The 72,089-nt window shown below is 37.4% G+C and overlaps 2 protein-coding genes and 1 pseudogene across 2 annotated transcripts in view; 2 read left to right on the top strand and 1 right to left on the bottom strand.

Annotated features, from left to right (window-relative positions):
* Positions 1-12,475: 12,475 nt before the first annotated feature.
* Positions 12,476-13,232, bottom strand: LOC127092199 (CST complex subunit STN1). The gene has a single exon (XM_051031032.1). The coding sequence runs from the start codon at positions 13,230-13,232 to the stop codon at positions 12,711-12,713; it is 522 nt and encodes a 173-aa protein (XP_050886989.1). The 3' UTR covers positions 12,476-12,710.
* LOC127092198 (uncharacterized) lies at positions 13,190-64,272 on the top strand (annotated as a pseudogene).
* Positions 64,273-71,369: 7,097 nt separating this feature from the next.
* The window catches only part of LOC127093778 (F-box/FBD/LRR-repeat protein At1g13570), a gene marked incomplete at its 5' end in the record, with an annotated part of 1,815 nt that continues 1,095 nt past the window's right edge, over positions 71,370-72,089 (top strand). The window contains one exon of the mRNA XM_051032681.1: positions 71,370-72,089. This exon is cut by the window's right edge and continues 126 nt beyond it. Within this exon, the coding sequence (XP_050888638.1) occupies positions 71,370-72,089 (720 nt within the window).

Below are 72,089 nucleotides of genomic sequence, written 5' to 3'. Positions count from 1 at the left end.
ACCTATTATGAGAAGGATTATAGAGAGATGTGCAAGGGAAACAATTTGAAGTAAAAAAAACTGCACTGAATTAAGTTTATATATATATATATATATATATATATATATATATATATATATATATATATATATATATATATATATATATATCATCTCAACATGTCTATTAGAAACTCTCACTACAAAAGAAAACGTAAATTTACTGGGTGTTAATCAGTTCACAAATGTAAAAAACACCTCGCAACGTTGATTTTCAACGAGTTTCAATCACTTTGTTAAAACGTTAGTAACAACTTTTTTACTGAGTCTGCAACTCATGCACTTTGTTGAATGTATTTCACTTGATAACTTTGTCAAATGTTGTTCACAATTTACTGAGTGTAATGCAATTTTTTGTTTGCATGATTTAGCAAGGTTGAAATTACATCAGAATTCATGTATTTGTCGAATATAAATCACCTAGCAACAATTTATATTCTTAATTATAAATTAAAAAATGAAAAATTTATATATTTTATTTTACTATAAAAAATTAATTAAAAAACTGAAAAACATATATACTAATTTTTATTTTGCTTTAAATATAACTTTTTTACTTTGTTTTATTAAAAAAAATGAAAAAAATATTAATACTATTTTAACATATATACATAATTAATATAAACTTAAACCCTAATATAGATACTATTTTAATATATACTCTTAAAGATATATATATATATATATATATATATATATATATATATATATATATATATATATATTATATATATATATATATATAATAAAACAAAATAAAAAATTATAACATTATAAAAAAATAAAACAAAATTATTATCCTATTATACTAACTAAAAATTAGAAATAATAAATCATAATAACAAATTATAATATCAAAACAAAATTTATATACACATAAATAATATCTACAACAATAAAATTTCAAACAACATAAACAATAATACAAACAAAAACAAAAATATTTAAACCAGAATAATCCAATATTAATAAGAAAAAGTTGGAAATGAAGTGTGTACGTTAAATTTGTGAGCTTCTGTAAAAATGTGATGAAAAATATTATGAGCTTCTGTAAATATTGTTGAAGAAGAAGAAGGATGAAAGAAAAAATATTATGTACTGTGGGAGGATGCTGAAGTGTTTGGTGAGAGAAAACGTGATGTTTGTTTGAGAGTAAGTTGAGAAATGAAAGCATAATAAATAAGATGTCTCCTTTATGACTGTTGTGTGCGCTTTGACATTTGTGCATGTTGTAACACCCCGATGAAATAAAGATAATTAATTAATTTAAATTAATATAATATTTATTAATTTAATTGATTAATTGGATTTTATTATTGGAATTATTATTATTGGGTTATTATTTTATTTTATTGGAATAAAAGTTGGAAGTTAGAAAAGGTCCCATTTAGTAAAAAGGTTTATTTCACGTGAAAAGGAAAAAGAGACAGAAAGTGGAAAAAAGGGCAAAAAGAGCAAGAGAACAAGGGTTGAAGAGAGGAAGAGCTTGAGCTGAAGGATTGCCGGATTAACTCAGGTAAAGGGGGTTTATCGTCGATTAATGGGTATTATGGGATAACATGTCATGGGTAGTGATAGACTATTGATTTATCCCTGATTTGAATGATGCATGATGAAAATTGTGAAATATTGGATGAATGAAAATTGGATTATGATTGAAAGGAATTCGTAGAAATTAGATGTAAAAGTGTTAGAATTGGTGAAATTGAATAGGGTATGATTCGTGTTAGATGATATGAACGATTATTGTGTAAAATTGGACTGTGGAAGGTTGAATTGGATAGACCTCGTAGCAGAGAAAGCCATTGCAGATTTGGAAATTCTGGTTTCTGGTCATACGCGTATGGCACTAGGCAATACGCGTATGAGATGGCATGGTACGCGTATGGCACTAGGCAATACGCGTATGGATGAGGAAGATGATGTTTTGAACGTGTTTTGGTCTCTGTTGGTACGCGTATGGGGAAGTGATACGCGTAGCATACGCGTATGGGATGGTGATACGCGTATGGGTTTTGGCTGAGAAATGGGCCATACGCGTATGGGGTTAGGCAATACGCGTATGGGCAGGATTGTGATTTTCCTGAGCTGTTGTTGTGCAGTTTTTAACTGTTCAGCTGAGTAACGTAATTCAGATGATGTATGATATATTAGGGATCATTTCCCGTTATTTTGAGTAGTATAGGTATTAGTAGAGTGTGCTAATACTGTGGTTGTTATTTGGCATGATATGATATGCTTATGTGATAAAATACTGATGATGTGTGATGGTATGCATGATGCTGTGAATGTATCAGTTATGTGTGCATTTGTGAATAGACTGTTTTATGGCTTAGAGTGTGAGCATATATCTATTCTTGAATTGTTGTTGATGATGTAGCATTGCTAGGTGATTAGCATGCATATTGTGGCCTTTATGGTGGTAGCTAATTCCCATGGTGAGGAATTAGTGATGTTAGTCATTTTGGACTGTTTTTGATGTTTGCATGCTAGGTGAATTAGCGTGCATAGCATAGCCCTTGGGGTGGTAGCTAATTCCCATGGTGAGGAATTAGTGATGTGAGTCACTAGGTCTCAAATGAGTGGGACTAGTGAGCTTGGTAGCCGTACCTGGATTTGGTCGGTGAGGTTGAACTATATGTTCACGAGTAGTCGGTACCGCATGCATGGAGTCTCATTGCATAATATATATATGTATGGCGTATAATATGAATGGATGTATTCCAATATTATACGTGTGTTTTATGGTTGTTTTGAGTTTGAGTATGATGATGGTGATGATTATGAGTTGATATTGCCGTTGCTGAATATGTGTAATCTGATTAGGGTGATGATATGTGTTATATTACTTAGCACTACATGATATTTTATAATGCTTATTATATCGATTGAGGAACTCACCCTTACAACTATGTTTTCAGGTAACGAGCAATGATTGAATAGAAGCTAGTCCTTGGAGTCTAGTGTAGTCCTTAGTGAGTCATGCTCTGGTAGATGTAACATCGGGATGAGATGTTTTACTATGTTTTCTTCTAGTTGTTGAATAACTTTACATGTAATGTAGTACATGATTTGAACGTTGTTATTTTGTATCCGCTGTGAATTATGCAAAAAATGTCTTATTTTGATTAAATAATCATGACAGGATATTTTGATGATTGGTGTGAAATGATTGTGTAACACCCTTCGGGGCATAATTACTCTGATTGATATTTTATTATTTTAATTAAATATTTGGGAGTGTTTTAGAAGGGTGTTACATTAGTGGTATCAGAGCATAGTTGGTCGAGTCGAGTCGTAATTATTCTGTTTCCCCTGTACGGGATAGGTGTTGTGTAACCCTATCAGTACTTATTGTTTTAGCTTGTTGGGTTTTCAGAATAGAGATGGCTGGAAGAGGTAGAGATGATGCTGCGATTGCTGAGGCTCTGGGTATGCTAGCTGGAGTACTTGGAGGAAATCCGAATGTTGTGGGAATGGGAGCTGCTCGTCAACTGAGTGAGTTCCAGAAGAACAATCCTCCAATGTTTAAGGGAGCATACGATCCAGATGGTGCTCAGAAGTGGTTGAAGGAGATCGAGAGAATCTTCCGAGTGACTGAGTGTGCCGATAACCAGAAGGTCAGGTTCGGTACGCATATGCTGTCAGAGGAAGCAGATGATTGGTGGGTTGCTACCCGCACTGAGTTGGAATCTGCTGGGAATGCTGAGATCACTTGGGCTGTGTTCAGAGAGAGATTCCTGAGGAAGTACTTTCCAGAGGATGTCAGAGGAAAGAAAGAGATAGAGTTCTTGGAATTGAAGCAAGGTAACAGGTCTGTTACTGAGTATGCTGCTAAGTTCACAGAGCTGTCGAAGTATTACACTCCCTATAATGAGGCTGCTGGGGAATTTTCAAAGTGTGTGAAGTTTGAGAACGGGTTGCGTCCCGAGATTAAGCAGGCTATTGGGTATCAGCGGATCAGAGTGTTTTCTGATTTGGTTGACTGTTGCAGGATTTTTGAACAGGATTCCAAGGCTAGAGCAGAGAGCTATCAGCAAAGAGTTGATAGGAAAGGCAAGAATCAGAATGATCGTGGGAAACCGTATGCAGCTGGCAAAGGTTTCCAGAGACAGAGTGGGATGAAAAGGCCTAGTGGGGGAGACTCCAGTGCCCCTGCTAAGTGTTACAGATGTGGTCAGGCTGGACATCGTTTCCATGAGTGTACCAGTGCTGAGAAGAAGTGTTTCAAGTGTGGTAAAGGTGGTCATTTGGCTGCAGAGTGCCGGTTGAAGACTCTGACTTGCTTCAACTGTGGAGAGGTGGGTCATATCAGCCCACAGTGTCCTAAGCCGAAGAAAGAGAACCAGTCGGGAGGCAAGGTCTTTGCTTTATCGGGTTCTGAGACTGCTGCAGATGATCGTTTGATCCGAGGTACGTGTTATATTAATGGCTTTCCTCTTGTAGCTATTATTGACACAGGTGCAACTCATTCCTTTATATCTTTGGATTGTGCTGTGAAACTTAAGTTAGAGATATCTGAGATGCTTGGAAGTATGGTGATTGATACTCCTGCGAAGGGTTCAGTGACTACTACTTCAGTTTGTTTGAATTGTCCTTTGAGTATTTTTGGTAGAGACTTTGGAATGGACCTAGTGTGTCTTCCACTAGTGCAGATCGATGTTATCTTGGGTATGAACTGGTTGGTGTGTAACCGAGTTTATATCAATTGTTTTGATAAGACTGTGATTTTTCCTGAGATTGAGGAAGGGAAGAGTTTGTTTCTATCTGCAAGGCAGGTGAATGAGGAAGTAGCAGATGGGGCAGAGTTGTTTATGCTGTTAGCGACTTTGGAGGCTAAAGATAAACTGGTGATTTGCGATCTAGCTGTGGTGTGTGATTTTCCTGATGTGTTTCCGGAAGAAGTGAATGAATTACCACCAGAGCGTGAAGTTGAGTTCTCGATTGATTTGGTACCTGGTACTAGACCGATATCGATGGCTCCGTACCGTATGTCTGCTGTTGAGTTAACTGAATTGAAGAGTCAGTTAGAAGATCTGTTGGATAAGAAATTTATTCGTCCGAGTGTGTCACCGTGGGGTGCACCAGTGTTATTGGTTAAGAAGAAAGAAGGTACTATGAGGTTGTGTGTGGACTACAGGCAACTGAATAAAGTGACGATCAAGAATCGGTATCCTTTGCCGAGGATTGATGATTTGATGGATCAGTTGGTTGGTGCGAGTGTGTTCAGCAAGATAGATTTGAGATCGGGATATCATCAGATACGTGTGAAAACTGAGGATATTCAGAAGACTGCTTTCAGAACAAGGTATGGACATTATGAGTATTCTGTAATGCCTTTTGGTGTGACTAATGCGCCTGGAGTGTTTATGGAGTATATGAATAGGATTTTCCATCCGTACCTAGATAAGTTTGTTGTGGTGTTTATTGATGACATCTTGGTGTATTCGAAATCTGAAGAAGAGCATGTTGAGCATTTGAGAGTGGTTTTAGAAGTTCTACGGGAAAAGAAGTTATTTGCTAAATTGTCCAAGTGTGAATTTTGGTTAGAAGAAGTTAGTTTTCTTGGTCATGTGATTTCAAGAGGTGGTGTTGCTGTTGATCCTTCTAAGATGGAAGCGGTATCTAAGTGGGAAGCTCCGAAGTCTGTTGCTGAGATTCGAAGTTTCCTTGGTTTGGCTGGTTATTATAGGAAGTTCATTGAGGGATTTTCTAAGTTGGCGTTACCGTTGACGATGTTGACTAGAAAGGGGCAAGCGTTTGTTTGGGACTCAAAATGTGAAGAAGGGTTCCAAGAGTTAAAGAGAAGGTTAACTACTGCTCCTATTTTGATATTACCAAATCCGTCAGAACTATTTGAGGTTTTCTGTGATGCTTCATTGTTGGGTTTGGGTGGTGTGTTGATGCAGAATAAGCAGGTTATAGCTTATGCTTCGAGACAACTGAGGGTTCATGAGAGGAACTATCCGACGCACGATTTAGAGTTGGCAGCTGTGGTATTTGTCCTGAAGTTATGGAGGCATTACTTGTATGGGTCAAGATTTGAGGTTTTCAGTGACCATAAGAGTTTAAAGTATTTGTTTGATCAGAAAGAGCTGAATATGAGACAGAGGAGGTGGTTAGAGTTTCTGAAGGATTATGACTTTGGTTTGAATTACCATCCGGGTAAAGCAAACGTAGTGGCTGATGCATTGAGTCGGAAATCATTGCATATGTCTGTGTTAATGGTTAAGGAATTGGATTTAATTGAACAGTTTAGAGACTTGAGTTTGGTGTGTGAGAGTACTCACAATAGTGTTAAATTGGGAATGTTGAAGTTAACGAGTGGTATTCTGGATGAGATTAGAGAGGGTCAGAAATCCGATGTGCTTTTGGTTGATAAGTTGACTCTAGTGAATCAAGGTCAAGGTGGTGAATTCAGAGTTGATGAGAATGGTGTTTTGAAATTTGGTAATCGGGTATGTATTCCGGATGTTATCGAACTTAAGAAGAGTATCCTGGACGAAGGACATCGTAGTAGTCTGAGTATTCATCCTGGGGCTACGAAGATGTATCAGGATTTGAAAAAGTTATTTTGGTGGCCGGGAATGAAAAGAGAGATTGCGAGTTTTGTTTATTCTTGTTTGACTTGTCAGAAGTCAAAGATCGAGCATCAGAAGCCGTCTGGGCTAATGCAACCGTTGGCTATTCCAGAGTGGAAGTGGGATAGTATCAGTATGGATTTTGTTTCTGGTTTACCGAGGACAAATAAGAATTTTGAAGCCATTTGGGTGATTGTTGACAGATTGACAAAATCGACTCATTTCATTCCGATCAGAATGGATTATCCGTTAGAGAGATTAGCTGAGTTGTATATTGAGAAGATTGTAAGTTTGCATGGTATTCCGTCGAGTATTGTTTCGGACAGAGATCCTATATTTACATCGAAGTTCTGGGAAGGTTTGCAGAGGGCTTTGGGAACTAAGCTGAGATTGAGTTCTGCATATCATCCGCAGACGGATGGTCAGACTGAGAGGACGATTCAGTCATTGGAAGATCTTTTGAGAGCTTGTGTTTTGGAAAAGGGAGGTGCTTGGGATTGTTATTTACCTCTGATTGAGTTTACCTACAACAATAGTTTTCATTCGAGCATTGGTATGGCACCGTTTGAAGCTTTGTATGGTAGGAGATGTAGGACACCTTTATGTTGGTATGAGTCCGGTGAGAGTGCGGTGGTTGGACCGGAGATTGTTCAACAAACTGCGGAAAAGATTAAGATGATTCAGGAGAAGATGAGGATTGCTCAGAGTCGTCAGAAGAGTTATCACGACAAGAGGAGGAAGTCACTTGAGTTCCAAGAGGGAGATCATGTGTTTCTTCGTGTTACTCCGATAACTGGGGTTGGTCGAGCTTTGAAGTCGAAGAAGTTGACACCTCGATTTATTGGTCCTTATCAGATTTTGGAGAGGATAGGGGAGGTAGCCTATCGTATCGCTTTACCGCCGTCACTTGCGAATTTGCATGAGGTTTTTCATGTGTCTCAGTTGAGGAGGTACATTCATGATCCGTCGCATGTGGTCCAAATAGATGATGTACAGGTGAGAGATAACCTGACTGTTGAAACATCACCTATGAGGATCGAGGATCGAGAGTTGAAGCAGTTGCGGGGTAAAGAGATTGCTTTGGTAAAGGTAGCTTGGGGAGGACCAGCAGGTGGCAATGTGACTTGGGAACTTGAGAGTCAGATGAAGGAGTCTTATCCTGAGTTATTCACTTGAGGTATGTTTTCGAGGACGAAAACTCTTTTAGTGGGGGAGAGTTGTAACACCCCGATGAAATAAGGATAATTAATTAATTTAAATTAATATAATATTTATTAATTTAATTGATTAATTGGATTTTATTATTGGAATTATTATTATTGGGTTATTATTTTATTTTATTGGAATAAAAGTTGAAAGTTAGAAAAGGTCCCATTTAGTAAAAAGGTTTATTTCACGTGAAAAGGAAAAAGAGACAGAAAGTGGAAAAAAGGGCAAAAAGAGCAAGAGAACAAGGGTTGAAGAGAGGAAGAGCTTGAGCTGAAGGATTGCCGGATTAACTCAGGTAAAGGGGGTTTATCGTCGATTAATGGGTATTATGGGATAACATGTCATGGGTAGTGATAGACTATTGATTTATCCCTGATTTGAATGATGCATGATGAAAATTGTGAAATATTGGATGAATGAAAATTGGATTATGATTGAAAGGAATTCGTTGAAATTAGATGTAAAAGTGTTAGAATTGGTGAAATTGAATAGGGTATGATTCGTGTTAGATGATATGAACGATTATTGTGTAAAATTGGACTGTGGAAGGTTGAATTGGATAGACCTCGTAGCAGAGAAAGCCATTGCAGATTTGGAAATTCTGGTTTCTGGTCATACGCGTATGGCACTAGGCAATACGCGTATGAGATGGCATGGTACGCGTATGGCACTAGGCAATACGCGTATGGATGCGGAAGATGATGTTTTGAACGTGTTTTGGTCTCTGTTGGTACGCGTATGGGGAAGTGATACGCGTAGCATACGCGTATGGGATGGTGATACGCGTATGGGTTTTGGCTGAGAAATGGGCCATACGCGTATGGGGTTAGGCAATACGCGTATGGGCAGGATTGTGATTTTCCTGAGCTGTTGTTGTACAGTTTTTAACTGTTCAGCTGAGTAACGTAATTCAGATGATGTATGATATATTAGGGATCATTTCCCGTTATTTTGAGTAGTATAGGTATTAGTAGAGTGTGCTAATACTGTGGTTGTTATTTGGCATGATATGATATGCTTATGTGATAAAATACTGATGATGTGTGATGGTATGCATGATGCTGTGAATGTATCAGTTATGTGTGCATTTGTGAATAGACTGTTTTATGGCTTAGAGTGTGAGCATATATCTATTCTTGAATTGTTGTTGATGATGTAGCATTGCTAGGTGATTAGCATGCATATTGTGGCCTTTATGGTGGTAGCTAATTCCCATGGTGAGGAATTAGTGATGTTAGTCATTTTGGACTGTTTTTGATGTTTGCATGCTAGGTGAATTAGCGTGCATAGCATAGCCCTTGGGGTGGTAGCTAATTCCCATGGTGAGGAATTAGTGATGTGAGTCACTAGGTCTCAAATGAGTGGGACTAGTGAGCTTGGTAGCTGTACCTGGATTTGGTCGGTGAGGTTGAACTATATGTTCACGAGTAGTCGGTACCGCATGCATGGAGTCTCATTGCATAATATATATATGTATGGCGTATAATATGAATGGATGTATTCCAATATTATACGTGTGTTTTATGGTTGTTTTGAGTTTGAGTATGATGATGGTGATGATTATGAGTTGATATTGCCGTTGCTGAATATGTGTAATCTGATTAGGGTGATGATATGTGTTATATTACTTAGCACTACATGATATTTTATAATGCTTATTATATCGATTGAGGAACTCACCCTTACAACTATGTTTTCAGGTAACGAGCAATGATTGAATAGAAGCTAGTCCTTGGAGTCTAGTGTAGTCCTTAGTGAGTCATGCTCTAGTAGATGTAACACCGGGATGAGATGTTTTACTATGTTTTCTTCTAGTTGTTGAATAACTTTACATGTAATGTAGTACATGATTTGAACGTTGTTATTTTGTATCCGCTGCGAATTATGCAAAAAATGTCTTATTTTGATTAAATAAATGAGCATGACAGGATATTTTGATGATTGGTGTGAAATGATTGTGTAACACCCTTCGGGGCATAATTACTCTGATTGATATTTTATTATTTTAATTAAATATTTGGGAGTGTTTTAGAAGGGTGTTACACATGTGACGTTGCTAAGTATTTTTCACTTCGCAACCATTATGAGCATTGTTGCATGCATAACACATCGCAACTCATGTTGTTGCTAAGTGTTTTTCACTTCGCAATCCATGTGATGGTGCTGAGTGTTTTTTCACTTCGCAACCATTCCGACACTGCTCTACCAAAAGTTGCATTGTATTGACTAGTGATAACGTTCAAATTTTGAAAAAAACATTGCGAATTGCCACGCGTCAAACATTTTTAAAAAAAAATTGTTTTCCTCCAAATAAGTTACGAGTTACGAGGTGACGTATATACTAAATTTATATATATGATAGATGGGTTACGAGGTGATTGACACTCAGCAACACTCATTTTTTTTTGCGAGGTGAATTTCACCCAACTAAATTACCCAATTAATTTGAGTTTTTCTTGTAGTGTCTGTCAGCCGCGCTAAAGGCGGATCCTCCTCAAATACAAAAAAAAGTTATCAAACTGATACACTAAATTCCTATTTTATGCACCCATATAACAATCCAACATTGGTTTTTGTTTTTCCACTACTCTCCAATAACAATTATCATTCTTGATATCCTTCCATGATTGTGGCTCTAAGGTCTAAGAATATATCACACTTCATCAATGATGTTTTACCTCGACTACCTTAGGAAGATTATAATTCAATTGCTTGGGATAAGTGCAACACAATTATTATGTCGTGGATTAATAATCTAGTGAATGAGAAATTGCTCAAAGCATTTTATGGATGGAAAGTGTAGTTGAGATATCGAGTGATTTGAAAGATCATTTTTTCCAAGATATATCTTTAGAATTTCAGACGTTCAAGAAGAAATTTGCACCTTAAAGCAAGGTGATTCTTCTATTTCTCCTTATTATACAAAACTCAATAAGTACTTACAAAGATGGAGATAAAGTTATTAAATTTCTCAAAGGATTGAATGATCAATAATCAGCATTTAAGTCACAATTCATGTTGATGGACCCTCTTTCAAGTATTTCCAAAGTTTACTCATTATTTGTTCAACAAGAAAGACAAGTTGTCATACCACTTAATGAGTAAAAAATTCTTGCATTTCGCAATCAAAATCAAAATTCTCAACAAAGGGGAAATCCAAGTTATCGTGATAGAGGCACAAGAGGTGGCAGATTTCATGGTGACCGAGGTAGAGACTCGAGAATTTGTACTCATTATGGGATGACTAATTATATATTAGATTCATGCATTAAAAAACATGACTTTCCTCCTAATTGGCAGCAGGATGATGCAATAAATGATTATGTAGTCGTTGAAGGCAAAAAAGAAGAATCTCAATCTAAATTAAATGAAGAAAATAATCAAGATCATGGTTCTTATGTTTTCACACCATATCAACACAAGACTTTGTTAGCACTTCTCTAAGGATCATCTCAATTGCAGTCTCATAATATTAACCACTTAACATCCAAACCTGATTTAGGGACGTGTATCATTTGCCCTATTCCTAATACACCTAGACCTGGAACTTTCATTCTATACGCTGATACAATTAACCTTGTGTAGGATACCTGAAATTTTTTCCAATGCTTGAAGAGAATTAATTATATAATCATCAAATTACCAAATGGATTTTTAGTGACTACTTGCTTTTGTAGGAACCATTACATTTGACCATTCATTTTACATAACAAATGTGTTATACATGCCTAATTTTACGCATGCCTAATTTTACTTTCTATCTTATTCATGTTTCTAAACTTATTCAAACACTTAATTGCCAATAATTTTTATTGACATTGATTGTATAATACAAGATATACACGCCAAGAGGATGATTGACACAACTAAATTGATAAGTGGGTTGTATCTCCTAACCTTTCCATCTCTAGTTTGAGCCATACACCACCAACTTGCCACATCAATGCCATACATCCTCACACTTTAGATATGTAGTTGCATGTCCCTAATATATTTAGGGGGAGTACCCTAATACGATGATTTTGTTATTTGTCTTATCGCTTTCATTTTCATTTATTGAATTTCCTTTATGAATGCACATCCTCTCATAATCAAGTTTGAAACGATTCATCTTTAGCAAACATAAAGAAATAGTTATGTTTGAATTTGATTATGATGTTTATAGTTAATTGTCTGAGTCAGTGAAATAAGAGTGTGTTATTGATTCAAATTAGGTGAAAAGAAAAATCGCAAAGTATTTTAAAAATGAATATTGATATGAGTTAGTGTGGGGTTACATCAATTATGGAGTTGGTGAAGAAACCCATATATACTAATAACAATATTTTTTATTAATTAATCATAACTTATAAAATTGACTAACCAACAATTAAAACAAGTTGACTAACTTTCATATTGGTCAATAGCTTCCCACAAGTTGAAAACTCATCTTTTTTATTTTCAAATTGGTCTGGGGTTAAAAAAATTAGTTATTACAAGAGCAAAAATATGTCACACTAATTTAAAATTAAGAGCTTTCATAATTGTATTTCAAATAACTTATAAACATTTTCTCACTAATCATTTAAAACGTAATTCCCCCCTTAAAAAAATAAATTTACATCTTATCAATTAAACCAACATGTAAATGAATATGAATAAATTAGAAAAAAATATTTTGTTATCATAAAAACGTATTTGCCCCCTTAAAAATGAATAACGATAATTTTTACATGGAGAGTGAATTATCATGTGACTTATATCTCCAAAATCTTTGTTCCCTCTTACAACAAGTCAACATAACACATTGGTAATGTAACTTTTTCTTAAAACACAAATCAAAAGTACACTAACGATTCCTAACAATAACAACAACAACGTTGTTTAAGGTGGTAGAGAATCTTAAGAAGAAGAAAGAGTAACAAGATTATAACAGTTACGAGCCAACTTAACACAATCAACCCAATGCAAAATCTCCGCATTAGGATCCCTTTCACCAACAACATCCGTCACAGTAATCTGAACACTCCCCTTAAACGCCGTAACTCTCCCCCTAACCCTAGCAACAGCCCCAACCTTCACTACTTCCGCAGATCTCGCGGCGGCGTCGGCGAGAAGGCAAAGATCCTGCGGACTCCGACGGCGAGCCGGGTGAGGGGAAGTCAAGTGGTTAAGCCAGAGGATACAGGGGATGCAACCGGTTCCATCGTCGACAGCGAAACGGAGGAATTTAGAGGGTTTGTGATCGCGGAGGGTGATGGTTCCTACGGCTTCGAGGCGTGTGATGGGGATGGATTTGCGGGTGAAGGGTTGGTCTGGGGAGGGTGGTGGGGTTAGGGTTAGGAGGTCGAAGGCTAGTAGCTTGACGTGAGTGTTGTGGAGTGAGATTGATGGGTTTTTGTTGTTGTTGTTGTTTTGCTGCATTTTGGGGTTTTCTGAAATAGCTCTGTTTTTTCTCTGTTCAACTGGTTTTTGGGCTGTGTTTCTTCTGTGTGACTGTGATAGTGATGATGGGCTATATAAATTATATGTCAGCCCAATCACTTATCTATTATTTATATTTATATTTATTTAATTATTATTATTTAATTAATAACTTTTTGGTTTTATTTATTATAAAATTTGGCAGGTTGGCGGGAACTTTTGAGGAGAAGTTGTAGATTTAGTATGATGATGATAACTGGCATACTCGTATTGACTCGACTGTACGGTTACGGTGCGAACCCTAAACAACAAATTAGAACAAACCTTTCTTTATAGAGTATATATGATTATTCATTTGATTTCTTCTTCAACATGCAATGCATCATTTCATCTTTGTGTTTTTTGTCAAATTAATTGAAGTTTCTTCTTTGTTGCAGCAATCACATTCCAAGATCACCTTTTCATGGAACAACTCAAGCCGTAGCTTAACCATGGTACTTTCTCAAAGTCTTCTTCTTTGTACTATACAGTAACCATTCCGTTTTATAATTTGGTTTTAGAAGAGTAAATAACTATGGTGTTTTCATTTATTGAATGAAGTTACATTAGTTTGAGTTTACTATGATTTTTGTATATATACATAGATAGATAGAATACTCTAACCTTGTTTGTTTTCTGCTTCCTGAATGTGCCTATGTATCAATCTAAAGGGAAGAAAACAAAAAAAGAAGCTTACTCGCCAAACAGTTATTGAAACCGTGACAGATAGAATTAGTTGCTTACCCAGTCATGTAATAGACCATATTCTGTCTTACTTGCCCATTAGGGAAGCGGTGAGAACAAGTGTTTTATCCAAAATATGGAAGAACAAATGGTACACACTTCCAAATCTTGTGTTTGATAGACAAGGTGTCTTTTCGGAAGACGCTTTAGTTAATCAGAGCAAGTTGGTGAAAATTGTTGATCATGTACTTTTAGTTCATTCGGGGCCAATCAACATGTTCAAATTCTCTGAATATGATCTCATTGATGAAGTTCTTGTGAGTGATATTGATAGATGGATTCTTCATCTAACCGGAAGGTTTATTATAAAGTTTGTGTTGGAAGTTCTGATGGAGGAAAAAGAAGAATACTATAAGATACCTTGGTGCTTATTCTCTTGTCAAAGTTTACATTATTTAAAACTACAATGGTGTTGGCTTAAACCTCCAAAGGAGTTTGGAGGCTTTAGGAATTTGACGAGTCTTGATTTAAATTTGGTTACAATGACTCAAGATGTTTTTGAAAACTTGATATCTGGATGCCCTCTCCTTGAAAAATTGAAATTGACAGAAGTTGATGGTTTAACTCAAATTAACATTCACGCACCAAATCTCAAGATTTTTGAAGTTTTTGGTGAATTTGAGGGTATTAGGTTTCACAACACTTTCCAATTAGTTACGGTAATCGTTGATTCAAGGTTGAATTTGAGCCCTGAAAACAATCTACGTACATTGCATGGACGCTCTAGCAAGTTGCTCGATTTTTTTGATCGTCGACCTCACCTTCAAAGCCTAGTGATTGGTAGTTGTTTTTTAAAGGTATAATGTTTGAGCATTTGAATTTTGAATTTGACTTTAGGAGTGACTCACCTAATATTGCTAAATATGAACCACAATCATGTGTATGTAACCCCTAATTTAGAGTCATTTTTCTGTTTTACTTCAGTATTTGGCTGCAGGTCTTTTGCCAATAAAGCTTCCTACCCCTTGTATTGGCCTAAGTTATCTTTCCTTAAGCATAAACTTTGATGACTTGAAGGAAATTTCGGCTGCGCTTTGCTTGCTCAGAAGCTCACCTAATCTTCAAAAATTAAAAATATCTGTGAGTACTCATTTAGTTTAGCTTGGCTTTACTCTGTTTTGCTTCTGATTGTTGGTTGCACTTGCACACCATGTTTTTGTTTTTACGTAGTTATTAACCTCTAGAGTTTGCAAACCTTTTTACTTTAGGTATCTATCTAAAGATGTGAAAATTAGTTTCTCAGACTTGTAAATATGACTTGTGATATTGCCTGCGGAACGTATGAGTGGGTTACACTTTAGATAGTTAGTTACATTGTCAGTGCAGTAGATTACTATAAAATAGCACTAGTGTACCTCATTTCCATCTTTTATCAATCAATACAATGCTAATGCTTATGCTCTATATCTCTCTTATGCAAACTATCTCCCCTCTTTGATCCATGGATTTTTAACAATTGCATGTAGGCACGGATTGAGCTGCATAATGTCCCTCTGACAACCGTCAGTGTCTATAATTGGGATGAAACATTTTCGAGGCCAGCCACACCCATCCAAGTGCGACATGTGACAATAGATGGCATCTCTGGTTTCCAACCCGAACTGGATTTTATCAGATTTCTACTTCTCTATTCGCCTGTGCTAGAAAAGATGGTTGTGAAGCCTATTGTCAATGTCAGACCAGAGTTGGTTCCGGAACTAATTCGGTTCAAAAGAGTGTCGGGAGAAGCTGAAGTTATTTATGAGGTGTAAGACTCTTCATAATGATTTGTTTTCTCTTCAAATCATCTAATGTATTATGACTTTAAAGGTAGTTATGACTGAAGTTAAACTGTTTAATTAAGTGGCAAATTATGAAGTTAAATTTTGGTTGTTGATAACATATTCCCTAAATTAAAGTTATTTATTGTTCTTCAAACTCCTTCAAGTTTGCATGTCTGGGTTCAAATATCCTACGTTTTTTTGACTGACTCCAAGAAGTATTGCTGCTGCCAATTCTTTTGGAATTCACTATGTTTTTTTCTTTCTATTTTCAAGATTCACACACTCACAACCAATTCAAAGGTTAAGCTTCCATTGAAATTTAGAAGCTGAATTTGAAGTTGAGTAAAAGCTGAAAAGGAAGCTTGGAAACATAATGTTTGATGCTTAAAAGAACCTGTTTGAACAAAAAAAGAAGAAGTTGAAGGACCAATTTACAAATGAGCCAAACTTAATGAACCGCTAGTGTAATTTATCCAAGAAATATAATTGTATCAATAAAATTTATAGTAATCAACAGCTGATGTAAATACAACTCAGTTTATAAAAGGGTCTAAGATTCAAAATTATTCACCTTTAAATTTTTGAGTCTAGCCACCAAGTTTTTTGATAATTTTTTATTGTACCTTATATAATTTTTTTTATATTGATAGAACATTTGAAATAAATATCTTTAAATTTACACTAAACTAAAATCATCGGAAACACACAAACCCAAATAAAAGGACCGGATCCAAATAAAACGGACCAGGAACTTCTCCAGTTCTCCGTCTTCTGTCGTGTGGAATTGGCTTATCCATGATCAAATACTAAATTTATAAAATTCCTTCAAATCATCAAAAAAAAATGACCAAGGGATTTGTAATAGGTAAAATAAGGTCAAACAACCATTGACTAATTTTTTGACATTTTTCAAAAGTCAAAAGTATTTAAAAATCAATTAAAACAAGTCAAAAATCACAAAATTCACTAAAAATATCAAACTCAATCCAAAAATTAATTTTAAATCAAAAATGGGAAGAGAAAATTATTTTTGAATTTTTGGTGTTGGTCCCATAATTTTTGAATTAAAAATGAAATTATAATGCATTTTGGAAGAAAATGCTAACTAAAAATCAATTCAGAAAATAAAACAAATCAGAAAAAACAATGGTCATCAGATCTCCCTCACTAATTGAGGTGGCAGATCTGATGGTCACACACGCGCGTTCCATGATGAGCCTGAGTTAACACATCACACGTTTGGTAATTAAAAAACAAGGAACCATATTAAAACGTGTGATCAAGATCTGAGAGTGAGGGATGAGCCAACGCACCACTGGAGCCCTAGCTCTTGTCATCTTCTCCGGCAAGCTTCGTCGGACTGGTCAGACCAAAAAGCTTCCAAGAATTAATGGATCATACACCATTTTAAAGAGAAAAATGAAAGAAACACGAATATGACCTCCAATTCTTCCATCTCTCACTCTATAATCAGAAAAGTGGAGTTGAAATTTGAGGTGTCAAACCTGAGTTGCTTCGATTCAACCTCAAAACAACTCAGAAACATTGCCTACATTGGTAAGACTTCAGCCATCCCAAAATTGAGTCAAAATCTTGAGAAATGAGAGAGGATCGAAGAGGAAAAATTTGAGAAAAATCACCTTCTGACAGAAGCTTTGGAACTTGATCTTTGATGCAATTCCACTTGATTTCTCTTCCCCTTACTTGCAGGAGTCCAATGGAACGAAAGTGGCAATGAATCCTTAGATTTCTTGTTCACAAACAGAAATTGAACAAGAGCTTAATTTCAAAGAAATCTTCAAGTTATTCTGTATAGTGAGGCTATGAGATTGATTGACAAAGCTTGGGCAAGGGTCCTCTTTTATTATGAGACAATGACAATGTATTTATAGGCAAATGAAATGATTTCCACACCATTCAAACTTTGAACCAAAAATAACAATTCAATGTTGCATGGTTGCATGGGCATGTGTTCAGGTCCAAATGACGATTACAATCCACTCAATTTCGTGCCAAAATGCTATTGAGATCATCACATGAGGCCATGCAAAGTTGTACATCAATTGGAGTTCAAAAGTTGCTAAGTTAAGCCATGGAAAGAACCTATGAGCAAGTCCTCCAATTCTCATCCAAATGAAGTGATATTGGGTTCTTTAGAAAGCTACCATTATGAGGTACAACTTTGATGTTGGGACTTTTTCTTTTTGAAGCTTGGAAAATGGATAATTCGGGCCTTGAAGTTGGAAGAATTAAACATACTTAGAATTTTTTTCTAAGTTATAAGTCAAATGACCTCTCTTTCCACCTTGAATAACTTTTGATGTGAGCTTAAAATGACTTTGGTTCCTTCTACAAAGTTGTAGACCTTGCAATTATATTCAGTTTGATCACAAAGTTTACACCATTTGGAGCTTGCATTATGGAGTTATGGATTTTAGAAGTTGAGGAAAATTGCTTGTTCAATGATGAGGACCAAAATGGATCTATAATGTTTCCTCATGGTACATAATTTTTCAAGTATAATTTGAACTTTATCAAAGAAGATAAGTTGAATAATACATCTTTAAATTGATCATTAAACTTGGATAATCTTCATATCATAAAAATTGAGGAAGTTATGATTCTTGGAAGTTGACCTTCTATCTAGGGCACATACAAAATGACTTATAATTGTTCACCATAAAAATGACTTTACAAGCAAAATTAGATCTTTATGTCAACATGAAAGTTGTTTTTAATATCATAAAGAGTAACTTTACTCTTGGAATCATTTCCATATGAAAAATATTGTAGGAGATAGGGACTAGGAAACCCTAGATTTGACTAGTTGACTTTTCTGGTCAACTTCCTTGAATCAACTTGCAAACTTGAAGTTCCTTTGCTATTAGGGGCTCATGGAGGATAATATATGCTTATGATGATGTAAAATAAACTATCCCTTGATATCTTTGACCAATTTTTGAATAAACTTGCTGAGGAAGGCACACAAGATACCGAGATGAAATAGGGATTCCTTGATAAACAAGCTTCAAATTCTTGATGAACTCTTGATCAAAATGACAAATAAAGAACATGAGGACCCATATATTATTCTTATAACCAATGTAGACTCTTTCTTGCTTGATCCCTTGCACTGAGAGTCTCAAACCCTAGTGTTGAGCTTGATGAGGCACAGGTGGACACACACTACCTACAAAAGAAACAAAGATACACTAGACATATTTTCGGATTCTTGGTTAGTAAACAAAGAAAATAAATTATGATATAATAAAATATACTTGGTAATCTCTCCCAATGCAAACCCAATGAATGATAGTTGAGGAGAATACTAAGGTGTGATCCTGTCATACGGTGAACTGGACTTTTGTGTTTTTGCTTTGGAAAGCAAATGTCGCGGTTAGCAAGAGTCGCCACCGACTTTTCTTTTATCCAATAAGGAAAGACGGAAAAGAACAGGAAAGACCTTGATTAGATTTTGGGTTCGGGAGGTACATTATACAAAGGGAAGGTGTTAGCACCCTTTGTATCCATGGTTACCCATGGGCTCTTAATTACTGGATCACTTATATTTTTCTTGTCTGAAAAAGTGTTTGTGAACTACTTAGAAAATGTTTTGAAAAGAGAGTTTAGCTTTGTAATGATTCTTGTATGAATGTATACAAAGTATTTATCTCGTTTAATTTTGAAAGCTGTTTAGAAAAATATAACTTGGCAATGATTCTAGTATGAATGTATACCAAGTGGTGATTTTCTAGTAGATGTTTTGCAAAGTGTGATGTATGAAAAATGTTTTAGGTTGTGAGCCAGCATTTAAGACTTATACCTACCCAAGGTCTTTATGGGCATTTCCTATCCTTATGAGGGTAAAACTGTCCTTACTATTGAGAAGTAAGTAGTTTTATCCTTTGGATGTAAAAGAGACATCGTAGGGTCATCGATTGGTCATTGAAGGCAACATTTGTAAGGATACCTTAGCATTCGAAGGGACAATCATCATTTAACCATAGGCTACAACGACGGGTCATCGAGGGACAAAAATCATATATTCGCAGGCAACATCCGAGTGACTATGATTTATCTTATAGGGACATGATGATTTAACCGAAGGGTCTTTGCTAAGTGCATCCCCACATTCGCGGGACATGACCGTAATACCGTAATACTGTAATACCGTAAGGCAACAAAGAGAGGTCCAAGATCACATATTCAAAGGCAATATTTTATAATCAATTAGGTAATTAGGATGAATCTCCACATTATAATCAATTAGGTAATTAGGATGAATCTCCACAGGGGTATCCCACAAATAAAGTGGAATACCTAGCAAGCTACCTTTTCCAGGAGTATGTGAGCCCTTACAATATTCAGCAAACAGGTCAGAATACTAAATCAGGGTGCAATCGAGAGTTGCACCAAACCAAAAGGAATCACAACAGTAATAATGTCAGGTAAACCATGCATGGTTACAATAAAACATGTCAGATTAGCAAAAATCAGAACAGAAAAATCAGCGACTGTCATGTTCGCTGCTGCCTCGCCTAGCGAGGACCTGGCGAACCCTCGCTACATGTTCGCTTAGCGATGTGCTAGCGAACGGCTATGGGTTTTGAATTTAAGAACAATGCGATTTCAGCAAGCTCCACACCCTATGGCATCCATTACAGAAATTACATGGTTAAACATTCAAAACATCCATGCATATTTAGATCTACGTGCGAAAACTAAGATATATTTATAAATTCAAACATTATGTCACATGTAAATTGGGAACATAAAGCGGTAGTGGTAAGACAAACCTGTTTGCAATTGAATTGCAACGTTGAATTGGCAGATCACTCTTAGGGTTTGTACTGAATCGAGTGGGCGGAGGTAACCTTTGTGCAGATGAGTTTCCTTCAGGGTTTCCTTTAGGGTTGCTCTGAATTCTTTTGGTTAGCCTCCAGGGTTTGCTCTCTGTGTGTGTTTGTGTTCTCCTTTTCCGTTCAAAAGATCTCCCTTTTTCTGAATGAGGTCTTGGTATTTATAATGATTTTTCTGTGACCTGATGGGCTCAGAATGAAGCCCAAAATTTCTGGTATTCGCAAGCTTCGCTAGGCGAGTGGTGTAGCGAAGGGTTCGCTAGGCGAAGGATTTTGCTCGCCTAGCGAGCAAGCCAGTTTAAGTCATTTTCTGGATTGGGTCACCTGTGTGCTGGGCCTTTGTTCCTTTAAGATCAATGTCTTGAAAAATGAGTTGGAGTGCCTTGAAAAATGTCTTGCAAGATTAACGAGCAAATTTTGGGGTATGACAGCTGCCCCTGTTCAATATTCTTAAACCGAGAGAGTTAGAATGGTATGTACGCCATTCGTGGTCTGGAGGTGGAAGATTATTGAACACTTAGAATGCCCCAAAAATTTGCACTTGTTAATTAAAAGTTAGTCTTGATGGAGATGGGCTTAAAGATGCCATCCAGGAAGTTTGATGATGAGAGCTTCAGAGTGTGTCGTACATCAGACCAATTTGAAGACATGGGTGCCACACCGGGTCGTACGCTAGACCGTATAGTGAGTCATCCATCAGGCTGTCGACTTCACTGGGGATAAAGGATCAGAATGGATCATACGCTAGATCATATCTGAGTTGCAGAATGAGCCGTACGTTGGGCCGTATCTAACAAAATAAGAATCAGAATGGATCGTACGCTAGATCGTATCCGGGTTGCAGAATGAGCCGTACGTTAGGCTGTATCTGACGAAGTAAGAATCAGAATGGATCGTACGCTAGATCGTATCTGAGTTGCAGAATGAGCCGTATGTTAGGCTGTATCTGACGAAGTAAGAATCAGAATGGATCGTACGCTAGATCGTATATGAGTTGCAGAATGAGCCGTACGTTAGGCTGTATCTGACGAAAAGTAGCCGTACGCTAGACTACACCTCGGAATGTACCGTACGCTAGGTAGTATCTGAGGAATGAAGATCAGAATGGATCGTACGTTAGATCGTATCTGAGTTGTAGAATGAGCTGCACGTTAGGCTGTATCTGACGAAAAGTAGTCGTACGCTAGACTACACCTCGGAATGTACCGTACGCTAGGTAGTATCTGAGGAAATGAACATCCAGATGGGTCGTACGTTAGACCGTATTGGAATAGTTGAAGGAATCATATGTTGGGCGGAATCAGAATGAACCGTACGTTAGGCTATATCTGATAATATTCGTGTATGTTGTATTTGCAATAAATGTCTGGGACGGGCTTAAAGATGCCACCATTAGGAGGATATCAGAGTGCTTGTCCGAATGGATGTCCATATGGATTATATCTGAAAGATGTATTTGAATCTTGAATGTAATCGATGAAGATATCCGTCTGAATGGATCTTTATTTTGACTGTATCAGGAGGATAATTAACCTGAAAAATAAAGTTAGCTTCATGCCATGTCATGATGCATGAGTTGTTTTATGCTTTTTGAAAATAAATGCGAACATTGCATGCATGCGTATGCTGTGAAATGATGTAATGAATGAATTATGCGTCCGAAAAGTTTTTCCAGGGGAAAATAAATCCCAATATTCTGGTTGGAGATGTAACACCCCGATTAAAATAAGAGAATTATTTAATTGAGTTAATATTATTTTATTAATTTAATTAAATAAAGTTGAATTATTGGATTATTTTTATTATTATTATAGATGTTATTTATTTAATAATAATTAAATAAATAAAATAAATGGAATATGAAGAGTGGAAGGGTAAAAGGGGAAATTGGATAAAAGAGGCCAAAGTGAGGACTCAGGTTGTTTTCACGTGTTTTTGCCTCAGAGTCAGAGAAAGGGGGGAGAAACGCTGAAGAGAAAGAGAAGGAAGAGGAAAAGGCCAAAGATTGCTCAGAGCTTCCTTCAATCCAAAGAGGTAAGGGGTCTGAACCTTATTAAACAATAATATGCTGAAATGGTGAAATATTAGATGAACGAATTTGGGATTTTAATCGAAGAATTCGTAGAAATTATATGCAATGATGTTAGGAATTGTGAAATCGAATAGGAGACTAATTGTATTAGATGATATGAGTGATTTTGTGCGAAATTTGGACTGTGGAAGGATGAATTTGGATAGATCTCGTAGCAGAGAAGCCATTGCAGATCTGGAGATCTGGTTTCTGGTCATACGCGTATGGCACTAGGCAATACGCGTATGAGATGGCTGGTACGCGTATGGCGCTAGGCAATACGCGTATGGATGAGGAAGATGATGTTTTGAACGTGTTTTGGTCTCTGTTGGTACGCGTATGGGAATGTGATACGCGTAGCATACGCGTATGGACATGGGCAATACGCGTATGGATTTGGTCAGGTGTGGGCAATACGCGTATGAGTATAGGCAATACGCGTATGGGCAGACTGTGGTCTTTCCGGGGCTGTTGTTGTGCAGTTTTGGTTGTTTAGGCTGAGCGGGGTAACTTAGCTGATGCATGGTATACGAGGGATCATTTCCCGTTGCTTTGAGTGGTATAGATGTTAGTAGAGTGTGATAATACTGTATTTGATTATGTGGCATGATGTGATATGCTTTTATGATAGAATGCGTTAATGATGATGATAACATGACTATATGATGCTGTTGTTGCTATGTTGATTATGATGCATGCTTGGTGTGCATGCATTCATGAAAGGCCGATGCCTAGTGATGAACGGACTGAGTTCCAATGATGTTGTTGACTCCGGGCTTGTTGAGAGGCTTGGTTCCTTACGGGGAACTCGGATTCTATGGTGATGAATCTGGGAGTGGTGATCCTGTAGTTGGTCACAAAATGGGTATACCGAGTCGTGTTGAGTCATGCATGGGTGTGTGCATTGCATTTGATATGTTGTTTTGTTGATGTTCATGAATATGTTGATTATGAGGATTATGATGAGCTGTGTTGGCATATGTGAAATATATTTATGTTTATATTTCTGTCGTTATATTATTATTTAATAATGTAATTCTCACCCCTTCTGCATGTGTTTATGTTCATCTATGATGAGCAATGTGCAGATAAAGAGGAGTAGCTATTGTTGAGGTTTGAAGAATAAGTGTAGAGTTATTCTACAGAGTCGAGTCAAATGCTCTGGTCATGTGACACCGGGGTTATGGGATTCGATAGATAATTGATTATTATTTACGTTGTTTATGATGATTAACATGTTGAGACGTTTTCGTTGAGATAATGTTGAACCATTATTATGAATTGTTATATGATGAATGATAATATTTATTGTTGTTGTCCGCTGCGAAGTTTTAAATAAAATAAATAATATGTTTTATGTTGTGATGCGATAATTGTTATGTTGTAAGAAATGTAAACTCTTCTACATGTTGTACTCTGATAATCTATTTAAATATGTCGTTTGGGTAGAAGGGTGTTACATTAGTGGTATCAGAGCATGGTCAGTCCAGTCGAATCATAATGTGAGGTTTTCCCTGTTGGTCGATTAGTGTAAATGACACTGTCGATATTTAACGGTTGTGGTTGTGTTGTGCAGAGTATGGCTGGAGAAAATGACCGTGCGATTGCTGAGGCTTTGACTGCTATGGCGCAGGCTATGCAGGCGCAGCAGAATCCGCCGGTCGACGAGTTTAGGAATTTGGGAAGGTTTCTGAAGAATAACCCTCCTACATTCAAAGGGCGCTATGATCCAGATGGTGCTCAGATTTGGCTGAAGGAAATTGAGAAGATTTTCCGGGTGATGACGTGTACTGAAGCACAGAAGGTGCAGTTTGGTACGCATATGTTATCTGAAGAGGCTGAAAACTGGTGGGATAACACTCGCCAGAGAATTGCAGTACCAGGTGCTGAGATGACTTGGGAAAGGTTCAAGACGGCCTTTCTGGAAAAATATTTTCCTGCTGACGTGCGATGTAAGAAGGAGATGGAATTTCTGGGACTGAAGCAGGGTAACATGTCTGTTGCTGATTACGCTTCGAAGTTTGAGGAGCTGGTGCAGTATTGTCCTCATTATAATAATGCTGATGCTGAGGAATCCAAGTGTGTCAAGTTTGAGAACGGGTTGCGTCCCGAGATCAAACAAGGCATTGGTTACTAGGAGATTCGTAGGTTTCCTACACTGGTTAACAAGTGCAGGATATTTGATGAAGATAGCAAGGCTAAGACTGCTCACTACAAGAGTCTTAGTGAGAAGAAGAATAAGGATCGTGGTAGTCCTTATGCATCTCCGAATGGTAAAGGTAAGCAGAAAGTGGCAGATGAGAAGAAGCCAAGTGGGGGAGGATCTCCCATAGCTGGTAAATGTTTCAGGTGTGGCGAGCCAGGCCACCGTGCTGATAGCTGTACCAAGAAAGTGCTGAGATGTTTCCGATGCGGTCAGGCTGGTCATAGAGTTACGGAATGTAAGGATGCTGGTCCGACATGTTTTAATTGTGGCGAGAAAGGCCATATCAGTTCGCAGTGCTCGAAACCGAAGAAGGCGGCTACTGCAGCTCATACTACTGGTAGGGTGTTTGCTCTGAGTGGGACTGAAGCTCCTAAAGAAAATAATTTGATTAAAGGTACTTGCTTGATTAATAATGTTGAATTGCTTGCTATTGTTGACACTGGTGCTACTCATTCGTTTATTTCGTATGAGTGTGCGACCAGGATTGGTGTGATTATGTCGTCCCTAGGTGGAAGTATGGTGATAGATACTCCTGCTAATGGTTCTGTGAAGACTTCTGTTGTCTGTCGAGGTTGTCATTTGACGATCTTTGAGAGAGAGTTCGTGGTTGATTTGGTGTGCTTACCCTTGCACCAAATTGATATTATTCTGGGAATGAATTGGCTAGAATTCTATGGCGTGTTTATCAACTGCTATAGTAAGACGGTGCGGTTTTCTGAAGTTGGTGAGAATGATGAGGCAAGATTTCTATCTGCTAGGCAGGTGGGGGAATTTGTGAAAGATGAAGCTCAGATATTCGCTTTATTTGCGTCTCTGCAAACGGATAAGAAAGTGGTGAGTGTAGATTTGCCTGTTGTCTGTGAATTTCAGGATGTGTTTCCGGAGGATGTAAGTGAATTACCTCCAGAACGTGAAGTCGAATTTGCCATTGACTTAGTACCAGGTACGAGTCCGGTGTCGATGTCTCCTTATAGAATGTCGGCAACTGAATTAGTTGAATTGAAGAAGCAACTTGAAGAATTGCTTGAGAAGAAGTTTGTGCGTCCAAGTGTTTCTCCTTGGGGTGCACCAGTATTGTTAGTGAAGAAGAAAGAAGGTACGATGAGGTTGTGTGTCGATTACCGGCAGTTGAATAAGGTGACTATCAAGAATCGGTATCCATTGCCGAGGATTGATGATTTGATGGATCAGTTGGTTGGAGCTCATGTTTTCAGTAAGATTGATTTGCGGTCGGGTTATCATCAGATCCGAGTGAAGTCAGATGATATTGCGAAGACTGCTTTCCGTACGAGGTATGGTCATTATGAATACACTGTGATGCCGTTCGGTGTATCTAATGCTCCAGGTGTGTTTATGGAATATATGAATCGTATATTTCATCCGTACCTTGATAATTTTGTTGTGGTGTTCATAGATGATATATTGATATATTCTAAGACGGAAGAAGAGCATGCAGGACATCTGAGAATTGTTTTGCAGGTGTTAAGAGAAAAGAAATTATATGCAAAGTTATCTAAATGTGAGTTCTGGTTGAAGGAAGTGAGTTTCCTTGGCCATGTGATTTCGAGTGGTGGGATTTCTGTTGACCCGGCTAAAGTTGATGCTGTATTACAGTGGGAGACTCCGAAGTCTGCTACTGAGATACGCAGTTTTCTGGGGTTAGCTGGTTATTATCGCAGATTTATTGAGGGCTTCTCTAAGTTGGCATTGCCGTTGACGCAGTTGACTAAGAAGGGTCAAGTGTATGTGTGGGATGCAGCTTGTGAAGCGAGTTTTGTTGAGTTGAAGGGGCGGTTGACCAGTGCTCCAGTGTTGATCTTGCCTAATCCTGGTGAGTCCTTCGTTGTTTATTGTGATGCTTCTTTGATGGGTCTTGGTGGTGTTTTGATGCAGAACGGTAAAGTTGTAGCTTATGCTTCTAGACAGTTGAAAGTTCATGAGAGGAATTATCCTACGCATGATCTAGAACTTGCAGCTGTTGTATTTGTGTTGAAAATGTGGAGGCATTATCTGTATGGTTCCAAGTTCGAAGTGTTCAGTGATCACAAGAGTCTGAAGTATCTGTTTGATCAGAAAGAGTTAAATATGAGGCAGAGAAGGTGGTTAGAATTACTGAAGGATTTTGACTTTGAATTGAGTTATCATCCCGGTAAGGCTAATGTAGTTGCAGATGCGCTGAGTAGAAAGTCTCTACATATGTCTATGATGATGGTTCGAGAGCTTGAGTTAATTGAACAGTTCCGTGATATGAGTTTGGGTTGTGAAGTTTCCGCTGATAGTGTAAAGTTGGGTATGCTGAAGTTGACTAGTGGAATTCTGGAAGATATTCGGAATGGTCAGCAAGTTGATGTCGCTCTAGTTGATCATATTACTATGGTTAACCAGGGTAATGGTGGTAATTTTGAGATTGATGAGAATGGTATCCTGCGATTTAAAGGTAGAGTTTGTGTTCCTGAGGTGTCTGAATTGAAAAAGAGTATTCTTGAAGAGGGCCATAGGAGTGGATTGAGTATCCATCCAGGTGCAACTAAAATGTATCAAGATTTGAAGAAGTTGTTTTGGTGGGCTGGTATGAAAAGAGATGTTGCTAAGTTTGTGTATGCCTGTTTGACTTGTCAGAAGTCAAAGATTGAACATCAGAAACCGGCAGGTATGATGCAACCTTTGAAGATTCCTGAATGGAAGTGGGATAGCATTTCCATGGATTTTGTGACGGGATTGCCGAGGACGGTGAAAGGTAATGATTCTATTTGGGTGATTGTGGATCGATTGACTAAGTCGGCGCATTTCTTGCCGATGAAGATTAATCACTCTTTAGAGAAGTTGGCAGAGTTGTATATTGAGGAGATAGTGAGGCTGCATGGTATTCCATCCAATATTGTGTCTGATAGAGATCCCAGATTTACTTCTAGATTTTGGGAAAGTTTGCAGAAAGCGTTGGGGACTAAGTTGAGGTTGAGTTCAGCTTATCATCCTCAGACTGATGGTCAGACTGAAAGAACTATCCAATCCTTGGAGGATTTGTTGAGAGCTTGTGTGTTGGAGCAGAGTGGTTCTTGGGATAGTTATTTGCCGTTGGTGGAGTTTACTTATAATAATAGTTTTCATGCTAGTATCGGTATGGCTCCATATGAAGCATTATATGGTAGGAGGTGTAGAACTCCATTGTGTTGGTATGAATCAGGTGAGTGTTGTACTCGGACCTGAGATTGTGCAGCAGACGACTGAAAGGGTTAAGATGATTCAGGAGAAAATGAAGATTTCTCAGAGTCGCCAGATGAGTTATCATGATAACAGGAGAAAGGCACTTGAGTTCCAAGAGGGAGATCATGTGTTCTTGAGAGTTACTCCGACGACAGGTGTGGGTAGAGCTTTAAAGTCTAAAAAGCTTACTCCGAGGTTTGTGGGTCCGTATCAGATTTTGAAGAGGGTTGGGGAAGTGGCGTATCGGATAGCTTTACCGCCGTCGCTTTCTAATCTGCATGATGTGTTTCATGTATCTCAGTTAAGAAAGTATATTGCGGATCCTTCGCATGTTGTTCAGTTGGATGATATCCAGATGAGGGATAATTTGACCGTTGAGGTGTTGCCAATTCGGATAGATGACCGAGAAGAGAAGACCCTGAGAGGTAAGAAGATTGCTCTAGTGAAAGTTGTTTGGGGAGGTCCAGCTGGTGAGAGCTTGACTTGGGAGCGTGAAGATCAGATGAAGGAGTCGTATCCGGCTCTATTTGCTTGAGGTATGTTTTCGAGGACGAAAACTCTTTTAGTGGGGGAGAGTTGTAACACCCCGATTAAAATAAGAGAATTATTTAATTGAGTTAATATTATTTTATTAATTTAATTAAATAAAGTTGAATTATTGGATTATTTTTATTATTATTATAGATGTTATTTATTTAATAATAATTAAATAAATAAAATAAATGGAATATGAAGAGTGGAAGGGTAAAAGGGGAAATTGGATAAAAGAGGCCAAAGTGAGGACTCAGGTTGTTTTCACGTGTTTTTGCCTCAGAGTCAGAGAAAGGGGGGAGAAACGCTGAAGAGAAAGAGAAGGAAGAGGAAAAGGCCAAAGATTGCTCAGAGCTTCCTTCAATCCAAAGAGGTAAGGGGTCTGAACCTTATTAAACAATAATATGCTGAAATGGTGAAATATTAGATGAACGAATTTGGGATTTTAATCGAAGAATTCGTAGAAATTATATGCAATGATGTTAGGAATTGTGAAATCGAATAGGAGACTAATTGTATTAGATGATATGAGTGATTTTGTGCGAAATTTGGACTGTGGAAGGATGAATTTGGATAGATCTCGTAGCAGAGAAGCCATTGCAGATCTGGAGATCTGGTTTCTGGTCATACGCGTATGGCACTAGGCAATACGCGTATGAGATGGCTGGTACGCGTATGGCGCTAGGCAATACGCGTATGGATGAGGAAGATGATGTTTTGAACGTGTTTTGGTCTCTGTTGGTACGCGTATGGGAATGTGATACGCGTAGCATACGCGTATGGACATGGGCAATACGCGTATGGATTTGGTCAGGCGTGGGCAATACGCGTATGAGTATAGACAATACGCGTATGGGCAGACTGTGGTCTTTCCGGGGCTGTTGTTGTGCAGTTTTGGTTGTTTAGGCTGAGCGGGGTAACTTAGCTGATGCATGGTATACGAGGGATCATTTCCCGTTGCTTTGAGTGGTATAGATGTTAGTAGAGTGTGATAATACTGTATTTGATTATGTGGCATGATGTGATATGCTTTTATGATAGAATGCGTTAATGATGATGATAACATGACTATATGATGCTGTTGTTGCTATGTTGATTATGATGCATGCTTGGTGTGCATGCATTCATGAAAGGCCGATGCCTAGTGATGAACGGACTGAGTTCCAATGATGTTGTTGACTCCGGGCTTGTTGAGAGGCTTGGTTCCTTACGGGGAACTCGGATTCTATGGTGATGAATCTGGGAGTGGTGATCCTGTAGTTGGTCACAAAATGGGTATACCGAGTCGTGTTGAGTCATGCATGGGTGTGTGCATTGCATTTGATATGTTGTTTTGTTGATGTTCATGAATATGTTGATTATGAGGATTATGATGAGCTGTGTTGGCATATGTGAAATATATTTATGTTTATATTTCTGTCGTTATATTATTATTTAATAATGTAATTCTCACCCCTTCTGCATGTGTTTATGTTCATCTATGATGAGCAATGTGCAGATAAAGAGGAGTAGCTATTGTTGAGGTTTGAAGAATAAGTGTAGAGTTATTCTACAGAGTCGAGTCAAATGCTCTGGTCATGTGACACCGGGGTTATGGGATTCGATAGATAATTGATTATTATTTACGTTGTTTATGATGATTAACATGTTGAGACGTTTTGGTTGAGATAATGTTGAACCATTATTATGAATTGTTATATGATGAATGGTAATATTTATTGTTGTTGTCCGCTGCGAAGTTTTAAATAAAATAAATAATATGTTTTATGTTGTGATGCGATAATTGTTATGTTGTAAGAAATGTAAACTCTTCTACATGTTGTACTCTGATAATCTATTTAAATATGTCGTTTGGGTAGAAGGGTGTTACAGGAGACATTTGCATTGATGACCCTTTCTTAGCTGGGGATACTTGTTTTCTGTCTGATGGTAGAAACATTCAACAGAGCCTGGATGGGGATGGAAGAGATGACCAGTCGTCTAGTAATGCCAATTTCTTATGGGGAATAACTGGTTTTGCTGGGGGGTAGAATTAGCAACGGATTCATTGGAAAGCACGGTTAGACTTAATCCTCGATCCCGAAGTCTTTTAGTAATTGTGATCTCTATTTTATGTATGTATTTTTGGTAAACATCGATCATATTCAAATGCATATATTAATTCAAATTAAATCAATGGACGTTTACGCAAACAAAACAGAGAAAGTAAAACAAAAGCATCTTTTTCGAAATAAAATTGTATTGATTTTGAAAGAGGGCCTATAAACAGGTAATTTGTGTACAAGGAGACAAAAATCCTAGTAAGAGGAAATTGTCAAGAAACAAAGAGAAAGCTATGCAGAAAAAGTCCTATTGACTTTAATTCTGCTACTGTCATTATGTCTTCAAGCGTCTCATCTCCTGCTGTCGGATAGAAATGATTGGCTTGTTCAGTCCCTTTGACTTGGGTGAAGCTGACTGAGAACGGGACATAGTCATACGCTTTAATCCCTAATTTTTGCCTGGACCGCCTTTTCAGGTTTTCAGTCCACCAGGATACCCTTTTTTGCCCAAGCCGCCTTTTCAGGTTTCCGACTTGCCGGGTGTACATTTTTATATCTTTATCCCTAATTTTTGCCCGAACCCTTTTGGTTCGCCGGGATGCCCTTACTTTTTCCTAGATACGTCGACCTAGCGGGTCTCTTTCATGCGTAGTATTTTTTAACTATGTCCGTGTTCACGGGATGCGGGAAGTCTTCGCCGTCCATTGTAGCAAGTATCATGGCTCCACTAGAGAATACCTTCTTAACCACAAATGGCCCTTCGTATGTGGGAGTCCATTTGCCTCTGAGATCACCTTGTGGTAGAATGATACGCTTTATTACCAAGTCGCCAATTTGATATACCCGTCTCTTGACTTTTTTATTAAACGCCTGGGTCATGCGCTTCTGATATATCTGCCCATGACAAACAACCGCGAGTCTCTTTTCATCAATCAAATTTATCTGATCGAGTCGAGTCTGAATCCATTCATCTTCCTCTAAGCTTGCGTCTTTCATAATTCTTAGAGAGGGAATCTGAACTTCCACTGGTAAAATGGCTTCCATTCCGTAGACTAAAGAGAACGGAGTTGCCCCTGTCGAAGTGCGCACAAAAATGTGATAACCATGAAGAGCAAAGGGTAACATCTCATGCCAGTCTTTGTATGTTACTGTCATCTTTTGTATAATCTTCTTAATATTCTTATTAGCAGCTTCTACGGCGCCATTCATCTTTGGCCGGTACGGAGAAGAGTTATGGTGTTTTATTTTGAACTGTGTGCAGAGTTCAGTAATCATCTTGTTGTTCAAATTAGTACCATTATCAGTGATAACTCTTTCAGGAGAGAGCAGGTTTCCATTTTAGAAATCAATAAAGTGGTATGATTCAACACATACTGTCTTAGTCGGCGAGCAGCCCAAGCCAAAGCACAACAAGTTTTCTCGAGCAGTGAGTATCTTGTTTCACAGTCGGTAAACTTTTTGCTAAGGTAGTATATGGCATGCTCTTTTCGACCAGACTCGTCATGTTGCCCCAACACACACCCCATTGAATTTTCTAACATGGTCAACTACATGATTAGAGGTCTTCCTTCAACTGGTGGCATCAGAATTGGAGGTTCTTGGAGACACTTCTTGATTTTGTCAAAAGCTTCTTGACGTTCATCATTCCATATTATCTCTTGATTTTTTTTTCCAGTAATTTGAAGATGGGTTTGCAAGTAGCAGTCAAATGGGAGATAAATCGGGCAATGTAATTCAAGCGCCCCAAGAAGCCTCTGACTTCTTTCTTGTCCACTCTAGTACCCAGATCTACAGTTTCAATTGATTCCTCATGCGACTGTATAGTCTTTTCTTCTTGCAGTAACAGTCTGGCAAGCTCTCCAGGTACTTCACAATCTTCCTCGCTTCCATCCTCGGCTTGGTAGATCGGATTTTCAAAGTCATAATGAACAGTAGCAAAATTATTATCAACAGGATCCAGAGTGGATATGGATCTGTTATTTGTTACGTGAGTGTGTGTAAGAAAACATAGCTTGTTTGAAAGATGACAAGAAAGATAAAGAGCGTAATATTTGAATGCAAAAAGGTCCATTGATTTATTGAATGTGAATATGCTTATGAAAATGACAAAACCCTTAACAAAATTTAATACATTAAAATAAGCAATAACAATTACTCCTGACTAAAGGAAACCGGGATAGTGTCTTCAGCCTTCCAATTATTGAGTCCGTCACCAATTGTTGGGAAAATCCAGCTATCCTAGTCGAAATCGTTATCAGCATCTTCTACAACATTAACAGTCTTGTCATGATTAGGCAGAGGAGCAGTGATGACATTAGGAGTCTCCGGAGGATCAAAATCAATCTCTCCAGCATCGATCATATCCTGAATCTTATTCTTCAACAACCAGCAATCGTTTGTATCATGCCCCGGGCTATCGGAGTGATATGCACACCTGGAATTGGGATTATACCGAGGAGAAGTAGTGTTGGGATTTGCAGGAGGATCTCTGAGGGTAATTAAATTTGCTTTTAGCATACCCTGCAGTGCTTGTGCTAAAGTCATATTGATCTTGGTAAACTGTCTTCTTGGCCTGTCTTGTCTGTGTTGGAAGTTTTGAGATGGCGGTGCTGCGATCGTAACTGCTCCAACAGTATGGTCACGATTTTTCTTGTTATGACCCCTTTGACCGTACACAACATTTGACTCGTTCCTCTCCTGATAGGACTTTTTGGTGCTTGCAGAGGTAGCCACCTGTATCTTTCCACTTCGAATGCCGCTTTCAACACGTTCACCTGTCAATATAAGTTCAGTGAAACCCGATGAAGAACTTCCCAGTAGATGGTTGTAGAATGGGCCAGTCAGTGTACCCATGAACATGTCCACTAATTCTCGATCAGTCATAGGGGGTTTGACTCTGCCAGCAAAATCTCTCCATTTTTGAGCATATTCTTTGAAGCTTTCTTTAGATCCCATAGTCATATTCTGCAACTGTAGCCGAGTAGGCGCCAATTCAGAGTTATACTGGTAATGCTTGTAGAAAGCTGTCGCTAAATCAGTCCAGGTGTGGATGTTAGAGCTCTCGAGCTGATAATACCACTCCAACTGTGCGCCAGACAGACTCTCTTGGAAGAAATGGATCCATAGCTTCCTATCAGTGGTATACGACTGAATCTTTCTCACATAAGCTCTCAGATGCATCTGAGGACAAGACGCACCATCATACTTAGTGAAAGCGGGGACCTTGAATTTACGGGGAATGACTACATCAGAGACCAGACCTAAGCTTTCGAAATCCAGACCGGGCGCCTTCTGACCTTCCATAGCTAGCATGCGTTCTTCCAGCAACTTATACTTATCATCTTTTGGAGAGTACTGTTCATTTTCATAATCTTCATCGTCGTCCTCAGGGTCGAAGGGATCAACATTCTCCTCTTCCGAATCATTTTCTGTCTCATCTTCTTTATCCTTCGGAATTCCAATCTTGACTCCTGCGGCCTGTCCTTTAAGCCTTCTTCCCGGGTTAATGTAACTCACAGCTTTCTTGTCTTTCTTCTTCTCGAGCAAGAGGGCCTTCAGCTCCTCCTGCCCCTTGGATAAGTTCAAGATCATCTCCTAGAATTGAGCATTCTGAGCCTGGAGATCTTTGACAGTTTGTTCGAGGGCCATTTTTCTGTTTAGAAGGAAGACCGTGAGAACATTGATCCTTTAGAATACCTGGTATGCAATGTTATGTTATGCTATGCAATGTATGAAATGTTTTCAAGGACTTTTGGAATTTAACTTTGCGTGAACCACCAAGAAAGGAACTTTTATTAATAATTTTTTAATCAACGTTTATTACAACGAAAATAATAAAATACAATGAAAGCTCAAGTCTCCCAGGGACGGCTTCTTTTTGGGCGAAGATATGCATTGAGTCTTCGTTCCTCATTAAGCTGGCTGGTAAGTTCTAACACTTTCTTCCTTTCTGCACCAAACTGAGTTTCAAAAGTATCCCTTTCCTCTCTCAACTGGATCCAGGATTTCTTCAATTCTTCAACATTGGTAGGCATATCTGGATAAGGAATGATCTAAGGGGCACCTCCTTCAACTTTTGGTTCGACAATCAGAGGTCCGATTGCAAGATATGGCATGGTAAGCTCACGAGCTCTGGCGCGTACCCACCTGAGATAAGGTTCCATAGGAATAGAGTTTTTCTGTCCTAAAGTGCTTCTTTTTACCATGCCCCAAGCTCGTACAAACCTTTGACGGAGACCTTGAGAGTCGTTGTCATAGTCAAACACAGTGCCTCGAATAATTATTTCATGTGGACCCTCTCTTCGAGCATAACCAAACTGACGTAGGGCTAAAGCTGGGTTATAAGTAATACCCCCTCTTATCCCCAGGAGTGGTACGTTAGAGAATTCCCCACAACGGTCAATGATGATAACATTGTCTTTGGGTTGAGGACACCAATGGATGTCTGAATGCGAGAGCGACATTATCCTTTAAGACTATTTCAAATTCTGCTCATTCTTCAAAACTGATTGAGGAAGGTGCGAAATAAACCACCTAGATAATAAAGGTATGCAACACATGAGAGTCCCTTGCCTTTTCACAGTACAGGTGTGAAGGGAATGCAAAATGTCTCCAAGCAAGGTAGGCACAGGGTTATGAGTGAGAAATATCTTAATAGCATTCATGTCTATGAATTGATCCGGGTTAGGAAATAGCACCAAGCCATAAATTAGTAGTGCTAGAACATCTTCGAAAGCATGGACATTCATAACTTTTAGGAATTCTCGGGCCTTATTTATCATAAACTTGGCCAGTAAACCCTTAACTCCACTTCTTGTTACCCAATTAGTTTCAATGTCGGACTTTGTCATGTGTAAAGCCGCGACAACTTCTTCAGACTTTGGAATCTTTTCTAAACCACTGAAAGGTATTTGATCAAGGATAGGTATCCCAAGCAGCCTGGAAAATTCTTCTAATGTGGGTACCAACTGGTAATCTGGGAAGGTGAAGCAATGATGTTTAGGATCGAAGAACTGGAATAGAACTCTCATCATATCTTCTTTGAAACCGGTGGTAACTAAATTGAGGAGAGAACCATGTTTCTTGGTGAACTGAGCATGATCGGGAAGTTCTGACACTAAATCCTTGAGTTGAGGAGAGATCGCTACAAGATTGATCCGGATGGTCTTCCTGGAAGCCATAACCTGTTTAACAGAGCAAAGTTGAATCCCTAAGTCCTTGAAATGGTTAGTACAATGTCATGATGTTATGATGTTATGATGTTATGTAAGTTACGATGTTATGATGTTAAGTAAATAACAAGCGCAAGCAAGTCACACAACAATCATTCCTAAGTTTTAAGGCTTGCATGAGTTCCATAGGTAAGTACCCTCCCTACTGAAGTTTGGTTGGTTCAACCTGTCCTAGAATAGTAACCGGGTTCTAAAAGGATCTCCAATCATTGACCTTCCCTTAAGTCCACTTCAGTGCAACACCAAGTGGTTGACCAAAGCTTCCCTAAAGTCCAATCTCAAAGAGTGTAGTATCGAGTCTCAACCAACCCCAGTCGGAACCGAAGTCAGTTATCTCACTACTTTCTAATGGCTAGTGTAACACCCTTCTACCCAAACGACATATTTAAATAGATTATCAGAGTACAACATGTAGAAGAGTTTACATTTCTTACAACATAACAATTATCGCATCACAACATAAAACATATTATTTATTTTATTTAAAACTTCGCAGCGGACAACAACAATAAATATTACCATTCATCATATAACAATTCATAATAATGGTTCAACATTATCTCAACCAAAACGTCTCAACATGTTAATCATCATAAACAACGTAAATAATAATCAATTATCTATCGAATCCCATAACCCCGGTGTCACATGACCAGAGCATTTGACTCGACTCTGTAGAATAACTCTACACTTATTCTTCAAACCTCAACAATAGCTACTCCTCTTTATCTGCACATTGCTCATCATAGATGAACATAAACACATGCAGAAGGGGTGAGAATTACATTATTAAATAATAATATAACGACAGAAATATAAACATAAATATATTTCACATATGCCAACACAGCTCATCATAATCCTCATAATCAACATATTCATGAACATCAACAAAACAACATATCAAATGCAATGCACACACCCATGCATGACTCAACACGACTCGGTATACCCATTTTGTGACCAACTACAGGATCACCACTCCCAGATTCATCACCATAGAATCCGAGTTCCCCGTAAGGAACCAAGCCTCTCAACAAGCCCGGAGTCAACAACATCATTGGAACTCAGTCCGTTCATCACTAGGCATCGGCCTTTCATGAATGCATGCACACCAAGCATGCATCATAATCAACATAGCAACAACAGCATCATATAGTCATGTATCATCATCATTAACGCATTCTATCATAAAAGCATATCACATCATGCCACATAATCAAATACAGTATTATCACACTCTACTAACATCTATACCACTCAAAGCAACGGGAAATGATCCCTCGTATACCATGCATCAGCTAAGTTACCCCGCTCAGCCTAAACAACCAAAACTGCACAACAACAGCCCCGGAAAGACCACAGTCTGCCCATACGCGTATTGCCTATACTCATACGCGTATTGCCCACGCCTGACCAAATCCATACGCGTATTGCCCATGTCCATACGCGTATGCTACGCGTATCACATTCCCATACGCGTACCAACAGAGACCAAAACACGTTCAAAACATCATCTTCCTCATCCATACGCGTATTGCCTAGCGCCATACGCGTACCAGCCATCTCATACGCGTATTGCCTAGTGCCATACGCGTATGACCAGAAACCAGATCTCCAGATCTGCAATGGCTTCTCTGCTACGAGATCTATCCAAATTCATCCTTCCACAGTCCAAATTTCGCACAAAATCACTCATATCATCTAATACAATTAGTCTCCTATTCGATTTCACAATTCCTAACATCATTGCATATAATTTCTACGAATTCTTCGATTAAAATCCCAAATTCGTTCATCTAATATTTCACCATTTCAGCATATTATTGTTTAATAAGGTTCAGACCCCTTACCTCTTTGGATTGAAGGAAGCTCTGAGCAATCTTTGGCCTTTTCCTCTTCCTTCTCTTTCTCTTCAGCGTTTCTCCCCCCTTTCTCTGACTCTGAGGCAAAAACACGTGAAAACAACCTGAGTCCTCACTTTGGCCTCTTTTATCCAATTTCCCCTTTTACCCTTCCACTCTTCATATTCCATTTATTTTATTTATTTAATTATTATTAAATAAATAACATCTATAATAATAATAAAAATAATCCAATAATTCAACTTTATTTAATTAAATTAATAAAATAATATTAACTCAATTAAATAATTCTCTTATTTTAATCGGGGTGTTACAACTCTCCCCCACTAAAAGAGTTTTCGTCCTCGAAAACATACCTCAAGCAAATAGAGCCGGATACGACTCCTTCATCTGATCTTCACGCTCCCAAGTCAAGCTCTCACCAGCTGGACCTCCCCAAACAACTTTCACTAGAGCAATCTTCTTACCTCTCAGGGTCTTCTCTTCTCGGTCATCTATCCGAATTGGCAACACCTCAACGGTCAAATTATCCCTCACCTGGATATCATCCAACTGAACAACATGCGAAGGATCCGCAATATACTTTCTTAACTGAGATACATGAAACACATCATGCAGATTAGAAAGCGACGGCGGTAAAGCTATCCGATACGCCACTTCCCCAACCCTCTTCAAAATCTGATACGGACCCACAAACCTCGGAGTAAGCTTTTTAGACTTTAAAGCTCTACCCACACCTGTCGTCGGAGTAACTCTCAAGAACACATGATCTCCCTCTTGGAACTCAAGTGCCTTTCTCCTGTTATCATGATAACTCTTCTGACGACTCTGAGAAATCTTCATTTTCTCCTGAATCATCTTAACCCTTTCAGTCGTCTGCTGCACAATCTCAGGTCCGAGTACAACACTCTCACCTGATTCATACCAACACAATGGAGTTCTACACCTCCTACCATACAATGCTTCATATGGAGCCATACCGATACTAGCATGAAAACTATTATTATAAGTAAACTCCACCAACGGCAAATAACTATCCCAAGAACCACTCTGCTCCAACACACAAGCTCTCAACAAATCCTCCAAGGATTGGATAGTTCTTTCAGTCTGACCATCAGTCTGAGGATGATAAGCTGAACTCAACCTCAACTTAGTCCCCAACGCTTTCTGCAAACTTTCCCAAAATCTAGAAGTAAATCTGGGATCTCTATCAGACACAATATTGGATGGAATACCATGCAGCCTCACTATCTCCTCAATATACAACTCTGCCAACTTCTCTAAAGAGTGATTAATCTTCATCGGCAAGAAATGCGCCGACTTAGTCAATCGATCCACAATCACCCAAATAGAATCATTACCTTTCACCGTCCTCGGCAATCCCGTCACAAAATCCATGGAAATGCTATCCCACTTCCATTCAGGAATCTTCAAAGGTTGCATCATACCTGCCGGTTTCTGATGTTCAATCTTTGACTTCTGACAAGTCAAACAGGCATACACAAACTTAGCAACATCTCTTTTCATACCAGCCCACCAAAACAACTTCTTCAAATCTTGATACATTTTAGTTGCACCTGGATGGATACTCAATCCACTCCTATGGCCCTCTTCAAGAATACTCTTTTTCAATTCAGACACCTCAGGAACACAAACTCTACCTTTAAATCGCAGGATACCATTCTCATCAATCTCAAAATTACCACCATTACCCTGGTTAACCATAGTAATATGATCAACTAGAGCGACATCAACTTGCTGACCATTCCGAATATCTTCCAGAATTCCACTAGTCAACTTCAGCATACCCAACTTTACACTATCAGCGGAAACTTCACAACCCAAACTCATATCACGGAACTGTTCAATTAACTCAAGCTCTCGAACCATCATCATAGACATATGTAGAGACTTTCTACTCAGCGCATCTGCAACTACATTAGCCTTACCGGGATGATAACTCAATTCAAAGTCAAAATCCTTCAGTAATTCTAACCACCTTCTCTGCCTCATATTTAACTCTTTCTGATCAAACAGATACTTCAGACTCTTGTGATCACTGAACACTTCGAACCTGGAACCATACAGATAATGCCTCCACATTTTCAACACAAATACAACAGCTGCAAGTTCTAGATCATGCGTAGGATAATTCCTCTCATGAACTTTCAACTGTCTAGAAGCATAAGCTACAACTTTACCGTTCTGCATCAAAACACCACCAAGACCCATCAAAGAAGCATCACAATAAACAACGAAGGACTCACCAGGATTAGGCAAGATCAACACTGGAGCACTGGTCAACCGCCCCTTCAACTCGACAAAACTCGCTTCACAAGCTGCATCCCACACATACATTTGACCCTTCTTAGTCAACTGCGTCAACGGCAATGCCAACTTAGAGAAGCCCTCAATAAATCTGCGATAATAACCAGCTAACCCCAGAAAACTGCGTATCTCAGTAGCAGACTTCGGAGTCTCCCACTGTAATACAGCATCAACTTTAGCCGGGTCAACAGAAATCCCACCACTCGAAATCACATGGCCAAGGAAACTCACTTCCTTCAACCAGAACTCACATTTAGATAACTTTGCATATAATTTCTTTTCTCTTAACACCTGCAAAACAATTCTCAGATGTCCTGCATGCTCTTCTTCCGTCTTAGAATATATCAATATATCATCTATGAACACCACAACAAAATTATCAAGGTACGGATGAAATATATGATTCATATATTCCATGAACACACCTGGAGCATTAGATACACCGAACGGCATCACAGTGTATTCATAATGACCATACCTCGTACGGAAAGCAGTCTTCACAATATCATCTGACTTCACTCGGATCTGATGATAACCCGACCGCAAATCAATCTTACTGAAAACATGAGCTCCAGCCAACTGATCCATCAAATCATCAATCCTCGGCAATGGATACCGATTCTTGATAGTCACCTTATTCAACTGCCGGTAATCGACACACAACCTCATCGTACCTTCTTTCTTCTTCACTAACAATACTGGTGCACCCCAAGGAGAAACACTTGGACGCACAAACTTCTTCTCAAGCAATTCTTCAAGTTGCTTCTTCAATTCAACTAATTCAGTTGCCGACATTCTATAAGGAGACATCGACACCGGACTCGTACCTGGTACTAAGTCAATGGCAAATTCGACTTCACGTTCTGGAGGTAATTCACTTACATCCTCCGGAAACACATCCTGAAATTCACAGACAACAGGCAAATCTACACTCACCACTTTCTTATCCGTTTGCAGAGACGCAAATAAAGCGAATATCTGAGCTTCATCTTTCACAAATTCCCCCACCTGCCTAGCAGATAGAAATCTTGCCTCATCATTCTCACCAACTTCAGAAAACCGCACCGTCTTACTATAGCAGTTGATAAACACGCCATAGAATTCTAGCCAATTCATTCCCAGAATAATATCAATTTGGTGCAAGGGTAAGCACACCAAATCAACCACGAACTCTCTCTCAAAGATCGTCAAATGACAACCTCGACAGACAACAGAAGTCTTCACAGAACCATTAGCAGGAGTATCTATCACCATACTTCCACCTAGGGACGACATAATCACACCAATCCTGGTCGCACACTCATACGAAATAAACGAATGAGTAGCACCAGTGTCAACAATAGCAAGCAATTCAACATTATTAATCAAGCAAGTACCTTTAATCAAATTATTTTCTTTAGGAGCTTCAGTCCCACTCAGAGCAAACACCCTACCAGTAGTATGAGCTGCAGTAGCCGCCTTCTTCGGTTTCGAGCACTGCGAACTGATATGGCCTTTCTCGCCACAATTAAAACATGTCGGACCAGCATCCTTACATTCCGTAACTCTATGACCAGCCTGACCGCATCGGAAACATCTCAGCACTTTCTTGGTACAGCTATCAGCACGGTGGCCTGGCTCGCCACACCTGAAACATTTACCAGCTATGGGAGATCCTCCCCCACTTGGCTTCTTCTCATCTGCCACTTTCTGCTTACCTTTACCATTCGGAGATGCATAAGGACTACCACGATCCTTATTCTTCTTCTCACTAAGACTCTTGTAGTGAGCAGTCTTAGCCTTGCTATCTTCATCAAATATCCTGCACTTGTTAACCAGTGTAGGAAACCTACGAATCTCCTGGTAACCAATGCCTTGTTTGATCTCGGGACGCAACCCGTTCTCAAACTTGACACACTTGGATTCCTCAGCATCAGCATTATTATAATGAGGACAATACTGCACCAGCTCCTCAAACTTCGAAGCGTAATCAGCAACAGACATGTTACCCTGCTTCAGTCCCAGAAATTCCATGTCCTTCTTACATCGCACGTCAGCAGGAAAATATTTCTCCAGAAAGGCCGTCTTGAACCTTTCCCAAGTCATCTCAGCACCTGGTACTGCAATTCTCTGGCGAGTGTTATCCCACCAGTTTTCAGCCTCTTCAGATAACATATGCGTACAAACTGCACCTTCTGTGCTTCAGTACACGTCATCACCCGGAAAATCTTCTCAATTTCCTTCAGCCAAATCTGAGCACCATCTGGATCATAGCGCCCTTTGAATGTAGGAGGGTTATTCTTCAGAAACCTTCCCAAATTCCTAAACTCGTCGACCGGCGGATTCTGCTGCGCCTGCATAGCCTGCGCCATAGCAGTCAAAGCCTCAGCAATCGCACGGTCATTTTCTCCAGCCATACTCTGCACAACACAACCACAACCGTTAAATATCGACAGTGTCATTTACACTAATCGACCAACAGGGAAAACCTCACATTATGACTCGACTGGACTGACCATGCTCTGATACCACTAATGTAACACCCTTCTACCCAAACGACATATTTAAATAGATTATCAGAGTACAACATGTAGAAGAGTTTACATTTCTTACAACATAACAATTATCGCATCACAACATAAAACATATTATTTATTTTATTTAAAACTTCGCAGCGGACAACAACAATAAATATTACCATTCATCATATAACAATTCATAATAATGGTTCAACATTATCTCAACCAAAACGTCTCAACATGTTAATCATCATAAACAACGTAAATAATAATCAATTATCTATCGAATCCCATAACCCCGGTGTCACATGACCAGAGCATTTGACTCGACTCTGTAGAATAACTCTACACTTATTCTTCAAACCTCAACAATAGCTACTCCTCTTTATCTGCACATTGCTCATCATAGATGAACATAAACACATGCAGAAGGGGTGAGAATTACATTATTAAATAATAATATAACGACAGAAATATAAACATAAATATATTTCACATATGCCAACACAGCTCATCATAATCCTCATAATCAACATATTCATGAACATCAACAAAACAACATATCAAATGCAATGCACACACCCATGCATGACTCAACACGACTCGGTATACCCATTTTGTGACCAACTACAGGATCACCACTCCCAGATTCATCACCATAGAATCCGAGTTCCCCGTAAGGAACCAAGCCTCTCAACAAGCCCGAAGTCAACAACATCATTGGAACTCAGTCCGTTCATCACTAGGCATCGGCCTTTCATGAATGCATGCACACCAAGCATGCATCATAATCAACATAGCAACAACAGCATCATATAGTCATGTATCATCATCATTAACGCATTCTATCATAAAAGCATATCACATCATGCCACATAATCAAATACAGTATTATCACACTCTACTAACATCTATACCACTCAAAGCAACGGGAAATGATCCCTCGTATACCATGCATCAGCTAAGTTACCCCGCTCAGCCTAAACAACCAAAACTGCACAACAACAGCCCCGGAAAGACCACAGTCTGCCCATACGCGTATTGCCTATACTCATACGCGTATTGCCCACGCCTGACCAAATCCATACGCGTATTGCCCATGTCCATACGCGTATGCTACGCGTATCACATTCCCATACGCGTACCAACAGAGACCAAAACACGTTCAAAACATCATCTTCCTCATCCATACGCGTATTGCCTAGCGCCATACGCGTACCAGCCATCTCATACGCGTATTGCCTAGTGCCATACGCGTATGACCAGAAACCAGATCTCCAGATCTGCAATGGCTTCTCTGCTACGAGATCTATCCAAATTCATCCTTCCACAGTCCAAATTTCGCACAAAATCACTCATATCATCTAATACAATTAGTCTCCTATTCGATTTCACAATTCCTAACATCATTGCATATAATTTCTACGAATTCTTCGATTAAAATCCCAAATTCGTTCATCTAATATTTCACCATTTCAGCATATTATTGTTTAATAAGGTTCAGACCCCTTACCTCTTTGGATTGAAGGAAGCTCTGAGCAATCTTTGGCCTTTTCCTCTTCCTTCTCTTTCTCTTCAGCGTTTCTCCCCCCTTTCTCTGACTCTGAGGCAAAAACACGTGAAAACAACCTGAGTCCTCACTTTGGCCTCTTTTATCCAATTTCCCCTTTTACCCTTCCACTCTTCATATTCCATTTATTTTATTTATTTAATTATTATTAAATAAATAACATCTATAATAATAATAAAAATAATCCAATAATTCAACTTTATTTAATTAAATTAATAAAATAATATTAACTCAATTAAATAATTCTCTTATTTTGATCGGGGTGTTACAGCTAGGACGAGTCGATTAGGGTTCTAAAGGTCTGGTTAATGCTTTGATGACACCACGCGGACGCCATATTTTTTCTCAAGTAAACATGAGGAACATCAGGACATCCAAAGTGTCACATTAACTGTAGCCATCATTTTAACCATTCCAGTATACGCCGGATAGTCGCGATGATCTCTTGCTACTTACCTAAGGTACACTAGATCCGGGTGTAGGATCTTTCACTCAAGCATAAAATACCCAAGCAATCCCTTAAAAGTAAATCAGACAATTCAAATAAGTGATCTTGTTTTTTAAGGCAACCTCTCTTTTTAAGGGTCCCCAGCAGAGTCGCCAGTTCTGTCATACGGTAAACTGGACTTTTGTGTTTTTGCTTTGGAAAGCAAATGTCGCGGTTAGCAAGATTTGCCACCGACTTTTCTTTTATCCAATAAGGAAAGGCGGAAAAGAATAGGAAAGACCTTAATTAGATTTTGGGTTCGGGAGGTACATTATACAAAGGGAAGGTGTTAGCATCCTTTGTATCCATGGTTATCCATGGGCTCTTAATTACTGGATCACTTATATTTTTCTTGTCTGAAAAAGTGTTTGTGAACTGCTTAGAAAATGTTTTGAAAAGAGAGTTTAGCTTTGTAATGATTCTTGTATGAATGTATACAAAGTATTTATCTCGTTTAATTTTGAAAGCTGTTTAGAAAAATATAACTTGACAATGATTCTAGTATGAATGTATACCAAGTGGTGATTTTCTAGTAGATGTTTTGCAAAGTGTGATGTATGAAAAATGTTTTAGGTTGTGAGCCAGCATTTAAGAGTTATACCTACCCAAGGTCTTTATGGGCATTTCCTATCATTATGGGGGTAAATCCGTCCTTACTATTGAGAAGTAAGTAGTTTTATCCTTTGGATGTAAAAGGGACATCGTAGGGTCATCGATTGGTCATTGAAGGCAACATTTGTAAGGATACCTTAGCATTCGAAGGGACAATCATCATTTAACCGTAGGCTACAACGACGGGTCATCGAGGGACAAAAATCATATATTCGCAGGCAACATCCGAGGGACTATGATTTATCTTATAGGGACATGATGATTTAACCGAAGGGTCTTTGCTAAGTGCATCCCCACATTCGCGGGACATGACCGTAATACCGTAATACTGTAATACCGTAAGGCAACAAAGAGAGGTCCAAGATCACATATTCAAAGGCAATATTTTATAATCAATTAGGTAATTAGGATGAATCTCCACATTATAATCAATTAGGTAATTAGGATGAATCTCCACAGGGGTATCCCACAAATAAAGTGGAATACCTAGCAAGCTACCTTTTCCAAGAGTATGTGAGCCCTTACAATATTCAGCAAACAGGTCAGAATACCAAATCAGGGTGCAATCGAGAGTTGCACCAAACCAAAAGGAATCACAACAGTAATAATGTCAGGTAAACCATGCATGGTTACAATAAAACATGTCAGATTAGCAAAAATCAGAACAGAAAAATCAGCGACTGTCATGTTCGCTGCTGCCTCGCCTAGCGAGGGCCTGGCGAACCCTCGCTACATGTTCGCTTAGCGATGTGCTAGCGAACGGTTACGGGTTTTGAATTTAAGAACAATGCGATTTTAGCAAGCTCCACACCCTATGGCATCCATTACAGAAATTACATGGTTAAACATTCAAAACATCCATGCATATTTAGATCCACGTGCGAAAACTAAGATATATTTATAAATTCAAACATTATGTCACATGTAAATTGGGAACATAAAGCGGTAGTGGTAAGGCAAACCTGTTTGCAATTGAATTGCAACGTTGAATTGGCAGATCACTCTTAGGGTTTGTACCGAATCGAGTGGGCGGAGGTAACCTTTGTGCAGATGAGTTTCCTTCAGGGTTTCCTTTAGGGTTGCTCTGAATTCTTTTGGTTAGCCTCCAGGGTTTGCTCTCTGTGTGTGTTTGTGTTCTCCTTTTCCGTTCAAAAGATCTTCCTTTTTCTGAACGAGGTCTTGGTATTTATAATGATTTTTCTGTGACCTGATGGGCTCAGAATGAAGCCCAAAATTTCTGGTATTCGCAAGCTTCGCTAGGCGAGTGGTGTAGCGAAGGGTTCGCTAGGCGAAGGATTTTGCTCGCCTAGCGAGCAAGCCAGTTTAAGTCATTTTCTGGATTTGGCTACCTGTGTGCTGGGCCTTTGTTCCTTTAAGATCAATGTCTTGAAAAATGAGTTGGAGTGCCTTGAAAAATGTCTTGCAAGATTAACGGGCAAATTTTGGGGTATGACAGATCCCAATGCCAATGCAAAACTATGAGATGGCATGAGGGATCTTAGGGGTCAAAATTGGGGTCTTACATATAGATGAGTGAGTTCTCTCACTTATAAATGCTCAAGTCTCCACATTTCCAACAAATGTGAGACTATTACCTACACTACTAACACTTGATACATTCTCAATAAAAATGCTAACAACATAAATGTTACACAAATAATTTCAAGGAATGGTAGTTGACACATATTATTTGTATGTGTTATTAAGAATCAATATCAAATGAAACATGTTCAACAACTTTATTAAATTATCATGTGTCCAAAATATGTCAATCATAACATTTGATTCCTCCTGCTTTCTTATCTAATACATATAATTTTCTTCTTCTATTAATTTTAGTATCTAATGTGTTTGCATGTAAAAACCTCTTAAGGAAACCTGTCAAATACTTTGTATCTTATAAATTTTAATTCATTTGAGATTTTGTTTTAAATCTTTCAATACACCTAAAATTAATCTCGATTTCATTTCAGTATTTTTATCTCTTCTTCACTCAAACAATTAAATAAGGATGATTTTCTAAAATTGAGACAACAAATCAACATATTTATGTATAAATTAACAAATTATAATATCAATTTATCTTTAAAATATATTTGTATTTGAAAATAAATCAATAAAATCTAGTGATAAATTCAGTCCATCAAACGTTTCAACATCAACATCAGCTTCATTCATATCGGACTCAATTTTTATAAATATTAAATTAAATTTAAATATTATATATAGATTTGTAGAAATATTAAATTAAATTTAAATATTATATAAATAATGTAATAATTTTTATAAAAGTTTGTACACAAATAATTAATTAGCTTAATTCAATCAATAAAAAATTTCACTTAAATTTTAACCATTGTTGTTCAGCCTTTTGGTAAGTCTTACAATTCTGTTATATATACTAAAATTTTAACCATTGTTGTTTTACATATTTAGTGTTCTAAGTAGTTTTGGCTCTCTTCATTGAATTAAGGTTTTTTTTAACTCTACCACTGTATCAATTTTTTACTTGTATGTAGAACATGAAACCTCCATTCCAGCCAATGTTAGATCTTAAGAATGCCATTCCAAAGAAATGGCAACACAACGCAAGGCTAAAGAAGAAGGTGAAGCCTATGGAGCCGTTAACGTAGCTCCCGAAGCCGAAAAAGACGTTGTCTTGACTACTGTCGTTGTTGAACATTGGTATTTCACTCTTTTTACTCGTTTTCTCGCTTTTGTAACAATCTTTATTTTACGATACGAAACCCTAATTCTTAGGAATCAACTGAAAATGCGCCTGTTCTATCTTGTATATTTTACTTATATGTAGGACTTGAAACCTCCATTTCAGCCATTGGAAAATCTTGATATGGACCAGTTAATCGCGAATATCATTAATAAGCTAACAAAAGGTAGTTGTTAATTTCTTTCATATTCAGGTTTTAGGGTATCATATAGGTTGTGTTATTAAGTTATATTTTATTATATAGTTGATAACTTGAGGTTTTCTCTCCTTTATTTTTTAGCTATGGTAACCCCTTGGTCAAAAGAGCAAATTCGTGCTTTATTGAGCAGTATAGTTTACCCCCAATTGTTTACGGAGAGTGCGAGTGAAAATGACTGGCAAAGAATCCGGAGCAATCCTATGTTTTCCATTCTAAGGCCTATGTCATGGAAGCTTCTTAAATTTAAGTCGCTCCATCTTGTTAAGTGGTTGGAACGATTGTCTGTTGTACTCCTCTTCTGTACAAGTGATTTATTTCGCACTTGCCTCAGACACCTGTTTTTGTGGAGAACAAACAATGTTTAAGGTGGTCTCAGAGACTTATGTCTCTCACTAATGATGATATAGTTTGGTATGATCCTTCTTTGAACAGTTTGGACATTATTGATAGTTGTGGTGAATTCTCTAATGTGCCTCTCATTGGTACACAAGGAGGAATTAACTACAACTCTGCTTTGGCTCGTCGTCAACTTAAGTTCCACTTGAGAGACAAACCTAATAACACTTTGTTAGAAGGTCTTTTCTATCAAGAGGGTAAAGATACCCAATATTTGAAGCTGAAGATTGTGCATGCTTGGCATAATGTGCATAGGAAAGGAAGATCCGAGCTTGGTCCGCGCCATTGTGTAGCTTTGGAAGCTTACACTCTTTGGGTGAAGAAGAGAGCTTTGGAGTTGAAGATGCCTTATCCTTGTGAAAGACCTATGTCTATGGTTGTGGTTGAGCCATTAACTCTCCATAACCAAGATATAGAGGAATTGGAAGACGCGCTCGTCAAAATGAAGCAAGAGAAAGATATGTGGGAAAAGCGTTTTCGTGCTTTGACCAAAAAGCATGAAGAGTTGCAGTTGGAGTCTAAGGACAAAGATGCACTTATTAAGCTACTTGAAGACCGAGTGACGAAGAGACAGAGAGAGCCAGAGGTTTCATCTTCTAGCATGCCTCAGCCTTCCGTTGCTTGGAAGAAGATTGTTGATCAGCTTGTCCTCGAGAAGACTCAGATGAAGGCTTCTTTTGAGACCAAGATCTGTCACATTCGAAGGAAGGACGCACCTTCAACCATATCTTCTGACGTTGTTAGGGATCCTTAGGATGACTAGTAAAGGAATTCCAAAGGTCTTCTTCTTTTCCCCAGTGTGAGTCCTTTGCTTCCCCAGTAAAGTCACCAGTCTGTGTCAGTTTTGTTTTTCCCCAATTCAGAGTCGTGTCCTGCTCACGCACTCTTTTCCTTTTATCCCCAATAAGAGTCCTGTTAGAGTCTCTGTTCCTGGTGAGTGTATTACTCCGATGGATCGTCTTTTCTTCTGTGTGAACCATATCCCCACAGAGTTTTGTGTCTTTTGCATGCATACATTTGCATCATGAGGTCTCTTAGGGACCAAAATTTGTCTCATTACTGTTATTTAAGCCCATTCTACCGCGTCAAGATGAAGATTTCTAAACTCCACTTCTCCGGGTAGAATGACCTTAAATAGGGGCATCTGTAAGACCCCAATTTTGTCCCTAAGATCCCTCATGACATCATATCATATCATATCATTGCCTCAAGGATCATTGTGCACCTTGCCTCCCTCCTTGTGGGTGGGTCATCTTGAGTGTGGTTCTTGATCACTAAGCATGTTTAGCATTTGTATATCATTGCTTTTCATTTATTTACTAACCCAAAAGTACAAAAATATTGTCATCTAACCTTGTTACTTGCAGATGAAGCAACATTAGGTCAAGCCAGTCACAGGCAAGTCATTGAGCCATATATGGTGGTCATTCTGAAGAATTTGGGCACCATGATCATTCATCAAGAATTCATATGAGTTGTGATATCATTTGGAATCAAGATCTCAAATGGTAGAGGCTTGGAATTCATCAAGGCATTGTTCAGTCAACCAAAACCCTAGCAAAGTCAACTGTGGTCAACTGTGCATTTAATCAGGGATTTAATGGTGGGAGATGGTTGGAAAGGTCTCATTCATGTCCATATAAGTCTCATATAACATCTCAAAGATCAACATTGAAGAATTGGAGGTCAGACAAAAAGTTTCCAAAAACAGTAAGTGACCTGTAATTTCAAACTGCCAAAAATGGAAAGGTCTTCTCCTCAACTTTACATCATCAAGCAAGCTTCAAATCAAATTTTGTCCAACATGAAAGTTGAAGATATTGCTCTCACCTTTCCAAAAAGTCCAAGAACATCCATTTCTCATTTGTGGTTGGCAAGTTATGATCAAATCATTGTCAAGAATTTTTGAACTTCAACAAGGCATAACTTTTAAACCAAAAGGCCAATTCATGTGATTCTTTTTCGAGCAAATCCCATTTGACATGAGCTATCATAATCCATCATTACATTTCATCAAAAATCATCACATAAAAAGTCCATTTTTCAAGTGAATCAATTTGAATTTTGGTGGAAAAAAGGTCATTTTGAAAAGTACACATGATTTTCACTCCAAACCAATTGCAATGGCCTTAAAACAGAAATTTGGATTTGCTGCAAGTGGAATTTTACTGTTCCATTGGTTACATTTGAAAAAGGGCATTTTGGCATTTTTGCATAAAGCTTCATTTTACTAATCCAATCCATTTTGCCTAATCATGTTTAACAATGCTGATTAACAAGGGGTATTTAAACCTAATCATAACAGAATTCTGGATCAACACTTCACAATCTCAGATCCAAACTCAAAATCTCTCAAATTCTCTAAAACTTTTTTCACTTTGTTCATCAAATTTCACCATTCTTTTTGCTTGTTCTTGTGCTAGTCTTGATCTGCAGGAAGTGTTGAAGATCTGTTGAAGCAAAATTGTGGAGAATTCTTGAAGATCGTGGTTGTTGAAAGTTGAAGATTCACATGGCAGTTGAAGATTTCTGCGCATTCAAGCTTTGTTGAGCTGAAGTTTTGCTTCCATTCATCTTCCTATTGATCATTGAGCATCTGTTTCTACAATTGGAGCCTTGAAACAAGCCAATTAAGATCTGCATCATCAAAGAGGTAAGAATTCGAATCCTCCAATTCTTGCAATTCTCATGTGGCTTTGGTAGATCTTTTGTTGTAGATCATGATGAACTTTAAATCGGGCATTTTCATTAAATATTAAGGAAGATATCTGGATTTAAAGTTTGGTTGTTAGAACTTCTTTTGATTGATCCTTTTGATAGGAGTAAATTTAGATGAAATCAATGCCATATTAGTGCTGTACATGATGAGAGGATTTGATCCATATAAGTTTCATTGATTTCTGTGATGAAAATTTCTTGAGCATGATGAACAGCATGAAGATGATGAAGAACATTAAGCTTCTGTTTCCAGAACGCGTTTCAATCTTGCCTAGCCATATTTGCATGTGTTTTTGCTGTTTGTAAGCCATGTGACCTATCATAACGCGCCACGCACTTAAGTGGAACGCAGCGTTTCACTTAAGTGGCGCTCCTTTTTGAATTGTCCAGGGGATCGATTCCCCGCTCCTCACAAAATCCCTTGGCCTTGTGTATTTTCTTCATGTTATGTTTATCATGTTTACATGCCTTCCTTTTCACATTTTTTATTTTTTCTTCCACATGAAAAATCCATAACTCTCTCAATATTTGTCCAATCAACATGAGATTTTTTCCACCATGATACTTATGATGTCTTCTATTTTTTGATGATTTTTAATGAATTTGTGCACGGCTGAAAAAAATAATTGCCTAGGGTTTGTTCTCACATGTCATTTCTTACACATAGCTTGCCATTTCATTTGTGAAATCATGATGCTTGATCCAAAATTCTTGAAATTTTACATGTGTAATCTAGACTCATTCCTGGTCATTTTGGTATATAGTTTGTGATTTTTGCCTTTCTGGATTGTGAGATATGATGTGATCTTTGAAGGTGTGACAATGTGTGTCACACCATTTCTTGTTCATTTTGTGGAATTTCTTTACCATGCCATATGAACTTGAATTGACCTGGATTTTTGCATGTTGATACTTATGGATGTTAAGTTTAAGCATGACTTTTCCTGGAATTTTGGAATGCATTTTCTATTTGTTTGAGAATTTCTCCCCTGTTTGACCAATTGTGAACCTTTTGTGAGTCATGATCTTATATGATTTGTGAAATCCTTGGTGTTTATTGGATGGACCTAAAATTTGGCATGTGTATTATAGACATCTTTAAGTTTGCCATGGTTTTGGTTTCATTCATTTATCATGTTTGGTTCCTGTTTTATGCTTGCTTAAAGTTGATGCATGATTTGATGCCTTGTATGAGCTTGTTTGAATATGCTTTGATTTGTTGATTTTAAGTGACATGCTTCCATTTATCCAAATGCAATGATTTTTGGTGTGTTGCTCATTGAATGTGTTCTGGTTAGGCATGAGTTTTCTTGGAATTTATTGAGACATTTTGGTATTGATATGCTTGTGTTCATTCGGTTTACATCATTGAGTTCTCAACTTGCCTAGTTTGACATGATTTGTTTGTGAAATGCAATTGGTGTATGATTTTGATATGAGACCAATTGGACTTTGTTCTTATTTGATTAATCTTGATTTTGGTCAACTTTCATGTTCTGTTTTGGTCCATTTCTCTTTCTTTGACCCTAGGCCTTGGCCTAAGGGTTTGCTTCTCATGTCTGAGTTTGATTTTCAGGTTGAAGAAGCAATTGCTTTAAGAGGATTAATTCAAGTTGATTGAGTTTGGTTTATCTGATTGTTATGGACTAACTCGGTTTATTTTGTAGGATGCTAGCTCATTTGATTTGAGTTTGTGCTTTGCACATGTGTTTGATTGTGTTGACTGTTGGCTCTTATCTTGTCTGTTTTGACTTTGTGATTGGTATACTGATTATATTTGATTGATTTCAGGTACCTTAGTTGCTATAGTTCCATTGAGAACTTGCTTTTGCTTTGCTTGATAGCTTAAGCATTGAGGTAGAATCTCTTGTCTCCATGTAGTCTGGAAGACCTGACTTGTTACTTAGCCAGGCACCTGTCTGAAGTCCTCCTTAAGAGGCAATGTTTGTGATTGTTTATCTTTGTCCCCAAGCAGGAAAAGTCCTTTGAATAAGGCAATTGGTAGATAGAAGAGATGTATAGTCCATCTCCTACTAGTCTGTGTGTCTTCCCTTTGCTCACATTACATGTTTGTAGCATTGTGGATCTAAACCCAAGATCTATAGAGTCAATAACTTGTGGAGAGAGTTCCAACTTTCTGAACTCCCATACCTTCTGATATTCAATGCTCTCCCTGACCAGGGATAAGAGTGATGAGGCACACCCCTCATATCCTTTCATCTGCTTCACCTTAACTCTCAATGTTAAGGTTAAGAGCACCACTTACCTCATTCCAGTTGACTTTAAAGTCTAACCCTTGCTTGAGCCTAATTGCTTGGTTATAGTGTGTGCTAAATGACTTTGTTTGATTGATCGCTTGGTTCATTTGTACATGTTTGTTTGCATACCTTTGTGCATTTATCATCATTAATTGTTCATTATTGCATGATCATCATTTCATATCTTTGTGATTCATCTCTGGTTTACCCATTGAGGACAACTGTAAGTCCATTCTTTGGCTATTGATCCTATGATTTGGAAGGGATTGAGTGTAAGACCATTTCATTTGGCCACTTATGTCCATTGCTTGTTTGTTTGTTGTATGTGAGGATGCAATTGTAAGACCATGTTGTTGGCATTTGTATTCCCATGATCATCTATTGGAGATTAGAGTAAGCCCAGATAGATTGGCATCTGATATCCATGTTTTGTATTTTCTTTGTGAGGATGCAATTGTAAGACCATGTTGTTGGCATTTGTATTCCTATGATCATCTGTTAGAGGTTAGAGTAAGTCCAGATAGATTGGCATCTGACATCCATGTTTTGATTCTTTGAAGATTGGTATAAGTCCAGTTGATTGGCATCCGGTATCCACCCCTTTTGTTTTATTTTGCTTTGTGAGATTGGAGTAAGTCCATTTATTGGCATCCGGTATCATTGTTTTGTTTTAGGAGATTGGTGTAAATCCATTTATTGGTATCCGATATCCGCCTTTGTTTGTGAGATTGGTATAAGTCCATTGATGGCATCCGGTATCACCTTGCTTTTATTTGCTTACTTGTTTTGTTGCCTTATTCCAAAGGACACACTTGAACCATCTTCTATATGATTTCAAGAGGTGAACTTCTGAGAAGTTTTACACTCCATTCTCCATACCCTCTTTGTCCTAAACCTTTTCACACTTTGTTTTCAAAACTTTGACTTGTTGTGCAAACATCTTCATGTCTTTTCAAATTAGAAACCTGGACCCTAAGTCCTTGACTTTTCAAACTTCATTTCATAACATTTCTTTGAATCAATCCTAATCATACCTTGACCATATTTTGTAAATAATCATAATCAATTAACTTCACTCATTCAATTGTTTTGGGGCTTTGTCCATTGTTAATATGCTTTCATGCATTAGCCATAGGTTTCAATTACCATAGTGGTTGATGTAAATCTTACCTTGTCCTTGGTGAGTTGACTGTAAGACTTCCGTACTGAAAACAGGGTTAACCCCTCTAGTACGTCGAAGCCGTCCTCGCATGGTGGATTGTTGATTCAGGTTGAGTTTTCTCCCATTGGTAATGAAAAGCCTTAGAGCTTGTGTTTTAAAATGAACTCACTAATTTTTGGAAATCTTTTAGCCGAACTACGGCGTTTTGATCCTTACCTTTGATGGAAGGTACGTAGGCAACGGGTTCATCCGTTCAAGCACAAAAATAATAAAAATGTACATTCTTTTCTCATCATCCCATTCATGTTTGCACAATATGTCATAAACAAATAAACATTTTTATACAACAAGTGTGAAAAGGGCTCCCTAGGAGTACCTAGGACGTTTTGGGTGCCTAACACCTTCCCATTGCGTAATTTACCCCTTACCCAGATCTCTGACCTTTTCATTAGTTTTCTATGTGTAAAACTTCTTAGGCTTTTGTTCGCTTTTTAGCCAGTCCTTTGGATAAATAAAAGTGTGGTGGCGACTCGATTCTTTGTATACTTTGCTTTTGGTTTAGTCAATAAATCATAAAGCGACGAATACACCGCTACAGAAAAGTGGCGACTTCACTGGGGATTGAGCGAGTTTTCAATAGGCAAAAACTGCCACAACAACCATTCTGCAGACTAAGCTGGGAAAAATGGAAAGCAACCATGCTGAGGAGAGAAACAACAACTCCGCTAGCGACTGCACTGGGGAACAACCCCAACAACAAAGCAGGAGAAAGAGGATACAACCAAGCCAGGAATATGAACAAATGTCTTACCTGTTGGAAATCATGCCACCCTCGGGAGAGCACTGAGACATTCTGGAGTATCCTTTCACCATTGTGAATATCCACTTTGTTTAAAACAAAAATTTTGAAAAATTCTTTGTTTAAAACAATGATATTTTATCAATTAAAACATGCAAAACATTTGTTGAATTGAAACAAATAGGAGTGCAAATAATTGGATAAAAAGCTCAAATTGATTTGGCGAATGGTAGCCTGCAAATGGCAAGACTCCATAGATCTGTACAAATTTGAAATCAGTGATATATATTGGAAGAGGGCTACATTGAACATAATGATCCTTTCTCTACCAATTTGAATCTTGATGTATTCGAAGCTTCGGTTGACGACGAATCGAGAATCTCTGACGAAAAGACGGCTACGGAACAGAAAGTCTTGTCAGGATGCAGTTACTTGCCAAATCCCTAATTTTTGCCTAGATTGCCCCAGCAGAGTCGCCACTTTTCTGTAGCGGTGTATTCGTCGCTTTATGATTTTTTGACTAAACCAAAAGCAAAGTATACAAAGAATCGAGTCGCCACCGCACTTTTATTTATCCAAAGGACTGGCTAAAAAGCGAACAAAAGCCTAAGAAGTTTTACACATAGAAAACTAATGAAAAGGTCAGAGATCTGGGTAAGGGGTAAATTACGCAATGGGAAGGTGTTAGGCACCCATCACGTCCTAGGTACTCCTAGAGAGCCCTTTTCACACTTGTTGTATAAAAATGTTTATTTGTTTATGACATATTGTGCAAACATGAATGGGATGATGAGAAAAGAATGTACATTTTTATTATTTTTGTGTTTGAACGGATGAACCCGTTGCCTACGTACCTTTCCATACAAAGGTAAAGGATCAAAACGCCGTAGTTCGGCTAAAAGATTTCCAAAAATTAGTGAGTTCATTTTAAAACACAAGCTCTAAGGCTTTTCATTACCAATGGGAGAAAACTCAACCTGAATCAACAATCCACCATGCGAGGACGACTTCGACGTACTAGAGGGGTTAACCCTGTTTTCAGTACGGAAGTCTTACAGTCAACTCACTAAGGACAAGGTAAGATTTACATCAACCACTATGGTAATTGAAACCTATGGCTAATGCATGAAAGCATATTAACAATGGACAAAGCCACAAAACAATTGAATGGGTGAAGTTAATTGATTATGATTATTTACAAAATATGGTCAAGGTATGATTAGGATTGATTCAAAGAAATGTTATGAAATGGAGTTTGAAAAGTCAAGGACTTAGGGTCCAGGTTTCTAATTTGAAAAGACATGAAGATGTTTGCACAACAAGTCAAAGTTTTGAAAACAAAGTGTGAAAAGGTTTAGGACAAAGAGGGTATGGAGAATGGAGTGTAAAACTTCTCAGAAGTTCACCTCTTGAAATCATATAGAATATGATTCAAGTGTGTCCTTTGGAATAAGGCAACAAAACAAGTAAGCAAATAAAAGCAAGGTGATACCGGATGCCATCAATGGACTTATACCAATCTCACAAACAAAGGCGGATACCGGATACCAATAAATGGATTTACACCAATCTCCTAAAACAAAACAATGATACCGGATGCCAATAAATGGACTTACTCCAATCTCACAAAGCAAAATAAAACAAAATGGGTGGATACCGGATGCCAATCAACTGGACTTATACCAATCTTCAAAGAATCAAAACATGGATGTCAGATGCCAATCTATCTGGACTTACTCTAACCTCCAACAGATGATCATAGGAATACAAATGCCAACAACATGGTCTTACAATTGCATCCTCACAAAGCAAATACAAAACATGGATATCAGATGTCAATCTATCTGGGCTTACTCTAATCTCCAATAGATGATCATGGGAATACAAATGCCAACAACATGGTCTTACAATTGCATCCTCACATACAACAAACAAACAAGCAATGGACATAAGTGGCCAAATGAAATGGTCTTACACTCAATCCCTTCCAAATCATAGGATCAATAGCCAAAGAATGGACTTACAGTTGTCCTCAATGGGTAAACCAGAGATGAATCACAAAGATATGAAATGATGATCATGCAATAATGAACAATTAATGATGATAAATGCACAAAGGTATGCAAACAAACATGTACAAATGAACCAAGCGATCAATCAAACAAAGTCATTTAGCACACACTATAACCAAGCAATTAGGCTCAAGCAAGGGTTAGACTTTAAAGTCAACTGGAATGAGGTAAGTGGTGCTCTTAACCTTAACATTGAGAGTTAAGGTGAAGCAGATGAAAGGATATGAGGGGTGTGCCTCATCACTCTTATCCCTGGTCAGGGAGAGCATTGAATATCAGAAGGTGTGGGAGTTCAGAAAGTTGGAACTCTCTCCACAAGTTATTGACTCTATAGATCTTGGGTTTAGATCCACAATGCTACAAACATGTAATGTGAGCAAAGGGAAGACACACAGACTAGTAGGAGATGGACTATACATCTCTTCTATCTACCAATTGCCTTATTCAAAGGACTTTTCCTGCTTGGGGACAAAGATAAACAATCACAAACATTGCCTCTTAAGGAGGACTTCAGACAAGTGCCTGGCTAAGTAACAAGTCAGGTCTTCCAGACTACATGGAGACAAGAGATTCTACCTCAATGCTTAAGCTATCAAGCAAAGCAAAAGCAAGTTCTCAATGGAACTATAGCAACTAAGGTACCTGAAATCAATCAAATATAATCAGTATACCAATCACAAAGTCAAAACAGACAAGATAAGAGCCAACAGTCAACACAATCAAACACATGTGCAAAGCACAAACTCAAATCAAATGAGCTAGCATCCTACAAAACAAACCGAGTTAGTCCATAACAATCAGATAAACCAAACTCAATCAACTTGAATTAATCCTCTTAAAGCAATTGCTTCTTCAACCTGAAAATCAAACTCAGACATGAGAAGCAAACCCTTAGGCCAAGGCCTAGGGTCAAAGAAAGAGAAATGGACCAAAACAGAACATGAAAGTTGACCAAAATCAAGATTAATCAAATAAGAACAAAGTCCAATTGGTCTCATATCAAAATCATACACCAATTGCATTTCACAAACAAATCATGTCAAACTAGGCATGTTGAGAACTCAATGATGTAAACAGAATGAACACAAGCATATCAATACCAAAATGGCTTAATAAATTCCAAGAAAAATCATGCCTAACCAGAACACATTCAATGATCATCCTACCAAAAATCATGGCAATTGGATGAGTGGAAGCATGGAAATTAAATTCACCAAGTCATGGTATGCATATACAAGCTCATACAAGGCACTAAATCATGCATCAACTTCAAGCAATCATAAAACAGAAACCAAACATGATAAATGAATGAAACCAAAGCCATGGCAAACTTCAAGGTGTCTATAATACACATGCCAAATTTTAGGTCCATCCAATAAACACTAAGGATTTCACAAATCATATAAGATCATGACTCACAAAAGGTTCACAATTGGTCAAACAGGGGAGAAATTCTTAAACAAATAGAAAATGCATTCCAAGATTCCAGCAAAAATCATGCTCAAACTTAACATCCATAAGTATCAACATGCAAAAATCCAGGTCAATTCAAGTTCAATAGGCATAGTAAAGAAATTCCACAAAATAAACAAGAAATGGTGTGACATACATTGTCACACCTCCAAAGATCACATCATATCTCACAATCCAGGAAGGCAAAAATCACAAACTATATACCAAAATGACCAGGAATGAGTCTAGATTGTGCATGTATAATTTCAAGAATTTGGGATCAACCATCATGATTTCATGAACAAAATGGTAGGCAAGGTGCAAGAAATGACATGTTCACATAAACCCTAGCCAAAACAGCAATCCACACGTGCACAATTTCCACAAAAATCATCAAAAAATACTAGACATGGCAAGGATCATCATGGAAAAAACCTCACACTATTTGGACAAATGGTTTGAGAGTTATGAATTATTTAAGGAAAAGAAAAAATAAAAAAAACAAGAACAAAGCATGGTGAAACATGGAAGCATATGTGAAAAAATGCTAAAGCCAAAAGAGGAAATGGTGCCGCCCGGAATCGATCCTCATCCATATTCAAAACTGGCGCGTTTCAAGTGAAACGCGCCGTTTCACTAATACACATGGCAGCGTTTCATTGGTTTCATGGCGGAAAAACACAAAAAACATGCAAAATAAAGGCCAGGCGGATCGAAGGAAATTCTGGAAACGAAAATGTAACAAACTCATCGTGTTCTTGCTGTTCATCATCACCAAGATCCAATGTTCACAGAAATGCACGAAAATTATATGAATCGAATCCTCATTCAACACACATCAATAATCTAGCATTGATTTAACCTAATTTTACTCATGGCAAAAGAATTGAGCAAAACAAGTTTCACAATCCAGATTTCAAATCCACATAACTTGCTCAAGACTTAATGAAATTGCACGATTCAAATTGCAGAATGCTCTACATGCTAAGATCTACCAAAGCCACATGATAATTATGAGAATTGGAGTGGTCGAGTTCTTACCTCTTTGAAGGTGCAGATCTTGATTCGTGCTCCTCAAGGCCTCAATTATGAAAACAGATGCTCAATGATGTTTGGATGAATGTTTGGAAGCAAAACTTCAGCTCAACAAAGCTTGAATGCGCAGAAATCTTCAACTGCCATGTGAATCTTCAACTTTCAACAACCACGATCTTCAAGAATTCTCCACAATTTTGCTTCAACAGATCTTCAACACTTCCTGCAGATCAAGACTAGCACAAGAACAAGCAAAAAGAATGGTGAAATTTGATGAACAAAGTGAAAAAAGTTTTAGAGAATTTGAGAGAATTTGAGAGATTTTGAGTTTGGATCTGAGATTGTGAAGTGTTGATCCAGAATTCTGTTATGATTAGGTTTAAATACCCCTTGTTAATCAGCATTGTTAAACATGATTAGGCAAAATGGATTGGGTTAGTAAAATGAAGCTTTATGCAAAAATGCCAAAATGCCCTTTTTCAAATGTAACCAATGGAACAGTAAAATTCCACTTGCAGCAAATCCAAATTTTTGTTTTAAGGCCATTGCAATTGGTTTGGAGTGAAAATCATGTGTACTTTTCAAAATGACCTTTTTTCCACCAAAATTCAAATTGATTCACTTGAAAAATGGACTTTTTATGTGATGATTTTTGATGAAATGTAATGATGGATTATGATAGCTCATGTCAAATGGGATTTGCTCGAAAAAGAATCACATGAATTGGCCTTTTGGTTTAAAAGTTATGCCTTGTTGAAGTTCAAAAATTCTTGACAACGATTTGATCATAACTTGCCAACCACAAATGAGAAATGGATGTTCTTGGACTTTTTGGAAAGGTGAGAGCAATATCTTCAACTTTCATGTTGGACAAAATTTGATTTGAAGCTTGCTTGATGATGTAAAGTTGAGGAGAAGACCTTTCCATTTTTGGCAGTTTGAAATTACAGGTCACTTACTATTTTTGGAAACTTTTTGTCTGACCTCCAATTCTTCAATGTTGATCTTTGAAATGTTATATGAGACTTATATGGACATGAATGAGACCTTTCCAACCATCTCCCACCATTAAATCCCTGATTAAATGCACAGTTGACCACAGTTGACTTTGCTAGGGTTTTGGTTGACTGAACAATGCCTTGATGAATTCCAAGCCTCTACCATTTGAGATCTTGATTCCAAATGATATCACAACTCATATGAATTCTTGATGAATGATCATGGTGCCCAAATTCTTCAGAATGACCACCATATATGGCTCAATGACTTGCTTGTGACTGGCTTGACCTAATGTTGCTTCATCTGCAAGTAACTGGCTTGACCTAATGTTGCTTCATCTGCAAGTAACAAGGTTAGATGACAATATTTTTGTACTTTTGGGTTAGTAAATAAATGAAAAGCAATGATATACAAATGCTAAACATGCTTGGTGATCAAGAACCACACTCAAGATGACCCACCCACAAAGAGGGAGGCAAGGTGCACAATGATCCTTGAGGCAATGATATGATATGATATGATGTCATGAGGGATCTTAGGGACAAAATTGGGGTCTTACAGATGCCCCTATTTAAGGTCATTCTACCCGGAGAAGTGGAGTTTAGAAATCTTCATCTTGACGCGGTAGAATGGGCTTAAATAACAGTAATGGGACAAATTTTGGTCCCTAAGAGACCTCATGATGCAAATGTATGCATGCAAAAGACACAAAACTCTGTGGGGATATGGTTCACACAGAAGAAAAGACGATCCATCGGAGTAATACACTCACCAGGAACAGAGACTCTAACAGGACTCTTATTGGGGATAAAAGGAAAAGAGTGCGTGAGCAGGACACGACTCTGAATTGGGGAAAAACAAAACTGACACAGACTGGTGACTTTACTGGGGAAGCAAAGGACTCACACTGGGGAAGCAAAGGTCTCCTTCTCGGAACACACTAGTCTCCTTTTCCCTTTATTTTTCATTTGGTTTTTGAAATTGTACTAAATGTAATTCTTCCAATTATGTAAATGAAAATAGATTTTTGGTCATACAAAAATTATTGCAATTGTTGATATATATGTTTGCAAATGATATACTAAATTCATTGAAAATAAAAATAAATAAACAAGCATTGCATTTCATGCATCATTTGCATAAGCAGGTTTCTCTTTCAAAAGACTTCTCATCCCATGCATCACGACTTGTGGGTAACTGTTGTAGGCTAGTCCTAAATCCAAAATTTGGAGAGGCTGAATTCCAACCATCTTATAAATATCATTATTGGCACAAAAATATGTATGATTGTTTTTACTTATAAGTCACTCCATCTCCGTTACTCAAAAAATTGACATGAGCGTTATAATGTTATCCTTGTAAGTCCACCCGTGACTATCACACCGAAGCTATAATGTTATCCTTGTAAGTCCACCCGTGACTATCACACCGAAGCAACGTGCATCGCATTATTGTTGAGTTGTACCAATAATTATGGTTCTAACACGAAACATACACATGCACACATACACACCAATAATTTTGGTCCCAACACGGAACCCACACTCGCGCGCACACACATTTCATGATATCTACGTTATCTAATTTTATTCAAAATTTATTATTAGTATTTGATTTATATATTTTTGTATTTAAATTTGAATTTAAGTTTCCTTAATAAAATATTAATATTCAACTAAAATAAATAGTTAGCTTTCGACTTCTTTAAAATTAAATCTTATATTTAAATTTTAAAAAATAATTGAGCTGTTAAAAAAATAAATTTATCTACAAAAGATATGCCCAAATTGATTAACGTATAGATTTTAATTCATATTTTCCGAAATATAGTTAGAGAGTTTTAAGGATGTTGATATGCTTTAATTCATATTTTCCGGAATATAGTTAGAGAGTTTTAAGGATGTTGATATGCTTTAGGATTAGGAAATATTATTTAAATTCACTCAGCACAGTTACGGTAACCCTAGTCCTAAACCTTGTCTCTAATTGTGATTGATATGGAGCCGGATAGATTTAGTTGGTTACCGGAGCATGTTATAGACAAGATTCTGTCATACTTGCCGATTAGAGAAGCAGCCGGAACAAGTGTTTTATCTAGCAAATGGAATAACCAGTGGTACACACTATCACGTCTAGTATTTGATACAGATTGTGTCTCTAATATTGCACCTTCCAGAGACCCTTCGCTTTTCAATAACAAGTTTCTACAAATCGTTAACCATGTACTTTTACTTCATTACGGGCCAATCATCGTGTTCAAGATGTGCAACTACAATGATAAATTCACTTGTGTGATTCCTAAGACTGATATTGATCGCTGGATTCATCATCTAATTGGAAGATCTATTCAAAAGCTTGTACTAGATGTTTGGATAGAAAAAGACTATAAGATACCTTGCCGCTTATTCTCTTGTCAAAGTTTACGTATTTTAAAGTTATTGTGGTGTTGGCTTAAACCTCCTACAAAGTTTCAAGGTTTCAAGAAATTGAAAAGTCTTGAGCTGTATCGGATTACTATATCCCAACATGATTTTGAAAATTTGATATCCGGCTGCAATTTGCTAGAAAGTTTGGTATTGGGAAACCTTGATGGTGTCACCCAAATTAATATTCATGCACCAAATCTTAAACATCTTGATATTTTTGATACATTTGAGGATATAACCTTTCATAAAACTTTTCAATTAACTACTGTGTATGTGAATTTAAGTTCGTATTTGAACTCTAAAAGCAATCAAAGTAGATTGCATGGAGGCTCTAGCAATTTGCTTAAATTTTTCGATCATAGACCTCACATCGAAAACCTATCGGTTCATAATTATTTTTTAAAGGTATAAAATGCTCTAAAATCTCATCAGCCTTGAATTTGATTGTAGAAGTGACCCACCAAATGATTGTCTAAGTCAACACTACAAAAAAATTTATAAGTATTAAAAATATTATATTCATATCCTGATTTAGAGTTGTTTGTTTACAGTATTTGGCTGCAGGTGTTGTGCCGGTGAAGCTTCCTACTCTCTGTACCGATCTAGATTGTCTTTCCATATGCATAAACTTTGATGATTTGAAAGAAATTTCAGCTGCTCTTTGTTTGCTAAGAAGCTCACCTAATCTTCAAACATTAGAAATTTCTGTGAGTATTTATTTATAGTTTATTTTTTTAGTTCTGTGGGTGCATTTGCATATTCTAGATTTATTTTTAAAAAGTTATTAAATTCTAAGATTTGCATATTCTAAATTTCTTACTTAATATGTTTAGTGTTTACGAAAAACTTATTTTTGTTAAACTCAAGATTAAGTTATTTTTTATAAAGAATTCTAGATTGAATTCCATAACTTGTATGTGAGTTATTATTGCTAGCAAAAGTTATGAATCAATTGCAGTTTGGATTGAGTTAGTTATATATGGTCTGGTGGTAAGTAAATTTCTACAAAATAAGAGACTATTTTACCTAATTTTCCATCTTTTATCTTTAGAGTTTTGATATATGTTTTTCTTATAGGCACGGATTGACCAGCATAGTGTTCCTTTGACACCTATCAGTGACACCTATTGTTGGGAAGAAACATTTTTTAAACCAGAAACACCCATTCAAGTACTAAGTGTGTCAATAGATAACATCTCTGGCCTCCAACTTGAACTAGATTTTATCAGATTTTTACTTCTCTATTCACCCGTGCTCGAAAAAATGATCGTGAAGCCTGATGTAAATGTTAGACCAGAGTTGGTTACCGGACTAATTCGTTTTAAAAGAGAGTCCAGAGATGCTGAAGTTATTTACGTGCAAAAGGAAGGTTAAGTGGAAAATTATGAGTGATTGACACTATAGTTTTTTTTGTTATTGATAATATATTGTCAAAGTGATATTATTTAGTGTTCTTCAAACTTTTTCACATATTCATCATTTTTGAGGTTCAAAAACATCTTACACTCTTTGAATATATGAAGTACTGCTAAGTTGTATGCTCATGCTATTTCTAAGCTTTCATTGAAATTCACTCTATACAACGAAGTAGAAATTGAAAAGGAAGTTTGAACCGTGAATTGCCCGTTAGACTTGCATTGCTATAAGTTTTAAAAAAATATAATATTAATATTTATATTATCTTATTCAAAAAATAACACATATTAATTTTTCTCATCTCACTAAATTTTATCTTTATTTTATTCAATATTTCTCTTTTAAATTTTATGCAATAATATAATCAACCATCTTTCTTATATTAAATATTTGAATATTATTTTATACAATTTATACATGTATTGTATTTAAAACTATATTATAGTATTTATAAAAGTTAATATAGTACTTAAAAATATATTATGTTTAAAATTATCTAAATTTTAATTTCAGTTATAATAAACATTACGAGGTTTGTATTTTATGTTTTATTTATAAAAAATGGTTTAGGACGCAGGGTAGCTCGAAGTCCAACTTTGGACGGGCTCGATTGTAATTTTTTAGTGTATATTACAACAGGTTTTTTTTGGCCCATCCTTAAAAAGTCTAAGGCTCGCTAGGGCCAATTCGCTTAGGGTCTAGTAGGCTACTTTGACAGCTCTAGGTACAAGAGCTACCAGATCAAATCACCACCGCAACAATTAATCTGAAATAAATAAACGTCTAAAAAATCCAAGTAACCAAATGATGCGCAATACACCACCGCAACAATTAATCTGAAATAAATAAACGTCTAAAAAATCCAAGTAACCAAATGATGCGCAATACTAAAAATATTCTATTTTCCTGTGGATTCTAGCAAAATTTCTTCAGGAAACATATTTCCTGTTGATTTTCATGTCGGTATTGATTTCCAGCTAAAACATTTGTGGGTAATTATTTCGACAAGAAGATCCAATGAAAAATCCGCAGTAAATTCATAGGAATTCTATAGTAAATTACACAGCTTCTCCTGGATAGGTTCCTTTTAAGAGAGAACTTATTTAATATAAAGCTGACCATTGATCACAGGATTACTTTGTGTCCTTTCTGTGACATTTCTATCCGGTCATCTTCTCACCAGTTTGTCACGTGTGACTTCACTAGTTCAATTTGGTATAGAATTTTTAGTTGGTTCGAGTGGTATTTATCCTTTCTTAAGGATCCTATACTTCTCTTTGAGAGTTTTATTTCCTTTGGAGGCGTGGAAAAATCTAGGGGGGTTTCTATGATCTAACATGTCGTGGTGTGGACCATTTAGAAGGCTCGAAACGAGATTTGTTTTTCTGCTCTACAACAAACGTGAAAGAAAGGGATGAGATGAGTATTGTTTTAACTTTGAAATGGTTTTAGGGTTGATCATAGGGGAAACCTTGCACCTTCACGGATTGACTATGAGCCATATCCTTTGGATTAAGCAATAGCAGATTGAGATCTCAATAAGGTTTTGAGTGTTATATTTTATTTCTTTTCCATGGAGGTTTTTGATCCGGTGTTAGTGGTCTAGTGAGCTTGAGTTCTAGCTTGATCCTCGTTTGACTTGTAGATTCTCAGAGGGAGCCTCTCTTAGATTTTTGGAGTTTATTTGTGCGATTTATTGGTTTTTGTAGTGTTGCCTTATTTTTGTATGAAGTTTTTTCCTTTGTAGCTTTTGATTATATAAAGAAATAAAACTTAAGACATGAAAATATATACTTAAAAGTAAAAGAGATTGGGGGAGAGATAGTGTACACATGATTTATACTAGTTGGGTGCACTCTTCCTTGCTTTGCACTTAATCCAAACTCCAATGAAAGACCGTTGAAAATTCGTTTGGTTTTCCACTATAATATAAATTATTACTAAGAGTTTTTTAGTATAACTGATATTCAAAACAAAATTAAACCCTTCAAGCCTAACAATGCTTAAGCCAACATTGGTCTGAATTTCAATTTCCCTTATGCTGAGCCAAAAAACTAAAATTACCAATTCACAAGATCTTAGTGATCTTTAGCCAATTACAAAATGAAATTGCAAGTATCATAAAAACTTGTATGGAGGTCATTCAAACATTTGTTATAGCAGGGTTAGGAATCCCAAATATCAGGACCAAAGCCCTAATCAAACATCGTGTCTACCTTGTCAAATACCTGCAAAATAAAGACTACTCTTAGTAAGTGCATCTTGTAGCTGATAGTCGTATACTCAAAATTTTCAACTTAAGGGCACTCATCATGTTATGGGTTTGTCACCGTATATCATATTTCCCTCAATATGTTGAAGGATCCTTCTAGGGGGTACCAACTATCATAAAAATTGAATGGAATTGAAATTGAGCTTCACAACATAGACACACCATCTGTAAACTGTAAGTGTTTCAATTGAATTGCAAATGCACCAGAATGATCGTTTTATTCATAGGTTCCAATGCCTTTTTATAAGGAATACATAAAAAACTGTAAACAACTGCTAATCCTAAAATAAAGGACATGACTCAACTAGCTCCACTAACTCCACTAATAGCAAGAAAATAGCAAAACAGAAATTGACCTGCTCTAGCCTAAAGAATAGGTCTTTATTGGAAAAACTAAAAAACTTACACAACAATCCCTCCCTTGAACTGAACTCGATCAAGAGTTTCAGTTCATAACTCTCATCCCAAAAGCTTCTCTGATTCTTTGAAATGATGCCAACTTCAAAGGCTTTGTCATTATGTCGGCCAGCTGCTCCTCGGTGCTGCAATAAACCAATTTAACGACACCTTCCTTTGTCAAATCTCTGAGAAAATGGTATCGGACTCTTATGTGCTTTGACTTCCCATGCATGACTGCATTATTTGACAACTTGATAGTGAACGTGTTATCGCAGAACAGAACCATCTCTTCATCTTGTTCATGCCCGATTTCTTTCAATATCCTCCTCATCTAAATGGCTTGACAAGCACATGTAGCTGCTGCTACATACTCTACTTCAGTAGTTGACAGAGTTACGATTGGTTGCTTCCTTGAGGACCATGCCACAACTCCTCCACTCATCAAGAAAACATAGCCTGAGGTGCTTTTACTGCCATCCACATCTCTCGCATAGTTACTGTCGGTGTAGCCTAAGAGTTCACTCTTTCCTTCACGTTGATACCATATCCCAAATTCTAGAGTTCCCTTCAAGTACCTCATGATTCTTTTTGCAGTAGCAAAGTGCAACTCAGTGGGATTTTCCATAAAACGACTAATAAGACTTACCACAAACATCAGGTCAGGTCGGGTGGCTGTGAGATACATTAGGCTGCCCACCATTTGCTTATATAGCGTTGAGTCGACCTTCACACCAGCTTCATCTCGGCCAACCTTCTGTCCAGGAACTATCGGATTACAAACGGAGTTGTAATTTTGCATCCCAAACCTCTCGATCAACTCAGCAGCATATTTTCTTTGACATATAAAGATGCCATCAGCCTTCTGCATCATTTCAATGCCAAGAAAATATCTCATCTTCCCCAAATCAGTCATGTCGAATTCATCCTTCATGGAGCATTTGAACTCATTCAGCAGCTCCTCATCATTACTAGTGAACAATAGATCATCAACATAAATGCTCACAATTAAGATTTTACCTCCCTTTTGTTTGATGAATAATGTTTGTTCACTAGAGCTGCTTACAAACCCTTCCTTGACGAAATAAGCCTCAATGCGACTGAACCAAGCTCTAGGTGCTTGTTTTAGTCCATAAAGAGCCTTATGTAGCTTATAAACCATGTCCTTCTTCCCTGCTACTTCATAGCCTTGTGGTTTCTCTACAAATACATCTTCCTTTAACTCACCATGCAGAAAAGCAGATTTGACATCGAGCTGATAGATTCCTCATCCTCTTTGTGCTGCTACAGCAACGATCATCCTTATTGTGTCCATTCGAGCCACCGGTGCGAATACCTCTGTGTAATCTACTCCGTACTCTTGAGCATACCCTTTTACAACCAGCCTAGCTTTAAACTTATCTACCTCCCCCAGTTCATTTAATTTGGTCTTGTAAATCCACTTAACCCTAATAGCCTTGGCTCCAATGGGAAGTGCAGTCAGCGACCACGTGTGGTTCCGTTCGATGGATTGTATCTCAGCATCCATCGCTTGTTTCCATTTTGATGTCCTGATGCTTCTTGAAAACTGGTGGAATCTGATATGACCATGAAAGCTAGGTTTTCAATCTCGACTCTAGCCATGTTTGCTTCTTCCTCTGTATCTGATAGCCCTTCTCCTGTGACATAATCTGCAGACCAGATTGGTGGTTTTCTCACCCTGCCCGTCGTTGCTATCGTTTCTACAGTTGGTGAATCGTTTGGTGAAGGAACGACATCAATGTCTTCTTCCGCTTCTTCCGCCTCCTCTGCATTCTCAACATCTTCATAATCATTCTCCCACTCAAGTTTAATACTTTCTTCACCAGAATAACCAACATCTTCCCAATTCCACTTCTTATCTTCCTCAAATATCACATCTCGGCTGATGTGAACCTTTTTCTCCACTGGATCAAACATCTTAAAGGCCTTGGATTTGCTGCTGAAACCTAATAGGACACACTTTACGCTTTTGTCATCGAGCTTACTTCTTTTAACATCAGGGATATGAACATATCCGATACATCCAAAAACCCTAAAGTGTTCGACGGATGGCTTTCTTCCACTCCATGCCTCTTCCGGAGTCATATCTTTTACAATGAGTGTAGGAGATCTGTTAAGAACGTGATTCACCCATTGTACAGCATCTGGCCAGAAAGATTTTGGTACCTCTTTCTCTAATAACATTGCTCTTACCATGTTCATGATTGTGCGGTTTTTGCGTTCAGCAACGCCATTTTGTTGCGGCGTGAAGGCGGTGGTCAGCTGTTTTGATTCCATGCTCTCTACAAAATTCCTTGAACTCATTTGAGTTGTATTCTCCTCCTCTATCCGTTCTTAGACATTTGATGAACAATCCAGTTTGCTTCTCCACAAACGCTTTGAATGTCTTGAACTGATGAAATGCTTCTGATTTTTCTAGCACAAAATATATCCATGTCTTTCTCGAGAAATCGTCAATAAAGCTTATCAAGTACCTTATTTGACTGTTTGATGGTGGATTGATCGGGCCACAGAGATCAGAGTGGATAAGCTGCAATCTTTCAGTGGCTCTCCACTTGCTCTGTTTTGGAAATGGAACACGGTGGTGTTTCCCTTTGACACACGTCTCACAGGTGGTTTTCATATCTCCAATTTTAGGTAAACCCACAACCATCTCTTTACTGCATAATGTGTGAAGTCCCTTGTAGCTGAGATGCCCATATCGATGATGCCACAACTCTGTCTTGTCTGAGATATCAATAAATAAATAAATAAATAAATAAATAAATAATATATATATATATATATATATATAATATATATATATATATAAATATATATATATATATATATATATATATATATATATATATATATATATATATCTTGTGTATTTTACAAATATATACATAATATTATTTATTTATATGTATATAAATTAATATATTTTAAAAATTTATAAATAATATTAATTGCTTATAAATTATAAATTAAATTAATATATATATAAATTAATATATATCTTGTAAATAATATTATTTATATATATATATATATATGTATTAATATAAATTAATATAATTTATAATAAATATAAATTAATAAATTTAAAATAACTTAAAAAAGATTTTAAAAATTTTTAAAAAGAATTAAAAAAAAAAGAATTGGGTGTAGGCGCCACTCCTAGTGGCGATTTGCCCTACCTTTAAGGGTAGGCACCAACTAGGGTGGCGCCCATGAGGAAAATAGGACAAAAAAATGCCCATTTTTGTAAAAAAATTAAAATATGGGTATTTTTGGAATTTTTTTTAAAAAATTGAATATTTAAAAAAAAAACTTCAATATCTACATTATCTAATTTTATTTAAAATTCATTATTAATATTTGATTTATATGTTTTTGTATTTAAATTTGAATTTAAGTTTCCTTAATAAAATATTAATATTCAACTAAAATAAATAGTTAGCTTTCTACTTCTTTAAAATTAAATCTTATATTTAAATTTTAAAAAATAATTGAGCTGTTAAAAAAATAAATTTATCTACAAAAGATATGCCCAAATTGATTAATGTATATATTTTAATTCATATTTTCCGAAATATAGTTAGAGAGTTTTAAGGATGTTGATATGCTTTAATTCATATTTTCCGGAATATAGTTAGAGAGTTTTAAGGATGTTGATATGCTTTAGGATTAGGAAATATTATTTAAATTCACTCAGCACAGTTACGGTAACCCTAGCCCTAAACCTTGTCTCTAATTGTGATTGATATGGAGCCGGATAGATTTAGTTGGTTACCGGAGCATGTTATAGACAAGATTCTGTCATACTTGCCGATTAGAGAAGCAGCCGGAACAAGTGTTTTATCTAGCAAATGGAATAACCAGTGGTACACACTATCACGTCTAGTATTTGATACAGATTGTGTCTCTAATATTGCACCTTCCAGAGACCCTTCGCTTTTCAATAACAAGTTTCTACAAATCGTTAACCATGTACTTTTACTTCATTACGGGCCAATCATCGTGTTCAAGATGTGCAACTACAATGATAAATTCACTTGTGTGATTCCTAAGACTGATATTGATCGCTGGATTCATCATCTAATTGGAAGATCTATTCAAAAGCTTGTACTAGATGTTTGGATAGAAAAAGACTATAAGATACCTTGCCGCTTATTCTCTTGTCAAAGTTTACGTATTTTAAAGTTATTGTGGTGTTGGCTTAAACCTCCTACAAAGTTTCAAGGTTTCAAGAAATTGAAAAGTCTTGAGCTGTATCGGATTACTATATCCCAACATGATTTTGAAAATTTGATATCCGGCTGCAATTTGCTAGAAAGTTTGGTATTGGGAAACCTTGATGGTGTCACCCAAATTAATATTCATGCACCAAATCTTAAACATCTTGATATTTTTGATACATTTGAGGATATAACCTTTCATAAAACTTTTCAATTAACTACTGTGTATGTGAAT

The sequence above is a fragment of the Lathyrus oleraceus genome, chromosome 6 (assembly GCF_024323335.1).
Source record: "Lathyrus oleraceus cultivar Zhongwan6 chromosome 6, CAAS_Psat_ZW6_1.0, whole genome shotgun sequence".
Taxonomy (NCBI): Eukaryota; Viridiplantae; Streptophyta; class Magnoliopsida; order Fabales; family Fabaceae; genus Lathyrus; species Lathyrus oleraceus.
Note: the sequence above shows the minus strand (reverse complement) of the source record. Positions and strands in the feature narration are given on the sequence as shown.

Bases quoted from the DNA above. Each gene is read 5' to 3' on its own strand.
- LOC127092199 (XM_051031032.1), bottom strand. From the start codon at position 13,232: ATGCAGCAAAACAACAACAACAACAAAAACCCATCAATCTCACTCCAC.